Raw genomic sequence first — 72,089 nt, 5'->3', positions numbered from 1 at the left:
ACCTGGGGTTGGGGCGCTCGCCTTGCCCTGGATGGCGGTTGCCAGAAGCTGCATCTGCTGCTGATGCTCCTGCTGGCTCTGCTGCATCTGCTGCCGTTGCTCCTGCTGACTCTGCCGTTGCTCCTGCTGGCTCTGTTGTTTCTGCTGCATCAACAGCCTGTTGGTCTCTTGCTGCCTTTTCTCCTGCTATGACTGCATCTGGACCAAGTGTTTCAGCAGGTCCTCCATTTTCTCCGGCAATGCTTGCTGGCTTGCAACAGCCTTGACCCAGGACATTCAAAAATAAACTCACGTCTCCGTTGGGAACGCTGCTTGCACGTCTCCACCAATTGTAAGGATTTCACTCACTCAGCTGCGACGGCTGACACTCAGGAGACGTGTTCCTTTAAAGTTCACTGGGTTTATTGCTTCATAAACCATGTGGCAAATAACAGAAAGCAAAATGGGCCTTTGGTTCAGGCAAAGAAAAGCAAGTGTCCAGTTCATCCGGCTCAGTCCTGAAGCCGTAACACACTCAGGAGGGTTTCACCTCCACACATATCTGCTGTGTAAAGGATTAGCCAGTCTTATAAAGAGCTAACCCCACCCAGTAACCCATCACATGATTAGCCATGTGGTCTGACATTACCACAGGTCCTGAAACACATATACAAGATTATGTGCAAGAAAGGAATACTCCGGGCTACATTGCAGCAATCAGGCACTTATGTGGCACATACCTCCCATCGACCACAAACCCTTTAGCCATGCTACAATATATATATGTATATATATATACATATATATATATATATTGTAGCGTTTCCCTTCCTTCGGGTTTTGGGGGACACTCACTTTACACAGGGATGACGCATACAGGCACAATTTTTCCACAAAAACAGTCTATTCCGGTTTTTTAAACGTCATAAACCATAACACAAACAGTTCATCATTTATATCAACGGAACACATTAACCACCGATAATCTGTTCCAATGGCAGATCCGTGTCTGCCTGTAACCCCTTGTTATCTGGAGTTACCTTACAGGAGCTCGGGCTCCACACACTGACTCCTACCAGTGCTGGTTTACAGGGAAACTGCCTCACTGGGATCACCGTTCTTGTGACTAGGGCACCTCAGATAGTCCAGACCCACAGTAGGAACTGTAGCTTCCCCAACACAGAAACCATCCCAGGCTCTGTAGATGCAGCCTTTCCATGCACTTCCAGGAAGACCAGTCACAGGCACTTCCAACACACAGGCCATCAGTCCAGGATCTTACCAAGTGCTTACAGGACTTAAGTCCATCTGAGGACAATCCAACACTCTGACCATTCCAGGACTCACACTCTTACCAGGTGCTTGCAGGACTCCAGCCCATCCCAAGACAATCCAACACCCTCAAACATTCAGTATATAGCCTCAGCAGTGCTTCCAGGACTCCAGCCCACTTCAGGACAATCCAACACACAGGTTTTTGCAGGACTCACTCTACAGTGCTTCCAGGACTTCACTCCAATGCCAGGAGAACCCAACACTGACCATCCATTAGGTCCAGGGTCTCAGGTGCTTGCAGGACTTCTCCAATGCCAGGAGACTCCAACACCGACCATCCAGGACCTTGCACATGGAACAAACGGATCCATACACAGGAACCCCACAGGAACATGTGACCCACACCCTGATCACATTACATACCTGTAACCACTCCCCTGGGTGGGAGTGTGGATGTGTGTGTCTAGTCTGACCCTCCCATCTCTCATAACTAGCCCTGCCAATCTCCCATTAGAACTACACAATAACTTGTGGGACTTCAGGTCCCAGAACACTAACCAAACTTCAGACTGACAGCGCAGAGTGTCTTCCTCTGCAACACACACACACCGGCCATTTACACTCCTGCCAGACTTTGTCTCATCACATTTATGCCTCCAAGCGCATCTTCAAGTGTACACACAGCGCCCCCTGGCTGTAACGTGGGTCACCGGACCACTATATATATATATATATATATATATATATATATATATATAGATGTGAGTGACATACATTTAGTGCAGTGTACTTACTTACTGTACATGTATTTAATTATTTAAGTATTTTTTCAGAAAAAAAAATATGTGGGCACCAACATAATTTTCTTAACCAGCAGAGGGAAAGCTGACGGCTGGGAGAAGATGCCTGAAAAGAGGGTAATACATCACAACTGTAAACTTTACGGGCGTACTAAAATGTGGGTACCCAAAAAAATTATGTAGAGTCCCCCTATAATTTATAACCAGAAAAGTCTAGGTAAACAGGTGCGGGCTGATATTAATAGCGTAGGAATAAACCATGGATACTTCCCCCTGGCTAAAAACATCATCTCTCAACCACCCAAAAGAGGGGCATCTATATGATGTGCCAATTCTGGCACTGAGACTCGCTCTTCCCAATTGCCCTGTAGCGGTGGCAAGTGGAATGATAGTTGGGGAGGATTGATGTCACCTTTGTATTTTCAGGTGACATCAAGTGCAGAGGTTAGTAATGGAGAGGTGTAAAGATGCCCCCATTACTAACCCATAGTCATATTGTATAAATAAACAGACACCCAGAAAAAAGGTTTTCAATTGAAAGAATGACACAGACTCCTTTAATAAATCTTAACCAAACCATACTTATGACATCACTCATTCCATTGTCTTCTGCAAAAGAGTTAAAATAAAAAACAACAATATTCATCACCTTTCCACAGTGAAGATGACAATCCATTTGTCTCGTGACAGGTCTAGTTCTGCTACATCTAGATGGCAGGCTGCATGGATGCATGATGCAACCATACAACCTGCCATCCAGCAGAGACACTGAGCATCATCTGCTATCACTGCTCATTGTCTCGCGATAAACTCATAGGACCTGTCTGACATCACCGTGAGCGTGACAAAGTTCTCATGCTCCCTGTGCCATCAGAAAGGTCCTTGGAGATCACAGCCAATTAACTTACTTCACCTATCTGACATCAGCTCGAGGCCTATAGAAATTTTCCTGCGGCGCTAGCGCTAACATTAAATCAGTAATGGAGATGTCAGTTTCCGTTAGTGTAATACGTGTGGCACACGTGTGGCAACTGTGTGCCGCCCATGTGTTGCATGAATACCACATGTTAGGGGCAAGGGAAGCAGCAGTACAGTGAGCTCTGTTCCCTGGTGCCTGGTGCTGACATCAACTCTCACCATTTTCCCCTGCTCTCCTGGCAATCAGCACAAGAAGGGGGAGAATTATGAGTGTTGTATTCAAGTGAGAACAATGGCAGCAGGCAGTGACTTTGGGACTACTACTCTCATCAGCCTACACCTGCTGCCACAAATAACCGTGACAGCAGCAGAAGCAGATGGGAGTATTCCTCAGCCACTGCCTGCTCTATAAATAAATAGATAAATGAAATAACTGAAGTGGGTTCCCCTGTATTTTCTATAACTAATGAACACCACGCACCAACCCGGGAAGACCCATTGTGTCGGGCAATGGGGGTCTATGTGAGATCGTCACTCAGGTCCTTGATTTTTACCTCAAACCTCTGGTCAGCCAGTTGCCATCCTTTATTAAGGACACCACAGCAGCCTTACGCAGATTGGACAACCTCCAGCTTGGTCCCGGTAGCGTCATGGTTACCGCGGATGTAGAGGCACTCTACACTTCAATTAGACATGCAGACGGGGTGAGGGCAGTGGCCTGGTATCTTGAGTCCAGCAATCTAGATAGGAAGCTAATTGTGTTACTACTGGAATTGCTGGAGTTTATGCTCACCCATAATGTTTTTGTTTTTGGGCTGGGCACGTATCTGCAGCTACAAGGCACTGCCATGGGGGCATGCTGCGCCCCCTCCTACGCAAACCTTTATCTGGGGGCTTGGGAGAGAGACATCTTTATGAGTAATCCCATCCCCCAGAGTTATCTCATCCAGGAATGGATGAGATATATTGATGACATTTGGCTTGTGTGGGAGGGGAGCATTGCAGATCTCAATGCCCTCATGGTTAATTTAAATCAGAATAGTCTCAATATTAGGCTTACCTTCAAATACGGAAGATCGGTTGATTCTTTGGATCTGCAGGTACGTGCCCGTCCCGGGGGTGAGATTGTTACCAATGTCTTTCGCAAGGAGACAGCCACAAATTCATTGCTGCATGCTCAGTCTGCACATCTGCCCTCTACCATTAGAGGAATTCCCATCAGCCAGTTTCTGCGGGTTCGCCGCATTTGTTCAAACAAGGCTGATTTTGAGGCCCAATCGGAAGAACTAGCTGGTATGTTTTTACAACGTGGCTATGGCCGAAGAACAGTCAGGAGGGGGTTGGCCAGAGCAAAAAATACGCTTAGAGATGCCTTACTGTATAATAACAATCCGAAGATGAGAAATGATAGCAAGGATCAGGTAAGACTGATCATGGGATACCATAATAAATGGTTTGAATTTAGGCAGGTTGTGAAGAAGCATTGGGCTGTTCTGCACACCGATCCAGTCCTCAAGCAAATCCTACCCCCCAAACCGGCCATAGTAGCCAAAAGGTCAAGAAATATCCGTGACATTTTGCTACACAGCCATTATGAACCCAATAAGAAGCAGGGCACAGCAATTATTTGATGGGCTTGTTTCCATGTGGCCGTTGCAAAGCCTGTGCCAACTGTGTCAAAAGTAAGAAGTTCACTAATTTCGATGGGTCTAAGACATTCAAAATTAGGAAGTTGATTTCATACACTTCCAAGGGGGTGATCAATCACTCTACCTGCCCATGTGGTAAGGTAAACATTGGCCTTACCACTAGGGAATTAAGGGTTCATATTCGGGAGCATATCCTGGTTATTGAGAGAGCCAGAACAGTAGAGGACATTTCGAGTCTCAAGACAATTCCGAGGCACTATAAAAAATTTCATGATTGCAACTCCCGGCTTATGAGTGTGAAAGGAATAGATTTGGTGACTTTGGGCCCTAGGGGAGGTGATTTAGGGAAAATGTTGGCCCAGGTCGAAAGCCGATGGATTTACCGGCTAGGCACCCTGGCCCCGCAAGGCCTGAATGAAAACTTGGGTTTTGGATCCTTCTTCTGAGGTTTTTGTGAGGTCTTTTGTCTCTTGATGTGTTGGTCTCATCTATGGGCTCCATGTGTACATGGACATGCATGTGTTGAGATCAGTTGTTTTTTAACTTGTTTTTGTTAGTGTCTTTTTTTGGGTGTAGTTCCTCATGGTTTTATTTTGTATGTTCTGGTTTTAATTTTTTGCATTATCTTTCAGATTCTTGTACCGGTTTCGGGGTTGTACACTCGAGAACTACCAATTGATGGATGTGATTCAAATAATATCATGAGGCTGCTGTGGGTTCAGTGGTGCTATCTGTTATGTTTGCTAATGACAGGTGTTATGAAGGCAATCCAGAAACACAGTGTGCTTAGCGATCAGAGCGCACACAGTGATCTGACAAATACCCAAAAATACAAGAACGAGCTCTGAGACGTGGAAACTCTGTAGACTGCACACCTGATCCTATCCTAAACACAAATAAAAGCGGCTGTGGATTGCGCCTAACAACTACCTAGGCAACTCGGCACAGCCTAAGAAACTAGCTAGCCTGAAGATAGAAAAATAGGCCTGACTTGCCCCAGAGAAATTCCCCAAAGGAAAAGGCAGCCCCCCACATATAATGACTGTGAGTAAGATGAAAAGACAAAACGTAGGGATGAAATAGATTCAGCAAAGTGGGGCCCGATATTCTAGGACAGAGCGAGGACAGTAAAGCGAACTTTGCAGTCTACAAAAAACCCTAAAGCAAAACCACGCAAAGGGGGCAAAAAAAACCCACCGTGCCGAACTAACGGCACGGCGGTACACCCTTTGCGTCTCAGAGCTTCCAGCAAAACAAAAGACAAGCTGGACAGAAAAAAAGCAACAAAAAAGCAAAAAGCACTTAGCTATACAGAGCAGCAGGTCACAGGAACAATCAGGAGAAGCTCAGATCCAACACTGAAACATTGACAAGGAGCAAGGATAGCAGCATCAGGCGGAGTTAAGTAATGAAGCAGTTAACGAGCTCACCAGAACACCTGAGGGAGGAAGCTCAGAGGCTGCAGTACCACTTGTGACCACAGGAGTGAATTCAGCCACAGAATTCACAACAGTACCCCCCCCTTGAGGAGGGGTCACCGAACCCTCACCAGAGCCCCCAGGCCGACCAGGATGAGCCGCATGAAAGGCACGAACAAGATCGGAAGCATGAACATCAGAGGCAAAAACCCAGGAATTATCTTCCTGAGCATAACCCTTCCATTTAACCAGATACTGGAGTTTCCGTCTAGAAACACGAGAATCCAAAATCTTCTCCACAATATACTCCAATTCCCCCTCCACCAAAACCAGGGCAGGAGGCTCAACAGAAGGAACCATAGGTGCCACGTATCTCCGCAACAACGACCTATGGAATACATTATGTATGGAAAAGGAGTCTGGGAGGGTCAAACGAAAAGACACAGGATTGAGAACCTCAGAAATCCTATACGGACCAATAAAACGAGGTTTAAATTTAGGAGCGGAAACCTTCATAGGAATATGACGAGAAGATAACCAAACCAGATCCCCAACACGAAGTCGGGGACCCACACGGCGTCTGCGATTAGCGAAAAGTTGAGCTTTCTCCTGGGACAAGATCAAATTGTCCACTACCTGAGTCCAGATCTGCTGCAACCTATCCACCACAGAATCCACACCAGGACAGTCCGAAGACTCAACCTGTCCTGAAGAGAAACGAGGATGGAACCCAGAATTGCAAAAAAATGGAGAAACCAAGGTAGCCGAGCTGGCCCGATTATTAAGGGCGAACTCAGCCAACGGCAAAAAGGACACCCAGTCATCCTGGTCTGCAGAAACAAAACATCTCAGATATGTTTCCAAGGTCTGATTGGTTCGTTCGGTCTGGCCATTAGTCTGAGGATGGAAAGCCGAGGAAAAGGATAGGTCAATGCCCATCCTACCACAAAAGGCTCACCAAAACCTTGAAACAAACTGGGAACCTCTGTCAGAAACAATATTCTCAGGAATGCCATGCAACCGAACCACATGCTGAAAGAACAAAGGTACCAAATCAGAGGAGGAAGGCAATTTAGCCAAGGGCACCAGATGGACCATTTTAGAAAAGCGATCACAGACCACCCAAATGACTGACATCTTTTGAGAAACGGGAAGGTCAGAAATGAAATCCATCGAAATATGTGTCCAAGGCCTCTTTGGGACCGGCAAGGGCAAAAGCAACCCACTGGCACGAGAACAGCAGGGCTTAGCCCTAGCACAAATCCCACAGGACTGCACAAAAGTACGTACATCCCGTGACAGAGATGGCCACCAGAAGGATCTAGCCACTAACTCTCTGGTACCAAAGATTCCAGGATGACCAGCCAACACCGAACAATGAAGTTCAGAGATAAGTTTATTAGTCCACCTATCAGGGACGAACAGTTTCTCTGCTGGACAACGATCAGGTTTATTCGCCTGAAATTTTTGCAGCACCCGCCGCAAATCAGGGGAGATGGCAGACACAATGACTCCTTCCTTGAGGATACCCGCTGGCTCAGATAAACCCGGAGAGTCGGGCACAAAACTCCTAGACAGAGCATCCGCCTTCACATTTTTAGAGCCCGGAAGGTACGAAATCACAAAGTCGAAGCGGGCAAAAAATAACGACCAACGGGCCTGTCTAGGATTCAAGCGCTTGGCAGACTCGAGATAAGTCAAGTTCTTATGATCAGTCAATACCACCACGCGATGCTTAGCTCCTTCAAGCCAATGACGCCACTCCTCGAATGCCCACTTCATGGCCAGCAACTCTCGATTGCCCACATCATAATTACGCTCAGCGGGCGAAAACTTCCTGGAAAAGAAAGCACATGGTTTCATCACTGAGCAATCAGAACCTCTCTGTGACAAAACCGCCCCTGCTCCAATCTCAGAAGCATCAACCTCGACCTGGAACGGAAGAGAAACATCTGGCTGACACAACACAGGGGCAGAACAAAAACGACGCTTCAACTCCTGAAAAGCTTCCACAGCAGCAGAAGACCAATTAACCAAATCAGCACCCTTCTTGGTCAAATCGGTCAATGGTTTGGCAATGCTAGAAAAATTACAGATGAAGCGACGATAAAAATTAGCAAAGCCCAGGAACTTTTGCAGACTTTTCAGAGATGTCGGCTGAATCCAATCCTGGATGGCTTGGACCTTAACTGGATCCATCTCGATAGTAGAAGGGGTAAAGATGAACCCCAAAAATGAAACTTTCTGCACACCGAAGAGACACTTTGATCCCTTCACAAACAAAGAGTTAGCACGCAGGAACTGAAAAACCATTCTGACCTGCTTCACATGAGACTCCCAATCATCTGAGAAGATCAAAATGTCATCCAAGTAAACAATCAGGAATTTATCCTGATACTCACGGAAGATGTCATGCATAAAAGACTGAAACACAGATGGAGCATTGGCAAGTCCGAACGGCATCACTAGATACTCAAAATGACCCTCGGGCGTATTGAATGCAGTTTTCCATTCATCTCCTTGCCTGATTCTCACCAGATTATACGCACCACAAAGATCTATCTTAGTGAACCAACTAGCCCCCTTAATCCGAGCAAACAAGTCAGATAACAATGGCAAGGGATACTGAAATTTAACAGTGATCTTATTAAGAAGGCGGTAATCAATACACGGTCTCAGCGAACCATCCTTCTTGGCTACAAAGAAGAACCCTGCTCCCAGTGGTGATGACGATGGGCGAATATGTCCCTTCTCCAGGGATTCCTTCACATAACTGCGCATAGCGGCGTGTTCGGGCACGGATAAATTAAATAATCGACCTTTAGGGAATTTACTACCAGGAATCAAATTGATAGCACAATCACAATCCCTATGCGGAGGTAGAGCATCGGACTTGGGCTCTTCAAATACATCCTGATAATCAGACAAGAACTCTGGGACCTCAGAAGGGGTGGATGACGAAATCGACAAAAATGGAACATCACCATGTACCCCCTGACAACCCCAGCTGGATACCGACATGGAATTCCAATCCAATACTGGATTATGGGTTTGTAGCCATGGCAACCCCAACACGACCACATCATGCAGATTATGCAACACCAGAAAGCGAATAACTTCCTGATGTGCAGGAGCCATGCACATGGTCAGCTGGGCCCAGTATTGAGGTTTATTCTTGGCCAAAGGTGTAGCATCAATTCCTCTCAATGGAATAGGACACCGCAAAGGCTCCAAGAAAAACCCACAACGTTTAGCATAATCCAAATCCATCAGATTCAGGGCAGCGCCTGAATCCACAAACGCCATGACAGAAAACGACGACAAAGAGCATATCAAGGTAATGGACAGTAGGAATTTGGACTGTACAGTACCAATGACGGCAGACCTAGCGGACCGCTTAGTGCGCTTAGGACAATCAGAAATAGCATGAGTGGAATCACCACAGTAGAAACACAGACCATTCAGACGTCTGTATTCCTGCCGTTCAACTCTAGTCATAGTCCTATCGCACTGCATAGGCTCAGGTTTAACCTCAGGCAGTACCGCCAAATGGTGCACAGATTTACGCTCGCGCAAGCGTCGGCCGATCTGAATGGCCAAAGACAAAGACTCATTCAAACCAGCAGGCATAGGAAATCCCACCATGACATCCTTAAGAGCCTCAGAGAGACCCTTTCTGAACAAAGCTGCCAGCGCAGATTCATTCCACTGAGTGAGTACTGACCATTTCCTAAATTTCTGACAATATACTTCTATATCATCCTGACCCTGGCAAAAAGCCAGCAAATTTTTCTCAGCCTGATCCACTGAATTAGGCTCATCGTACAGCAATCCGAGCGCCAGGAAAAACGCATCGACACTACTCAATGCAGGGTCTCCTGGCGCAAGAGAAAATGCCTAGTCTTGAGGGTCGCCGCGCAAAAAAGAAATAATAATCAAAACCTGTTGAATAGGATTACCAGAAGAATGAGGTTTCAAGGCCAGAAATAGCTTACAATTATTTTTGAAACTTAGAAACTTAGTTCTATCTCCAAAAAACAAATCAGGAATAGGAATTCTTGGTTCTAACATAGATTTCTGATCAATAGTATCTTGAATTTTTTGTACATTTATAACGAGATTATCCATTGAAGAGCACAGACCCTGAATATCCATGTCCACACCTGTGTCCAGAATCACCCAAATGTCTAGGGGAAAAAAAAAAAAGTGAACACAGAGCAGAAAAAAAAAAAAATGATGTCAGAACTTTTTCTTTCCCTCTATTGAGAATCATTAGTAGGCTCCTTGTACTGTTATGTTTGCTAATGACAGGTGTTATGAAGGCAATCCAGAAACACAGTGTGCTTAGCGATCAGAGCGCACACAGTGATCTGACAAATACCCAAAAATACAAGAACGAGCTCTGAGACGTGGAAACTCTGTAGACTGCACACCTGATCCTATCCTAAACACAACTAAAAGCGGCTGTGGATTGCGCCTAACAACTACCTAGGCAACTCGGCACAGCCTAAGAAACTAGCTAGCCTGAAGATAGAAAAATAGGCCTGACTTGCCCCAGAGAAATTCCCCAAAGGAAAAGGCAGCCCCCCACATATAATGACTGTGAGTAAGATGAAAAGACAAAACGTAGGGATTAAATAGATTCAGCAAAGTGGGGCCCGATATTCTAGGACAGAGCGAGGACAGTAAAGCGAACTTTGCAGTCTACAAAAAACCCTAAAGCAAAACCACGCAAAGGGGGCAAAAAAAACCCACCATGCCGAACTAACGGCACGGCGGTACACTCTTTGCGTCTCAGAGCTTCCAGCAAAACAAAAGACAAGCTGGACAGAAAAAAAGCAACAAAAAAGCAAAAAGCACTTAGCTATACAGAGCAGCAGGTCACAGGAACAATCAGGAGAAGCTCAGATCCAACACTGAAACATTGACAAGGAGCAAGGATAGCAGCATCAGGCGGAGTTAAGTAATGAAGCAGTTAACGAGCTCACCAGAACACCTGAGGGAGGAAGCTCAGAGGCTGCAGTACCACTTGTGACCACAGGAGTGAATTCAGCCACAGAATTCACAACAGCTATCCACTGTTCCAAAGAGATATCATCAGGCACCTTCGACGGCTCTAAAGAAATTATCATCAGTCATGTGATGTCGCGGAGTTTACAGCTTTAAACAACTGATATAATGGACTTCATTCCCTTTTCATGGTTCCAGATGAACTATATGATGGACCTTTGTGTAACCCACAATTGCGGACTAACTTGGCCTTAATAATAAAAAACTGGCCTTTATTTACTTTTTGCACATATGGATTGTCCTGATATGGAACGGTGGGAGGGTTTTGTAGGAGAGAACCAAGTTTTTCAGCCAGGATTATGTCTGATTACTATGGTCCACTATTATCTATGAGGGCTTGTTTGAATATAGGACTTTTACTGGTTTGTGGGGACTGAATATGTTTTATCCACGGGAACGCACTTCCCAGGATTACACAGGAGGTGATAGTTTTGTTTGGGACCCTGTCCTGCAGGGGGGTTCCAGATGCTCCTCACTAACCCAATGTGTGGTCCGGGCTTATGTGCTGCCTCGGTTTATCTTGTCTCCTTTTTTAGTTTTCTCTGCTCCCCCCTCGTATTGTTGCCATCTTTAGTACTGGGCGTAGGTTACTGGATGGGAAATGCCCCATGATAGGGCTTCTGGGAAAAAGGTCACCTGGTGTCTGGCATGGAAGGGGTTTTGGGGATGGTTGCCCATGGTGATGTCAGTGCTATTATCATTATGCGATCTGCCTCAGGAGGTATGCTTTCCCTCTGTGACGATCCAGGTATAATCCTTGGAAGACTGCGACGGTAAGGAGTCACTCTGAATTTTCCGTGCTGCAGGAGGTTCAATGGGTCCGGTGTTGTCCTTCCCTTTTGGTTGGTGTGTTCTCCCCATTTTTCACTGTCATTTAGAACGGTGTATAGTTGAGGTACGGTGATGGGGAGGGGCTAGCCAATGGGTGTGAATGCAGGGTGATGCGCTGGGATAGTCTCTGTCCCTGATTGGCGGATGAGGGGACGCTGTCTCCTGGAAACGCACTGGGGACAGCCCCTGGTATCTGATTGGTGTTCTCTCGAACGCACGTGGGATTTCCTGGAATCATTAACCACGTCTCTGGGTAATGTGCCAGGGACAGCCCCCTGTACCCGATTGGCGTCCTTGTGTGACACACCTGGGATACCCCCGTACAAGCAATTTGATTGGTGTGATTGGATTTTAAATATCTTATGATGCCTGACTTTAGACATGCCCCCAGGAAGAAGCAGATGCAAAACGCGCGTCGGGGTAGTCAAGGTAAAGCGTGCCACGAGATAGGAGAGCAGCGGTTCAACTGAGGTAATATGTACCGAGCAGATTGCTCATAAATCTTTGCATGATGCCTTTTCAAATGTGACAGGGAAGTTATCCTCATGGTGGACACAAAGCTTTGCGGTCTTTGTCTGGGTGACATCAGCTGATGGCGGGATTTCTCGTCCCAGGCTCCATTGAGGCAGTATATGGAAATGTACAATAGCAGTATGTGATCCTATTTTACATACTTGTGAGTATGTTGGCATTGTCACTTTGAATTTTTGAGTATCCAATGTGGGAACACATAGGGGCATTATGAGTTGGTGCACCCTGTGAGGAAGTTATATTTTGTAAAACATCACTGGGGTTTTTACCAAAAGGGAATGCCCTTCTCAGTGGTTATTATAATCTATTCTATGAAGTAGGATTTCCAATTAATTAGGTATGATATACCTGCTGCTCTGTTCGCTTATCTTGAAATTTAAAGTTTTGATCTGATTTTGAGGCACTGTTTTAATGTTTTGTATTTTCTATATGTTAATAAAGGTTTGATTAGTATTAAAACACTTCATGACTGGGTATAGTCTAATAACTCTATGGTAGCTATGTTGACATTTTCTATAACTAGCCAGACAAAACTGCTGCCACTAATAACAGTGAGGGCGAGGGTAGGAACGGCTGAAGGGAGCATACATAAGCCGGCACCTGTGCTGAAAAATATATAATTAAATGAAAAAGCTGGCATGAGTTTCTGTGTAATTTTGATAACCAGCCAGACAAAACTCACAACTGGGGGCTGCAACCCTCAGCTGTCAGATTCAATAAGTCTGGTTATTAAGAACAGATATCACACCCCGGCAGGTGGGTGGAATGCCTGCATACAAAATATGTATCTGACAATGAAACCACTTGGCCCTTCCCTTGTGTAATGTCATTTCCATTTTGCTGTCAAGGAAGGAGGCGCTAAGGCCTCCTATCCACAACATGCAATTGCACAGACACAACAGTCAGCAACCATGTCCAGTTCATTGTCCCAGTGCAGCTCTCAGTTGTCCCTTGTCAGCATATAGGTCTGCTCACAAATTGTTTGTTAGATAGGGCATACATATTCATTAGCAATTTATATTGTCCGGTAGACAAAGACCATTGCTTGCTTTTCCTGGCTCCTAAATTAAACTTGCTTCCCTTCATTAAACTGATGCTTCTGTAACATTTTCTAAATTTGGGTCCTTACAAAATAATGGTGGTGGGGTATTGTCCAAGAGACTGGGCTAATATGGTCCACAGACCTATTCAGTCCACAGCCTTACACATATTGGGACATGGTCATTGCCACGCTAAGGCCTTTACCTGAGCTATGTAACACTGCCTGTCACCTGAGTAATACTCTCCACAGACCTCGACAATCTGTAGAACATATCCTATAATTACTCCATTTTTGCTCAAAACTATGCAAAAGATACATTCTGCTTGGTTGGTAGTTTCCAGAATAAGTGTGCAGTCTTGTGCAGATTGGTCAATGACACTCCTGTCTCTTTCCCTTGAGGAGGCTGCTTTCAAGTAAAATGAGCCTTGTACATGTTCCTGCCATGGGTTTCAGGCCTGACAGACTGACCACAATACAGGCCCTCACTTGCATACACTGTATTCCAAATTTAATTCTAATGCTTTTGTGTCTAGTAGAATCCAATTTGCTGACATTGATCATACAGCTCACCCAATTCGTGTATTATATTCACCTTATAGCAGCTTCACCCACTATGACAGCATTACCATTGGGATACGGTGGCAAAAATGGACTGTGAACCTTACAAAATGCAGGTTTCACAGCACCTGAAGGCCCTCTGAAAATTAAAAGCGACAGCTGTATAATGATGCAGTGGACATGGTGGTGGTGGTGGGCAAAGCCCAACATACAAATGCGCATTTTTGAAATGGCATTGTAAAGGGATGGGGAATATGTATTCCACTATCTTGCTAACTATTTGGCATGAGGAAGGGACCTCCCGAATGTAGGAGTGAGAACTCTCCCAAATGCATGATACAGGGTCAAATGAGGGCCCCTTCCAAACTCGGGTTCCTCAGCATTTGATGGCAATCTGCAAATTGTAGGCGAGGACCGCATAATGACATGGCGGTGGACATGGTGGTGATGGCGGGCAAAGTCCAAAATTCAAATGGGCATGTTGGAAATGGCATTGTAAAGGGATGGTGAATATGTATTCAACTATCTTGCTAACTATTTGACATGAGGGAGGGACCTCTCAAATGTTGAAGTGAGTGCCTTCACAAAAGTTAAAGGGAACCTGTCACCCCCCAAATTGAAGGTGAGCTAAGCCCACCAGCAACAGGGGCTTATCTACAGCATTCTGTAATGCTATAGATAAGTCCCAATGTATCCTGAAAGATGAGAAAAAGAGGTTAGTTTATACTCACCCAGGGGTGGTCCTGGTCCGGTTCTGGTCCGATGGGCGTCGCGGTCCGGTCCAGGGCCTCCCATCTTCTTACGATGAAGTTCACTTCTTGTCTTCCTGCCGCAGCTCTGGCACAGGCGTACTTTGTCTGCCCTGTTGAGGCCAGAGCAAAGTACTGCAGTGCGCCGGCGCAAGGAAAGGTCAGAGAAGCCTGGCGCCTGCGCACTGCAGTTCTTTGCTCTGCCCTCAACAGGGCAAAGTACGCCTGTGTCAGAGCCGCAGCGTGAATACAAGAATAGGACGTCATTGTAAGAAGATGGGAGGCCCCGGACCGGATCGCAATGCCCATCGGACCAGAACAGGACCAGGACCGCCCCGGGGTGAATATAATCAAACCTCTTTTTCTCATCTTTCAGGATACATCAGGGGCTTATCTACAGCATTCCAGAATGCTGTAGATAAGCCCCTGATGCTGGTGGGCTTAGCTCACCTTCGATTTTGGGGGTGACAGGTTCCCTTTAATGGAAAAAATAAAGCCAAAACACTCCATGTCAACATATGCTAAAGGGGAGGTATAGATATTTTTTTAAATATTTTTATTTAGCTTTCTATAAATGCAATTATGAAGCAAAAATGTTTCTTAGCATTTTTCCCTTTAAAATTTTTTGGGGGTTTAGTAGGTAGTTTTTAAAATCTGTAAAACTGGAAAATACTCTGACAACATTATTCCCAGATACCATATGTGAGTTAAAAAGGCATGCAGGTATCTTCTCCATGCTGTACCCATTTAGTTTTAGTTCTTTCCCATCAATTTCAGTTTTTTCCTCATGCCCCCAGACCTGTTTGTTGGGTCCAGCAGAAAAATATTCGGCTTAACCATTGATCCCATTGCATTGGATTCATTATTTGGTACGAATATACGGATATTAGAAATTATTTGTGCTGATTTTCCCGAATCCGAATGTTTCACTATTTGATCACCACTAATAATGTCATCATTTTTTTTTAGAACCATTGTTCCATTTTCTGTTTTTGCGCCCTCCACGTACCAGGAGTACTTGTCAAGTGACAAATGCTTAAATTTGTTCAAAAGATTGTTTAGCTGAAACTACTGGATTTAATCACTTCATGACATATGAAGTATATATAAGTTATATGTCTTGTCTCCCCCTTTGATGTAGGCCCTGGTGGCTATTTGATCAGCTGTCATGCGCCCCTAACAGCCACAGGTAAAACCGCAATTCACCAGTGGCTGTTAACATGGTAGAAAACTGCTGTCAATCTCTGACAGTGTCATTTAACATGCTTGCTCTGGAAGCGTGTGCCTATCTGCTCCCATCTGCGCCCTTGTCACACGATTGCGGGATCTGCAGGAGCCCCCCGTGGTTGTCATTGCCGATCTGCTATCAGTGCCACCCCAAGGCCGGCATTCACAACAGATGAGCATTTCTGGTAGACAGAGCAGGGCTGAAGCCCAGCTATGTGTAGCACAAGTGATGAAAAAAACTCACAGCTTCAAGTCTCCTGAGGAGTCTATGGAAGAAATCAATGGCGTCATACAAATTTACCACTTGTCCCACAATAAACAAGACCTCATACAGTTATATTGATGGAAAAATAAATAAAAGTTATGGCTCTGGGAAGAAGGGCAGCAAAAAAAATGGAAAATGGCCTGTGGGTGATGGGGTTAAAGGGGCTTAAATTCGTAAGCCATGCAGCAAAAAACATCTAAAAAGTGCCACAAATGTTTAGTTCCTTATTTTTAGTGGATTCCAGTTTATGGACACAGATGATAAAATTTCCTTTATGAGCAAATGAAGGAATCTGGAAAACTGCTCATTTTAATAACTTAAAAACTCCATTTTCTGTAATATCCATGTGTAGACACAGAAGTTGGATGACTTAAAATAACAATTGAAATAAGGAGTTAGTTGGAATCGGCTTATTGTATGACTTTCAAAAATGACTCTCAATGTGCAAATGTCTATTATCAGTAGGGAGAGGTAAACTACAAAGATACATTAAACCTAACCTTTAATGATGCCATTAAAAGAATAAACCTAGGCTCAAAGCACAAATATAGGCCACCCTAAAACACATATATAAAGTGCAAGTGCTCTAACAAACCAGTGCTTATGAGAAAGGTTCAATCTTACCAATATATATTGATGAGAAATATCTATTCGGGGTAACAAACCGGCAGAAGCAGAATATACATTGGGATAGATACAATATTATCCCTATCATGTCAAGTATATTAGTAAGTTTCATAGCTTACTGATTTAAATAAATTTAATTGGATTTTTTTTTATTTTAGCCAGTCAACCCCTTTAAAGGAACTACAAACATCCTAAATAACATAAAACACAAAATAATTATTAGCTACTCTCATGTGAGTGTTCATGTAGTCATTTTTTCTTTGTATTTTCATAAAAGTAGCACATATATTTATCATATAAAAATTTAATATATGTCATATTTCACCTACAGGTATTTCAAAATATATAAAATGTTTTTGCACATCAATTTGTATTGTCTTAGTAGAGTCACGTTTTTCTTCTATCTCGCAATTCTATCATACTGCTGTCTTTGGCATGACCCAAGAGGAAACTCATCTTTAACAATCAGTACAACATTTTTATTGCACTAGAGGAATGTATAAAAATAAACAAGAAATATTATTGGGTATTTTCAAGAAAATTTGCCCTTAGAGATTTGGAACATTATAAGTAAAGAAAGCTTTCTAAACCCTAGTGTGTGGCATGGTATAAGTTGTATCCTGCTATAATGAGAACTATACTGTCAAAGTATGATCATATTTTCATGTTTACTATAAAAAAAATAGCTGAATATTCCTGTATGTTTCAGATGCTGCTTTGTAAATATAAGTAAAATAAAAAACTATTTACATTGAAAATATTGTATAAAATATAATATTTTTATTTCAAAATTTGTGGTATCAAGTATAATACAACTAGGATAGAATATATATATATATATATATATATATATATATATATATATATATATATATATATATATATATATATAATAAAAAATTGGACAATTTACTGCATTATTAGTTCATTATTTTGAACAATAAGCATTTTTTTCCTGTGTTTAAATTTGTAGGAAAAACAGTGCTATTTATTTTGCTGTGCATGTGCTTTTGCTGGTTGAAGACAATTATTGTACAAGCAATTAGCTATCTTTTATTACCATACAGACATGCTACTTAATTGTATTCAAGTCTGAGTGATCAATACAAAATTGCGGTAGTTTTTAATGCAGCGAACACAAACATATCGGACTATATTAAAGCAACATAAAGTATTATAAAGTGCAGCCATGTAGATGAAATCCCAGTTAGTATCAATATACTGTCTCAAGGTGACATCTAAAACATAAGCAATCTTCCTTGCGCAGGCATGTACTACGGAGGACAGAGAATGAACTTCAATCCAATATTGCAGCCAGCATGCAGCCAGCGGGTAAGGAAAGGGTGAATCAAACACCAAAAAACCCCGCCCCTATGGCTGAACATTGTTCCCTCCAAATTCAGGTGACAGAGTCCCTTTAATATACTAGAAGAATTAGAATATTATTACTGCATTTTCTTCTTAGACATCCTTAGAAATACAGAATCCTATATAGATTATCTTAAAAAGACGCAAACTTTGAAAGGGAATATGACGAACCAGAGCATCCATGGGTCCCTTCATCTTCTGTTGCCTGGCATGTTTAATTTGAGAATGTATATACACATGAAATAAACTTTGCTTGCAAAGAAACTGTTACTTCTGGCCAATACAAAGTTTTAGATTGCTGCACATTCCTTTGGAAATGAGAAAAAAAAATACAGACTCTAAAATCTGTTCCTACCAACTGCAGAGGTTAATATTACACTGGACAAAAAAAAAAATTATGGCATGGACTTTAAGAACAGTTTTAGACTAATTTGAGGGTGCTGAATTCAAATCTGATCTTATAATTTCTCTATCACATCACATTTTTGCACTATAGGTATATAGCCCATTTTCATGAATTCCATGATAAATATAAGTAGTGTATGAAAAGTGCCGGTTTATACGGTTCACTAAGGTAAATTTACATAGGTACATAGTTACATAGTTATTAAGGTTGAAGGAAGACTTTAAGTCCATCTAGTTCAACCAATAGCCTAACCTAACATGCCCTAACATGTTGATCCAGAGGAAGGCAAAAAAAACCCATGTGGCAAATAGTAAGCTCCACCTTGGGGAAAAAAAATTCCTTTTCGACTCCACATACGGCAATCAGACTAGTTCCCTGGATCAACGCCCTATCAAGGAATCTAGTGTATATACCCTGTAACATTATACTTTTCCAGAAATGTATCCAGTCCCCTCTTAAATTAAAGTAATGAATCACTCATTACAACATCATACGGCAGAGAGTTCCATAGTCTCACTGCTCTTACAGTAAAGAATCCGCGTCTGTTATTATGCTTAAACCTTTTTTCCTCCAAACGTAGAGGATGCCCCCTTGTCCCTGTTACAGGTCTATGATTAAAAAGATCATCAGAAAGGTCTTTGTACTGTCCCCTCATATATTTATACATTAAAATAAGATCACCCCTTAGGTCTATGATTAAAAAGATCATCAGAAAGGTCTTTGTACTGTCCCCTCATATATTTATACATTAAAATAAGATCACCCCTTAGTCTTCGTTTTTCCAAACTAAATAGCCCCAAGTGTATCAGAAAGAGTATTCAGTGCTGCTGGTTCAATACTGACCGAAAAAAGGACTCGTCTGGCTACAAAAAATGTAGATGATCTAACCTTCATTAAAATGAACCACTCATGGATTTCTAATTATTTTGCCCCACCTTTCCCGGCTGACACCTAGCTTTCCTGTAAAAAGGTCTTGCTTTCGGACAGGTCTTACTCACTGTTCCAAGTTAAGTAAGTTAAGTTTTTGAAATGTTACTCACTGTTCCAATCTCATATTTTGCAGCTGCTGTATGTCCAGCATACAACATGTTTACACCTCCTTAAATTGGCTGAGTCCCCCCACGGGGCCGTGGTCGCCACTTGGCGCAAGCACCCGTGAGAGTGCCATTTGTCTGAAGACGTGGGTGTGCCCACTTTTGGGCAACGGCACTGGCACTGGGTCCCTCATAGTACAATAAAGTGTCTCTGGTGGTGGTGGCGCGCACCTGACGTCAGACACACCGCTGTAACATGAGGGGCCCTGGGCCAGTACCGCCGGCCACGAGAGAGTGTCCCAACCCCCAGCTCAAACAGTGCTCTACCACTTTCAAAATTATCTCTCACTGCTCCACCACTGTTTAGTCTATGCGGTGAAATCCTTCAATGTCTGGCACGGACAATACCAAATTGTTGACATGTTTGATGCTAGTTGAAATATTCAGTGGCCCTGTCCTACATTTACACCAGTAAATACTTTGCGCCAAATAACAATGTCTGAAAGTCAACAGAGAGAGAGATATTAACATCTATTTACTATTTTGGAGTACTAACTGTGTCAGGCACTACTTCCAATTGTTCTCCACTGACCACACCAATGCTGCCTGTGTAACAACAGCAACATAATCGAAACTGCATTGAGCCTATCTTTTAATTTTAGGCCTACTAAGTCTGTCTGTGGTGAATTCTTCAAATTGTCCTCCGCTGACCACACCAATGCTGCCTGTGTAACCAAGCAACATAATCAAACCTGCATTGAGACTATTTTTTTATTTTAGGCCTACTAAGTCTGTCTGCGATCCATCCTTCAAATTGTCCTCCGCTGAGCACACCAATGCTGCCTGTGTACCCCTGCAACATAATCGAACCTGCATTGAGCCTATTTTTTTATTTTAGGCCTACTAAGTCTGTCTGCGGTCCATCCTTCAAATTGTCCTCCGCTGAGCACACCAATGCTGCCTGTTTACCCCTGCAACATAATCGAACCTGCATTGAGCCTATTTTTTTATTTTAGGCCTACTAAGTCTGTCTGCGGTCCATCCTTCAAATTGTCCTCCGCTGACCACACCAATGCTGCCTGTGTACCCCTGCAACATAATCGAACCTGCATTGAGCCTATTATTTTATTTTAGGCCTACTAACTCTGTCTGCGGTCCATCCTTCAAATTGTCCTCCGCTGACCACACCAATGCTGCCTGTGTACCCCAGCAACATAATCGAACCTGCATTGTGCCTATTTTTTTATTTTAGGCCTACTAAGTCTATCTGCGGTCCATCCTTCAAATTTTCCTCCGCTGACCACACCAATGCTGCCTGTGCACCCCTGCAACATAATTAAACCTGCATTGAGCCTATTTTTTTATTTTAGCCCTACTAAGTCTGTCTGCATTCCATCCCTCAAATTGTCCTCTGCTGACCACAACAATGCTGCCTGTGTACCCCTGCAACATAATCAAACCTGCATTGAGCCTATTTTTTTATTTTAGGCCCACTAAGTCTGTCTGCGGTCCATCCTTCAAATTGTCCTCCGCTGACCACACCATTGCTGCCTGTGTACCCCAGCAACATAATCGATTCTGCATTGAGCCGATTTTTTTATTTTAGGCCTACTAAGTCTGTCTGTGTTCCATCCTTCAAATTGTCCTCTGCTGACCACAACAATGCTGCCTGTGTACCCCAGCAACATAATCGAACCTGCATTGAGCCTATTTTTTTTATTTTAGGCCTACTAAGTCTGTCTGCGGTCCATCCTTCAAATTGTCCTCTGCTGACCACAACAATGCTGCCTGTGTACCCCTGCAACATAATCAAACCTGCATTGAGCCTATTTTTTTTTATTTTAGACCTACTAAGTCTGTCTGTGGTCCATCCTTCAAATTGTCCTCCGCTGACCACAACAATGCTGCCCGTGTACCAATGTAACCTTTTTTAAACCTGCAGCGAGCAAACTTTGTGGTGTAAGGTCTACTAGCAGTGTCTGTCTGCGCCACTCAATACAGCTGTCCTCCTCTTAAAAAAAGTGAGCTGCAATTGTCAGGTGTTCAGCCTGTCGGAATTTTAAAAGTGTATTGGGGCCACAAGTTTGGTTGGGGTTTACAAACTGTGTCTGCAGCTCCAAGGTGTTCTCCAGGTTGCCTTTCCTGAGCTTTAATTTTGAGACTCTCGTTAAGTAGTTGGTAATATAACACTGCATTAGGCCTACAGGTTGGGTTTGGGTTTTAGAAACGGTGTCTGCCGCTCCAAGGTGTTCTCCAGGTTGCCTTTCCTTAGCTTCAATTTTGAGGCTCTCGTTAAGTAGTTGGTAATATAACACTGCATTAGGCCTACACGTTGGGTTTGGGTTCTAGAAACGGTGTCTGCCGCTCCAAGGTGTTCTCCAGGTTGCCTTTCCTTAGCTTCAATTTTGAGGCTCTCGTTAAGTAGTTGGTAATATAACACTGCGTTAGGCCTACAAGTTGGGTTTGGGTTCTGGAAACGGTGTCTGCCGCTCCAAGGTGTTCTCTAGGTTGCCTTTCCTTAGCTTCAATTTCGAGGCTCTCGTTAAGTAGTTGGTAATATAACACTGCATTAGGCCTACAAGTTGGGTTTGGGTTCTAGAAACGATGTCTGCCACTCCAAGGTGTTCTCCTGATTGCCTTTCCTTAGCTTCAATCTTGAGGCTCTTGTTAAATTGTTTTTAATATAACACTGCATTTGGCCTACTTGTTTTGTTGGCCCTACTAACGGTGTCTGCCGCTCCTTGCTTTTCTCCTCCACTGAACAAACCAGTGCCGCCTGTTAACTTCTGTTTCCAATTTTGAACTGCATTTAGCCTACTTATTGATTAGTGCCTACTCACTGTGTCAGCCTCTCATTACAGTTGTCCTCCACTGAACAAAGCAATGCCGCCTGGTTAGTCCTGTTACCAATTTTGAACTGCATTTAGCCCGCTTTATTATTTGGGCCTATATCTGTGTTTCCTCCTCATCCTGCCCATTGCCCAGCCAGTGATAGATGAGTCTGCTGGTACATTGACCCAGAACGCTACATTCCCCGTGCATGCTACACAGCCAGAATGTGACCCTGCTGAAAGCCAGGTTCCCCTTCCCACATACCATACCACCTTACACGGGGACAAAGAGGAAAGTGCAGATGAAAGTGCAGGTTCCTTCATCAGGTGAGGGGAATAATCGTTGGCGATGTCACTGTCACAGAGCCCCTCATCGTACGCAAAAGTGTCGCTGCCGGTGGGAGGCGCCCCCGCCATGCAAACTTACCACCGTACTTTGAGGCACCCTGTGCCAGTGGCAATGCCAACGAGTGGGTCCCCCTTGCTTGCTCAGGATCACAGCACTTGCAAAGTTGAAATACTTACCTCTCCCTGCTCCACTGCCGTGACGTGGTCCATATTTCCTTGGCCCACTAAATACTTGAACCAGCCCTACCCCCCACAACTTTAGCCAAATGACCCCCAATTTCCAATGCCTAACTATTATTATAGGGTAAATTAAGATTGACAAACTTCAATAACAAGAATGGATGTTTTTGCCATTAAAATGGGCACTGTAAGTGTTTTCCTGGCCCCCACTCACTGCCTACTATGCTTCCCCATTGACTTGCATTGGGTTTCGTGTTTAGGTCGATCCCCGAATTTTCGAGATAATCGGCCGATTGCACTCGACTCGACTTTTGAGATAGTCGGGTCTCGCGAAACCCGACTCGACACTAAAAAAGTAAAAGTCATTTAACCCTAGTGCTGACGATGCCATTATCAGCATGACAATTCTGGTGATTTACATGCTGGAGCACACCTTACACAATGTTCGGAGTCAGGTGGTGGAAGAGGAGGAGGAGGAGGAACAGGAGGAGTTGTATGCGGCAGGGATAGTATTTCCAAGCTCAAGAAGGTTGGCAGCACCAAGGCGGTGGGCATTGGAGGCTGGGGAGAGGGATTACCGAAGGCGCATGGTAGCAGCCAAACTGTTGAGGAACATGCAGGAGGCCAGGAAGAAATGGAGGATGAACTGGAGCTGGGTATGGAAGTCTCATCAGATGAGGGAGACCTTGATCAAATTTCTGTTGTGCGAGGTTGGAGGGAGAGGGCAGACGAAGGAAACATGATTCTCACCTCGCCACCACCAAGACAACAAGGACTTTGTCCTCCTGGACGCGCAAGACACATGAGTGCCTTCTTGCTGCACTACTTGCAACATGACCCTCGGATTGTCAGAATCCGAAGTAATGCCGACTACTGGGTTGCCACACTCTTAGCTCTCTGGTACAAAAGCAAATTTGGAAAAATAATTCCTGCCATAGAAAGGGATTCACGCATGCAGGATTATCAGCAGAGACTGTTACAAAATCAAACATCTGCTTTTCCACAAAACACCAGTGGTGCACGTAGTCAGTCTCTGAGTTCTAAGTTGCCAACCGTGGGACTATCGAGTCATCACTCAAACCGTAACAGTAACATTGTATCTGGTGGTAACAGCAATTTTTTCCAATTGTTTCAAGATTTTTAGACCATCCTTTGCAAGGTCACAGGAGACAAGAAGTCTGACGCACAGCCAACGCCTAGAGAGGATGATACAAGAGAATCTCCAAGTTAACATCGATGCCATGACTGTGGAACTGGACCCTTGCTCATTTTGGGCATCCAATCTTGAAAAATGGCCTGAGCTCGCCACTGACGCCTTGGAGAGATTTTGTTGTGCCCCGCAGCCAGCGTTCTCTCTGAACGTGTGTTCAGCGCTGCTGGTGGTGTGCTGACAGATAAGCGCACATGGCTATCTGTGACAATGTAGACAGACTAACGTTCATCAAGATGAACAAATCCTGGATCCGCAAGGACTTTTCTACCCCTGTGTCATCTTGGGGAGACTAAAAGCTTGATGATTTTTGAAAATCACCTCACCAACTGTTTTAAAAAAACTCTGGCGAAATTGATGTCACTTAAGTGGTGTCTGTGGCTGAATTTTTGGAAAAAATGGAGACTCTTTATTTAGTCCCCTTGCTGAGTTTTACATGACGTTGCCGTCATCAATTCCAGGCGGGTGGGGTTGTCTGCAGAGTTGTTTACTCATAATATGGCCTCGGATTCAGAGGTCTGCTCCAAAGCTTCAGTGTCTGCTAGTCAGCAGAGTAGCCCAGCCACCCACTGCCTGTTTACCTAAGTACTATTTTTAACGGCATCTGGCCCAGGAAATCCTTTTGGGCCTAGTAGAATTTGGTGCTTCTCGGCAGCGTACTTCACCCATGAAGCAAGCTACACCACCTGTTTACCTAACTACTATTTTTTAATGGCATCTAGTCCAGGAAATCCTTTTGGGCCTAGTAGAATTTAGTGCTACTCAGCAGCGCACCCCACCCATGAAGCAAGCTACACTGCCTGTTTACCTAAGTACTATTTTTTAACGACATCTGGCCCAGGAAATCCTTTTGTGTCTAGTAGCAATTTCTGCTACTCAGCAGAGTACCCCACCCATGAAGCAACCTATACCAACTTCTTTCTTTCTCAATCTAACCCCTCAGCTCTGTGGTGTCCACTCTCCCTCCAGCTTGACCCGCCTGATTGCCTCGTCAAAGGAGGTACAGTACATAGTACTGTACTTGGTTCCACATCGATGTTGTTGTTTACTGACCTGCCCCTTGGATATGACAAATGGTGGATTAGTCTGAATGTATTGGGTTAATTTTTTGGCACAACTCCCAACGGGGTACCAGTACGTCTTCTAAGGAAAGTGTTCTGAATGGACCCACCGCCATTCTACCTAAAGATAATATATTTTTTTTCTTTTTTTTGTCAAGATGTCTGGGTGTTGGTAGAGTGATTTTAGATTTTTACTCCAGCCTTTCTTGATTTTAGAAGTGCATGACTTACCTATATCTGTGTCTCCTCCTCCTTTTACTCCTCAAACTCTTTTCTTTTTGCATGACTATATGTAGTTGTGACTTTTCCATGTGTTTATTGTGTCTTCTGAGCAGTTTGTCAGCTTTTGGACACCTTTTAAGGTGTTTTCTATGTGTTTTCCATGTGTTTGTGTTTGCCTGCCATTTGTTTCAATGGGGTTCGACGGTGTTCGTCGAACGTTCGACGAACATTCGTCGAACACGTCCCTGTTCGATGAACCAAACCGAACACGACCACTAGGGAGGTGGCTCAACACTAGTTACTACATACCACTGGGATAACCAAACTGAAGTTAAACATTTTTTTTTCCCAAAAAGGTAAGTCACTGACTCATGGTAGCAGCAAACTCAGTGTTCTATCATCTCTTTAACCCTTTACCGGCATCGGACGTACTATACCGTCCGATGCCGGCTCCCCTGCTTTGATGCAGGGCTCCGCGGTGAGCCCGCACCAAAGCCGGGACATGTCAGCTGTTTTGAACAGCTGACATGTGCCCGTAATAGGCGCGGGCAGAATCGCGATCTGCCCGCACCTATTAACTAGTTAAATGCCGCTGTCAAACGCAGACAGCGGCATTTAACTACCGCTTCCGGCCGGGCGGCCGGAAATGACGTCATCGCCGACCCCCGTCACATGATCGGGGGTCGGCGATGCTTGTGAATTGTAACCATAGAGGTCCTTGAGACCTCTATGGTTACTGATTGCCCGTCGCTGTGAGCGCCACCCTGTGGTCGGCGCTCACAGCACACGTGCAATTCTGCTACATAGCAGCGATCAGCAGATCGCTGCTATGTAGCAGAGCCGATCGTGCTGTGCCTGCTTCTAGCCTCTCATGGAGGCTATTGAAGCATGGCAAAAGTTAAAAAAAAAAGTTTAAAAAAATGTGAAAAAAATAAAAAAAACATAAAAGTTTAAATCACCCCCCTTTCGCCCCAATTAAAATAAATCAATAAAAAAATATCAAATCTACGCATATTTGGTATCGCCGCGCTCAGAATCGCCCGATCTATCAATTAAAAAAAAGTATTAACCTGATCGCTAAACAGCGTAGCGGGAAAAAAATTCGAAACGCCAGAATTACGTTTTTTTCGTCGCCGCGACATTGCATTAAAATGCAATAACGGGCGATCAAAAGAACGTATCTGCACCGAAATGCAATCATTAAAAACGTCATCTCGGCATGCAAAAAATAAGCCCTCAACCGACCCCAGATGATGAAAAATGGAGATGCTATGAGTATCGGAAAATGGCGCAATTTTTTTTTTTTTTTTTTTAGCAAAGTTTGGAATTTTTTTTCACCACTTAGATAAAAAATAACCTAGTCATGTTTGGTGTCTATGAACTCGTAATGACCTGGAGAATCATAATGGCAGGTCATTTTTAGCATTTAGTGAACCTAGCAAAAAAGCCAAACAAAAAACCAATGTGGGATTGCACTTTTTTTGCAATTTTACCGCACTTGGAATTTTTTTCCCGTTTTCTAGTACATGACATGCTAAAACCAATGATGTCGTTCAAAAGTACAACTCGTCCCGCAAAAAATAAGCCCTCACATGGCCAAATTGACGGAAAAATAAAAAAGTTATGGCTCTGGGAAGGAGGGGAGCGAAAAACGAACACGGAAAAATGAAAAATCCCCCGGTCATGAAGGGGTTAATGTACATGGGCACCGATATGTGGTTGCATTATTGTTTAGGTGTTATTAAAGTTAGGTATAACTTAACAAATATTCAACACAAAATTCAATACAAAATTTAACGAGACAGAAAATTTCCTGTATATTTTAACTCTGTTCAGAAACTTTAACATCTAAATGTAACATCTTTTTAATATATGTGTGTGTGACTGTTGTTCACATCACATTTTACATTCTTTTTGGTAGACTTTCTTTCAGGATTTTTTTAAAAGAATACTGCAGAGACAGATTTTTTATCACATTTTCAAGTTTAAAGTAGTTTCTTCTTCTAAGTTATCTCTGGCCCTTGGAAGGCACGTGCATTGTTCTGAGATAGAGAAGCTTCTTTGTTTGACAGGAAAATCTTGAAGTTCAAGCAGTAAACTAGTCAATATTTTTGTGAAGAATCAATCATAAAAATGTTAGCGGAAATTTCACAATACATACAATGTGTTTCACTATATAAGCATCTTGGTGTCTTCAATTAAAAGTATGGGTTAGTAAAATAAATAAAACTAAATCCCCTTCCCAAGTTGAGTTCACACGTACATGTATTTTACATACTGTATTTACAATGTCTCTCTCTTTTTTTGACTGATAGTTAGATATATTTTTTAAGAAACATTCTCTGCTTTGTGATGAATCTCAGACTCAGGCTCACGAGTCCTTATAGCCCTACTTTACACATTGAAAGATCATTTCTTTTTTTGTCTTTTTTTTTTTTTTCTTTTCAGTAATGCCTCTTTAAAATATGCATGTCCTTTCACATCAATGGAATTCAACTTTAATCTGGAATCAAAAGCTTGAGAATTCTAAACCTTCTACATTATTACTTTTTAAATAGCTGTGTAAAATATATTTTTAGAATCAATGAAAAGACTTTATTAGTCAAAAATAGAAGTAGTGCAGAAATCTGCTAAACATTTGTAAATAGTGCAGAAACCTTTTACAATACAGAATATCCTCAAATACGAAAAAAAAATCCATACACTGAACACAGATTATTGTTATCAGATATTCATGTTAGTGCTTGTTGCCAGATAAATAATTTATGAAGAATCATAGTACACATACGCTGATTTAAAGTTATGGTAGTCTAACTTCCCCAGTGTGTGCTGATTGCTGCACAAATTAGACCAATGTACATGAAACTGTCACTTTCAGGATCACACCAACTAGTAGAACTTTGTTCATGCATTATAATACCTATATTATATTTACTTTTGTAAACAAATTAAGACAAGAATATTTACTGTTGCATCTACACAAATTAAATAAGATTTTGATGGCATTATAAGAGATGGCCTGCAAAAACATATTTAAGATAATAATATAATAATTGCACAGCAAGCAGGGGGGTAAATCAAGCTACTTAATGCAGTCTGAAGCATCTCCTTAATGATGGCATTTTGCTGCCCGCGAGGACTAAGATTCTGTCATTCTCCAAGCCAGTTGTCAAGCTGACAGTCAGTTTAGAGAACTTATAAACACCAGAACTCAATCCTGAACTCTCTGATGCTGATGACACTTTACTGTTAATGTTTACTTCACAGAGCAGGTGGTCAGCTATATGGTAACAAGGGTTGAGCGAAACAGATCGGGACTTTTCAAAAGTCGCCGACTTTTAGCAAAGTCGGGTTTCGTGAAACCCGACCCGATCCCACTCTGGGATAATGTTGAAAAGCCGGTAATTCAATTCATTTCTCCTGCCTAAACCCGACATGATATGAGACATGGTTTACATACAGTAAACCGTGTCATATGCCCCTTTTTTTGCATATTCCACACTACTAATGTTAGTAATGTGTATGTGCAAAATTTGGCCGTTCTAGCTATTAAATTAAAGGGTTAAATGGCGGAAAAAATTGGCGTGGGCTCCCACGCAATTTTCTCCGCCAGAGTAGTAAATCCAGTGACTGAGGGCAGATATTAATAGCCTGGAGAGGGTCCATGGTTATTGGCCCCCCTAGCTAAAAACATCTGCCCCCAGCCACCCCAGAAAAGGCACATCTGGAAGATGCGCCTATTCTGGCACTTGGCCACTCTCTTCGCATTCCCGTGTAGTGGTGGAATATGGGGTAATGAAGGGTTAATGCCACCTTGCTATTGTAAGGTGACATTAAGCCAGATTAATAATGGAGAGGCGTCAATTCTGACACCTATCCATTATTAATCCAATTCTATGAAAGGGTTAAAAAAAACACACACACATTATTAAAAAGTATTTTAATGAAATAAACACACAGGTTGTTTTAATATTTTATTGCTCTCTCAATCCACCTGAAGACCCTCGTTCTGTAACAAATTAAAAATAATAAACCAACAATATACATACCTTCCGTTGATCTGTAACATCCCACACTAAAAGACCAACGCAATACCACATGGATCAAAGTACCGAAAAATTATACAGAGGCATGGGATAAATAAAATATGGCTTTATTAATGGAATACCTATGATTACACAAGAATCAAAAAAAGAATTTATATATTAAAAACATAAATAATTAATTACGCGCACTAACAGGATATAGAAAGCTGTATATATTTTTTACAGCAATGACACCACCTAAAATACCAGGATTATATTTAAGATAGACTGTACAAAAAAAATTTTTGAGATAAAAAATGTGGAAAAGCAAAACCAATTTTTTATATATGTAAAAACATAGAGTAACCAAGTGCAAAAGATAAATAGTTAATAACAATGTCTCACACCTTTAGTGTTATTGCACAAATATATCCCTGCCATAAAAAAAGTATGTGGCCAAATACTGAAAGGACAGCATATAGCTGACCTTAGATGTCTCACACAAGACAGTATATAAAAAAGTGAACCAATAAGGAAAGCAGCCACGGAGATAATAATAATGTGCCAGTTTCTGCTAAAGAATTGGAAAAAAAAATATATAAAGTGCACAAGTGCGGTTAAATTTAACACATGATTGAAAAAAGTATGGCACCCACAACAAAAAACGTGCAGCAATACAGCCAAAGATTAAATTTGTATATACCTGAGGGGGTTAATCCTGTGTATGCACTCACCCGACGCGCGTTTCGGAACGTTACTTTTCCTTCATCAGGGGTTTCATCCCAACTGTAAATCCATCTGAAGGGGTTAAAATATTTTACAGGCAGGAGCTCTGCTAATGCAGCTGTGCTCGTGGCTGTAAAACCCCGGGGAATGAAGGTAATGTAGGTCAATGACCTATAGTTACCTTCATTTGCGGTGATGCGCCCTCTGCTGGATGTCCTCATATAAACTCGAGCCTGGGAGCTTTCCAGGAAAGTTCCCACACTCGAGGTCATTTGAGGACATCCAGCAGAGGGCGCATCACCGGGACTGAAGTTTACTATAGGTCATTGACCTACATTACCTTCATTCCCCGGGGTTTTACAGGCACGAGCACAGCTGCATTATAGCAGAGCTCCTGCCTGTAAAATATTTTAACCCCTTCAGATGGATTTACATCATGGGACGTGACAGATCATCGGATGGTATGTATATTGTTGTTTTTTTATTTTTCCTTTGTTACAGAGCGAGGGTCTTCAGGTGGATTGAGAGTACAATAAAATATTACAACAACCTGTGTGTTTATTTCATTAAAATACTTTGTAATAATGTGTGTGTGTTTTTTTAACCCTTTCATACAATTGGATTAATAATGGAAGGGTGTCAGAATTGACACCTCTCCATTATTAATCTGGCTTAATGTCACCTTACAATAGCAAGGTGACATTAACCCTTCGTTACCCCATATCCCACCGCTACACGGGAATGGGAAGAGAGTGGCCAAGTGCCACAATAGGCGCATCTTCTAGATGTGCCTTTTCTGGGGTAGCTGGGGGCAGATGTTTTTAGCCGGAGGGGGGCAAAAACCGTGAACCCTCTGCAGGCTATTAATATCTGCCCTCAGTCACTGGCTTTACCACTCTGGCAGAGAAAATTGTGCGGGAGCCCACACCAATTTTTTCCGCGATTTAACCCTTAAATTGCCTTTAACCCTTAAATTTAATAGCTACAGGCAATTTAAGGGTTAAATCGCGGAAAAAAATTGGCGTGGGCTCCCGCGTAATTTTCTCCGCCAGAGTGGTAAAGCCAGTGACTGAGGGCAGATATTAATAGCCTGGAGATCTGTATGATGCGCCTATGACGAAACCCGACTCGACCTGAAAAAATGAAAAGTCGCTCAACCCTAATGGTAACTGCTCCATTGAAGCCAAAGAACCATGAGTGTTGTTGTTGAGGGGAGTTCTTATGAGGGGACAGTTTGAGGGAAGAAATAGTGTGAGGGGATATTAGGGCGTTAAAAGTGTAAAGAGACAGCATTGAGGAGAGTGTAAGGGGTCAGTATGGGGATAAAAGTTTTAGGGGATAATATGGAGGAAAAGTGTGAGGGGACTGAATGGAGGGAAAAGTGTGAGAAGTGATTATGGGGGAGAATTGTGATAGGAAAAATTATGAAGGGAAGAGCAAAGGGACAGTATGGGGAGAAATGTGTAAGGGCCCAGTATGGAGTAAGAAAAGTGTGAGGAGACACAGAATAGTGAGTGGGTAGTGTATAGAGAAGGGGAAGCATGAAGAGAAAGTGTGAGGGCACAGCATGGAGGGAAAAGTATGCAGAGTGGGGGGTTGTAAGGAGTGGCATCATATAAACTGCAGTGGGGACAACAGTGTGAAGAGGGGAACAGTGTGAGAAGAATAGGATAGTATTGAGTCAATGAACCATAAAAAGTGAGCATGAGGGTCATCTTTTCTTTAGAGAGTACAGTAAATGGTAATTATTCAGAATTACAGTATAGGCAGGATTTTTTTGTTCAAAAACATTATACTGACTGTGTTATTTGTAAGAGGACCATAATTGGAAGGTGCTCAAGAAAACCAGAAAAAATGAAGGTCTGCATTGAAGACATGTGGATGTGAAAAGTGATCATGGTGTCTGGACAAGATAGACCAAAAAACATAGAAGGGAATGTAAATGTTTATTTGTAATATTGAATGTGTTTCATCAGTACTGTGATTCCTTTTGGTCTACAGTCTAATGATGCCTGTCAACAACAACTCCCAGAATCTCCTTATCATTGTTAGAAACATGCTGGGAGTTGTAGATCCATGTGATACAATTGTATATGGGATTGACCTGACATTACAATTGATCGCTGTACTAAGATTGAAGATGTATTCATATAGTGTTGGTGTTTATAGTGATGTGCTTATGTACTGTTAGTGGTTCTGGTAACACATGGTGATTCCGGGGATCTATTTGTTTAATGGTGTGCTGGTGGTTTTTGTGATGTATTCACACCCTGAAGTTTGTTATTGCAATGTTTTCCTCCACTGTTGGTTATTTTAGTGATGTATTTTAGTACTAATTGTGTATTTAGTGTTCCATTCATGTGATGATAATGGTTTTGGTGATGCTGTATTCATGTACTGATTGGGGTTCTACTGATATATTTCTACACTGTTAGTGGTTCTGATATTGTATTTCTGTGCTGATGGAGTTTGAGATGCTATGTTTCTGTAATGTTTGTGAATCTGCTGATATATTTGTGTATGGTTGATGGTTTTCGTGCTGTTTTCATGTACTGTTATTGGGTCTGATCCTGTACATATGCAGCAATCTATAAATTATCAAGCAATCTGATACAGGATTATCCTTATATGACCACTCATTTGATTTTCATACTTATGGTCATATGCCAACTAGCTTCTCTTCATGCTTCTTTGAATGAAGCAGGAGCTGAAAGTTTTCACTGAACATTGAGACAATTAGAAAAAGCAACTAGTCATTTCATCAATATAAGAATACAGATCGCATATGAGTGGTCACATGATGGCTCAAACAAATTGAGCTATGAATAGGAAGGGGCGCAAAACTATTTTTTTTGCAGAAAAACCTACATTCACCTCTGCCTTACAACAGAACAGCCGTGTACTGAAGCTTCAGATGTAGATGCTAGCAGACACTCTATGAATATATGGAAAAAATGGTTAAGGAAAAAAAAACAAAGAGTCATTGTAAATGATACATTCTATACATGGGAGAAAGTCAGTAGTAGGGTACACAAAGATCTTTTTTAGGAACAGTTATTTTTAATGTTTATATTAAGGACCTCGTGGATGGGATTGAGAAAAAAATTTCAGTCTTTACTGATGACACAAAATTTTGTAGGATAATAAAAGTTGAGATTGACTGTAGCGTCATGATTGAAAACTATGTATCACAGACATGGATTACGACAGACAGGTGAGGGATAAGATTGTTTTTATATAATTTGTTTTACAGGAGATTATGGGTTCAATGGAATAGGCATATTGTGAATAGTTTTGTTGTATATAATTTTCTGTTTTTTTTTACAGGAGATGATGGCTTCAATGGAAGGGGCGTTAGATGAGTATAACTGTTTGTTATTTTTAAATAAAAAAAGTAAGAGGCTGTTTTTTTATTTCAAATAAATGGCTTTATATTGGCTGTGTATTTATTTACAAGACCATAAGATTAGTAATAGCGAGGTTTCTTATAGATGCCTCTCCATTACTAACATGTGGGCATGATGTCACCTGACAATACAAAGGTGACTTCAACCTCACAAATATTAACCCCACTTGCCACCAACATGGGGCAAGTGGAAAGAGCCTGGCAAAGCATCAGAATTGGCTATCTAATACATGCATTTTTTCTGTGATGGTTACAGGCTTCTATTTTTTAGGTTGTGAGGCCAATATCCATTGCCTCATATCAATCTGAGAAGACCAACACCCTGCTGTCTGCTTTAGCTTGGCTGGTTGTCAAAAATGAAGAGGACCTGACAATGATTTTTTAATTATTTATTTAAGTAATTTTAAAAATGGCATGGGGACACCTCTATTCTGGATAGCTGTCAGCTTTAGCATGACTGGTTGAAGGTTGCAACCCACAGCTGTCAGTTTTGCCTGGCTGGTTTTCAAAAATACAGGTGAACCCATGTAATTTCTTTAATTTACTTATTTATATTGCAGACTGTAACTGATGAATACTCCCATGAGCGGTGCCTGCTCTCACTGTTACTAGCAGAAGCAGGCATAGGCTGATGGAAGTAGTAGTCTATACAGCCGGCGCCTGTGACTGGAGGTAAACTTTTTTTTACACAGCTGTGGGTTCACACTGCCATCTGACAGCATGGGAGCTGCTGTTCTTTGACTGGTGGTAATAATCTTAACGCCAATCAGAGCCACCAGTGTTTATCGCGCTGTCATGCAGATGACAGAGTGAGAAATTCCCGATGTTCAGGGTGCCGAACCCAAACCATAACACAGACTTTCTGAGTCGTGTATGCAAACATTAGATGTTCGCTACGGAACCTGAACTTTACAGGTTCACCCATCTCTAATTATAACCACTCAATAAAACACTTATAAGGTTTCATCTTGAATATGGGACCCAGTTTGGGGCTGCACATTGTAAAAAGGATAATTGGATTTTAAAGTCAGTACAAAGGTGGGCAACTAGATTATTGCAAGAGATGGAAGACCTCTCCTATAATGGGAGATTAGAAAAGCTAGGCTTGTTTATTTATATGTATAAAAACATGTGTGATCCAGACAAAAGACTGACACACAATTTATTCCTCTCAAAGACCTGACAGAGGACAAGAGGATATTCATTGTGTATGGAGGATAGACAATTCTAGCATCTAAATAGGAAAAGGAACTTTACTGTTAGAGTAATTAGACTGTGCAATGCCCTAATGCAAGAAGCAGTAGAGGCAGATACTATATCAGCCTTTATAAAAGGCCTAGATGCTTTTCTTACAATATATGGCATTGTTGGGTATAAATAATCTAACATAGAACATGTGTAATTGGTGGAGAAAGGTTAAACTTGACAGACTTGTGTCTTTTTTAATCTATATAACTATTTAACCATGTAACTTATTGGAGATAGTTTTATTTTTATAGAAAATTATTTATGTTGCTAAAAAAAATTAAACTATTCATGATGAAGTTAAGCACCACATAGTAAAACTTTTTTTTAAATTTTTTAAACCAAAATGAGCTTTAGCTATTATTTATAATGGAGATATAGTAAAAAATATTCATGGGTTGTTACAATAACTTCACTGGAGACAGGCATGTCTGTTTATTATTACCAACCATTTGAACTTTGAAAAGAACAGGTATTCCAATAATGAAAGAGCATCACAGGGAGCTAATCTCTGCAAAGCACATCAGGGGACTGACAGTGTAACTTCTCATTTCAATCACATTAGCGTAAATAAGATTTGACATTCTTTTTAAATGTACTGATTGCAGAAAATGTAGCCCTTGAAGGTAACAACTTTTTTGTCACTTTTTTCTGATATGAATAAAAAGCTTTCCTGTTGGTATCAATTAGATCTACTGGCCATAAAACCACAAACTGTAATTATAATGAAGCTCCACATGCATGCAGCTTCACATCATTTTTCACTAAATAATTTCTCATGAGCTGTTTAATTAAGATTTGATGTAGCTGCCAACCAGCACAGAACAATTGACCCAAATGTAAGCTGCCACTGTTGAGTCAACTTGTACATTGGTATCTCCATGTCATTTACAATACTTACAATTGATGTTTGGCAAATGAAACTGTTGTGTTTTTTCATCATTAGTGGCATATATCTAAAGTGTTGAGTCAGCAATTACTGAATATTCCAATATGGTGAAAAGACATAAATCCATCAAGTTAAACCTCTAATCATACATGTAGATCCATAGAAAGGCAAAACTGCATGAGGCAGATTCTAGGGGTAAAAGTACCTTCACAACTCCAGATTCGGCAATCAGGGTAGTTAACTGGATCAACATTTAATTACAGAAACTAGTACCCCATGCCCTCTTTGAACTGGTTTATTGATTTGACTATCTCAATATTGTGTAGCATTAAAGTCTATAGTTTCACTGGTCAACCAGAAGAATCACCATCTGCAAAGCCTTTTTATAAGACTTGAGATTGAAGACCCCAATTGATATTCTATGAGTATAAATTGTTCTCTAAAGCTTTAGAGTTTTTTCTGTTTATTGCTGAAATCTAACATATATTAGAAAAACGTTAAAAATATGTGATTTTAAGCAATTATGATGCAAAGTCTAAAGTGATCTAATAAATCTTTTTCCTTTCTCTCCCATGCTTAAATTACCAAACGAGCTTGACTTTTTTCTTACTGTTGACTTCCAAAGTTGACTTTCCTAAAGTCTTGTTGTGTAGAATCATAAAAATACCCCTAAAATAATTGACTAGAAAATTATATCTTTAAAATTTGCAGTTACTTAAAGGACCCCTGTAAAAGTCTTCACCTAGTTTTTTTTTTACTGTAAGGGATAAAAAAGCCTTCAAGCAAAAAATATCCCAAGTATTTTTGTACTAAATTTCTGTAGATGTGTAGTTTTTCCTGGGATCCTTTCTAATTGATGTATAGTATGTAAGGAGGCAATTTTGTGATGCTCGTTTTCAATATAATTCCTGTACATGTTTAATTGTATATGCATTTGAGGGAATTTAATCTTTTGTATATGCAGGTTTATGTGTCAAAAGATGCTTGGCATAGAGATTTGTCTGGCACTGGTGGTCCACAATTGCTTTAGTAGCTCACCTGAGCAAATATGGCATCCTTCACAATATCTGAACAATTAGCACTTGCAAAGTCACCCCATAAACTTGATATCTATAAACTGTTTTCTGTGCCTCTTTAGCAGTTTTAGCACAAACTTGCGGAAGTTTGCCTTGCAATTAAAGGTTTTGTTGCGTTATCATGAAATTGATATAATTGAATATAGCTATAATGTAGCAAATAAAATTGATCAATGTGTCACTTTCTTCAAACATTGCTAAATTCTATTTTGTATCTATTTAATTTGATTAATAACTATTTAATTCTTTTCCACAGCTGAGCACTTGTGTCTTCGCATTAGAATAAAACTTCTGGCAACAACCAGGCCAGTAAGGTGATGGCACATTGTAAGTTTGTGCCTTCTCTAAGCTCTGTGGCCTCCGATGCCTGGTCATGGCCAAAAATACTGCAAGAGTGCAGACACCAGATCCAGTATGTGAAAAGAAGAGGCTTAGTGGACTTCATGGTTGACAGCAGACATCAGATGCAGCATGGCTATTTGTCTTTGTGTTTACATGCTACATTTATTATGCTCTGGAGATACCAAAGAACATAATACAGAACATTTCATTAGTTGAAATTAAAACTAGATACAAATTGAATTTTCTTCCAATATCTGCATGATTTGGCAAATTCGAGTAAAATCACAAACGCTTATTTCTAATTAGACCCCATCTCCAATTTCTAACCCCAACCCTTTAACCCCTTCATGACCCAGGGTATTTTCATTTTTTCGTTTTCGTTTTTCACTCCCCTCCTTCCCAGAGCCATAACTTTTTTATTTTTCTGTCAATATGGCCATGTGAGGGCTTATTTTTGCGGGAGAAGCTGTATTTTTGAACAACATCATTGGTTTTAGCATGTCATGTACTAGAAAATGGTAAAAAATTCCAAGTGCAGTGAAATTGCAAAATAAGTGCAATCCCACACTAGTTTTTTCTTTGGCTTTTTTGCTAGGTTCACTAAATGCTAAAACTGACCTACCGTTATGATTCTCCAGGTCAGTACAAGTTCATAGACACCAAACATATCTAGGTTATTTTTTATCTAAGTGGTTAAAAAAAATCCAAACTTTGCTAAAAAAAAAAAAATGCGCCATTTTCTGATACCCATAGCGTCTCCATTTTTCGTGATCTGGGGTCAGGTGAGGCTTATTTTTTGCGTGCCGAGCTGACATTTTAAATGTTATAATTTTGGTGCAGATATAATTGCCCTTTATTACATTTTAATGCAATGTTGGTGGTGACCAGAAAACCTTAATTTTGGCTTTTCAATTTTTTTTCTCGCTACGCCGTTTAGCGATCAGGTTCATCCTATTTTTTCATTGATATATCGGGTGATTCTGAACGCGGCAATACCAAATATTTGTATGTTTGATTTCCTTTTGATTGTTTTATTTTAAATGGGGCTAAAGGGGGGTGATTTAAACTTCTATATTTTTTTCATTCTTTTCATATTTTTTAAAACTTTTTTTACTTTTGCCATTCTTCAATAGCCTCCATGTGAGGCTAGAAGCTGGCATAGCCTGATCGACTCTGCTACATAGAATTGTCCCGTCCCTCTCCGAGCCATAACTTTTTTATTTTTCCAGCAATATGGCCATATGAGGGCTTAATTTTTTGCATGACAAGCTGTATTTTTGAACAACATCATTGGTTTTAGCATGTCATGTACAAGAAAACGGTAAAAAATACCAAGTGCAGTGAAATTGCAAAAAAAGTGCAATCCCACACTTGTTTTTTGTTTGGCTTTTTTGCTAGGTTCACTAAATGCTAAAACTAACCTGCCATTATGATTCTCCAGGTCATTACGAGTTCATAGACACCAAACATGTCTAGGTTATTTTTTATCTAAGTCATGAAAAAAACTAAAAACGTTGCTAAAAAAAAAATTTGCGCCATTTTCTGATACCCGTATCGTCTCCATTTTTTGTGATCTGGGGTCAGGTGAGGGCTTATTTTTTGAGCACCGAGCTGATGTTTTCAATGATACCATTTTGGTGCAGTTAGGCTCTTTTGATCGCCCCTTATTGGCATTTTAATGCAATGTCGTGGTGACTAAAAAAAAACGTAATTCTGGCATTTCAATTTTTTTCTCACTACGCTGTTTAGCGATCAGGTTCACCCTATTTTTTTATTGATATATTGGGCGATTCTGGATGTGGTGATACCAAATATGTGTATGTTTGAATTCTTTTTTATTGTTTTATTTTGAATAGGACAAAAGGGGGGTGATTTAAACTTTTACATTTTTGTCATTCTTTTGCGATTTTTTTAAACTTTTTTTTACTTTTGTCATGCTTCAATAGCCTCCATGGGAGGCTAGAAGCTGACATAGCCTGATCGGCTCTGCTACATAGAAGTGATGCTCAGATCGCTGCTAAGTAGCAGAATTACTGCATTGCTATGAGCGCCGACCACAGGGTGGTGCTCATAGCAATCCGGCATCAACAACCACAGAGGTCTCAAGGAGACCTCTGGTTGTTATGCCGGTGCATCGCTGACCCCCGATCACGTGACGGAGGTCAGCGATGCGCTGTTTTCCGTCACAATGGCCAGAAGTGGTAGTCAAATGCCACTGTCAGCGTTTGACAGTGGCATTTAACTAGTTAATAGCAGCGGGTGAATCGTGATTTCACCTGCCACTATTGCGGGCACATGTCAGCAGTTCAAAACAGCTCACAGGTCCCGGTTTTGATGCAGGCTCACCGTTGGAGCCCTGCATCAAAGCATGGGATCTGACATCGGACGTACTCTCCCGTCCGAGGTCAGAAAGGGGTTAAACCTATCTCTAACTCTAATATCTAATCCTAAAACTAATCCTCTCCAAGATGGAAAAAAACTTTATTTCTTGTAATGCATGATTTTTTATTTTAAAAAGATGTTTTTTCCTTATTTTGCAAAGCTCTCACATCACTCATCACTCCATTTACAAAATCCTAAGTGAGAGGAGAGGTAGTGGACTGTGGGTGATGACAGATGGTTTCCTCCGGTTACCCAGCTGTCATTTCTTTCATAAGCGAATTACAGCTTCTCCCTGTACTCCGGCTGTAAGATAAGATGTAAGATTCCAGTACTGCTTAGTTCAGAATATTATTCTTTAGATACAACCATTATTATAATATGATATAAAATATATTAAATAATCAATTAATCAATAAAACATTCTATATAAGTGAAAAGAGGTCTGCTAAGAGAGAAATAATATTGAGTTAAAGATGGATAATAATCCAAAAATTATCAATAGATTCCTGATAGGGAAGAGGCAACGTGTACCTCAATATATTGTTCTCCCAGTAAAAGCAAAAATATGTAATAGAACAGTAATAGCATCAATAATAATATTATAACGTAAACCTGCATATAATGAATAGCACAGCATTCAAATGCAGATAAATATCTGACCATTTGATCTATAATTGCTTAAGGCAATAATATTTTAATGGGCAACCATAAATAGATCATATATTTGAACAAATATCAATAGACATTACATGTCTAAAATATATTTTTCAGATTAAGTGCTCTAATTAAAGGGACACTACTACTCCTGTCATCAAGAGGCAAGCAGGTCTCCAGACGTCAAGTGTACTTTTTAGATTCTGACAAGTGTGCAATGCTTGCTAATCGCACATATATCCAAGAAGTTATTAGTAGTGATAGATGAGCACTAAGATGCTCGGGTGCTCGTTGCTCAGGTCGAGCAAATAGGAATACTTGTGTACTCGACCCGAACAGCGAGCCCAATGTAAGTCTATGGGAAACCTGAGCATTTTTGCTGCGATCCCCCGGGAGTTCTTTTAGGGTCTAAAAATGTCAGAAATCGATAAGAAAAGTGATAAAATGACACAAGTACATCATGGGGAAGACCCTTGAGAGCATTTTTGATGCCTAGGTCACAGCTGTGACGAATGTTGTCAGAGTTTGATGCCACTTTTACATGTGCACACGAAAACATACACAAACGAAACCAAAATGGATTTTCCTGGGAAATATGTTAAGGAACATCTTTTCCACGGTGCTAATTTGTATTTATGGCAAAATAAAGCCCCCCACCAAAAAAAGTACCTCCACCACTTGGGCTATGTTCACATGTAGCGTCTTTGATGTGTTTTTCAACTTTACTATTGCTTTCAACCAATACAAATGCATTTGATGGGTAATGTCATTGTAACATTTACCAACCTCAGCTGGCCATGTGGTGTGTGAAACCTCATCAGAAACATCTTGTTTCATTTATGAAGACGGGACTCTAAAAGTCACAAATCCTACTTTTATATGGGCATCAGGCGGCATTAATATTCTTAACCCCCATGGTTGGTTTGCATGTTAAAGGGAACCTGTCACCCCCAAAATTGATGGTGAGGTAAGCTCACCGTCATCAGGGGCTTATCTACAGCATTCTGTAATGCTGTAGATAAGCCCCCAATGTAACCTGAAAGAGGAGAAAAAGAGAATAGATTATACTCACCCAGGGGCGGTCCCGCTGCAGTCCAGTCAAATGGGTGTCTCAGGTCAGCTCTGGCGCCTCCTATCTTCATTCCATGACGTCCTCTTCTGGTCTACACGTCGCGGCTGAGGCGCAGGCGTACTTTGTCTGCCCTATTGAGGGCAGAGCAAAGTACTACAGTGCGCAGGCGCCAGGCCTCTCTGACCTTTCCAGCGCCTGCGCACTGCAGTACTTTGCTCTGCCCTCAACAGGGCAGACAAAGTACGCCTGCGCCGGAGCTGCGGCATGAAGACCAGAAGAGGACGTCATGGAATGAAGATGGGAGGCACTGTTCCGGACCTGAGACACCCATAGGAGCAGGACCGCCCCTGGGTGAGTATAATCTAACCTTTTTTTCTCCTCTTTCAGGTAACATTGGCAGCTTATCTACAGCATTACAAAATGCTGCAGATAAGCCCCTGATGATGGTGAGCTTACCTCACCATCAATTTTGGGAATGACAGGTTCCCTTTAACCCCTTCCCGACCTGTGACACAGCGTATGTATCATGAAAGTCGGTGCCAATCCGACCTGTGACGCATATGCTGTGTCACAGAATGATCGCGTCCCTGCAGATCCGGTGAAAGGGTTAACTCCCATTTCACCCGATCTGCAGGGACAGGGGGAGTGGTAGTTTAGCCCAGGGGGGGTGGCTTCACCCCCCCGTGGCTACGATCGCTCTGATTGGCTGTTGAAAGTGAAACTGCCAATCAGAGCGATTTGTAATATTTCACCTATGATAACTGGTGAAATATTACAATCCAGCCATGGCCGATGCTGCAATATCATCGGCCATGGCTGGAAACATTGATGTGCCCCCACCCCACCGATCGCCCCCCCAGCCCTCTGATCTGGCCTTTACAATGCTCCGCTCCCCTCCGTCCTCCTGTCCGCTCCCCCCCCGTGCTCTTGTCCGCTCACCCCCGTGCTCCAGTCCCACCCCCGTGCTCCAACCACCCCCCTGCACTCCTATCCACCCCCCCTGCAGTCCGATCCACCCCCCCTGCAGTCCGATCCACCCCCCGATGCTCCAATGCACCCCCCGTGCTCCGATCCACCCCCCGTGCTCCGATTTACCCCCCCATGCTCCGATCCCCCCCGTGCTCCCCCCCACCCCATCATACTTACCGAGCCTCCCGTGGTCCGTCCGTCTTCTTTCCTGGGCGCCGCCATCTTCCAAAATGGCGGGCGCATGCACAGTGCGCCCGCCGAATCTGCCGGCCGGCAGATTCGTTTCAAGTGCATTTTGATCACTGTGATAAAACCTATCGCAGTGACCAAATAAAAAAATACTGAATGACCCCCCCCCTTTTTCACCCCCATAGGTAGGGACAATAATAAAATAAAGATTTTTTTTTTTCTTCCACTAAGGTTGGGGTAAGAACAAGGGTTAGGGTTAGGGGTAGGGTTAGGGGTAGGGTTAGGGGTAGGGGTAGGGTTAGGGGTAGGGTTAGGGGTAAGGTTAGGGGTAGGGTTAGGGGTAGGGTTAGGGGTAGTGTTAGGGTTAGGGTTTCGGTATGTGCACACGTATTCTGGTCCTCTGCGGATTTTTCCGCTGCGGATTTGATAAATCCGCAGTGCTAAACCACTGCGGATTTATGGCAGATTTACCGCGGTTTTTCTGCGCATTTCACTGCAGTTTTACAACTGCGATTTTCTATTGGAGCAGTTGTAAAACCGCTGTGGAATCCGCAGAAAGAAGTGACATGCTGCGGAATGTAAACCGCTGCGTTTCTGTGCAGTTTTTCTGCAGCATGTGTACAGCGATTTTTGTTTTCCATAGGTTTACATTGAACTGTAAACTCAAGGGAAACTGCTGCGGATCCGGAGCGTTTTCCACAGCGTGTGCACATACCTTTAGAATTAGGCCATGTGCACACGGTGCGGATTTGGCTGCGGATCCACAGCAGTGTTCCATCAGGCTTACAGTACCAAGTATACCTATGGAAAACCAAATCCGCTGTGCCCATGGTGCGGAAAATACCATGCGGAAACGCTGCGTTGTATTTTCAGCAGCATGTCAATTCTTTGTGCGGATTCCGCAGCGTTTTACACCTGTTCCTCAATAGGAATTCGCAGGTGAAATCCGCACAAAAAACACTGGAAATCCACGGTAAATCCGCAGGTAAAATGCAGTGCCTTTTACCCGCGGATTTTTCAAAAATGATGCTGAAAAATCTCACACGAATCCGCAACGTGGGCACATAGCCTTATGGTTAGGGTTGGAATTAGGGTTGTGGTTAGGGTTAGGGGTGTGTTGGGGTTAGGGTTGTGGTTAGGGGTGTGTTGCGGTTAGGGTTGTGATTAGGGTTATGGCTGCAGTTGGGATTAGGGTTAGGGGTGTGGGGGGGTTAGTGTTGGAGTTAGAATTGAGGGGTTTCCACTGTTTAGGCACATCAGGGGTCTCCAAACGCAACATGGCGCCACCATTGATTCCAGCCAATCTTGTATTCAAAAAGTCAAATGGTGCTCCCTCACTTCCAAGCCCCGAGGTGTGCCCAAACAGTGGTTTACCCCCACATATGGGGTACCAGCATACTCAGGACAAACTGCACAACAATTATTGGGGTCCAATTTCTCCTGTTACCCTTGTGAAAATAAAAAATTTTTGCTAAAACATCATTTTTGAGGAAAGAAAAATGATTTTTTATTTTCACGGCTCTGCGTTGTAAACGTCTGTGAAGCACTTGGGGGTTCAAAGTGCTCACCACATATCTAGATAAGTTCATTGGGGGGTCTAGTTTCTAAAATGGGGTCACTTGTGGGGGGTTTCTACTGTTTAGGCACACCAGGGGCTCTGCAAACGCAACGTGAAACCCGCAGACCATTCCATCAAAGTCTGCATTTCAAAACGTCACTACTTCACTTCCGAGCCCCGGCATGTGCCCAAACAGTAGTTTACCCCCACATATGGGGTATCACCATACTCAGGAGAAACTGGACAACAAATATTGGGGTCAAATTTCTCCTGTTACCCTTGGGAAAATTAAAAAATTCTGGGCTAAATAATTATTTTTGAGGAAATAAAACATATTTATTATTTTCACGGCTCTGCGTTATAAACTTCTGTGAAGCACTTGGGGGTTCAAAGTGCTCACCACACATCTAGATAAGTTCCTTTCGGGGTCTAGTTTCCAAAATGGGGTCACTTGTGGGGGGTTTCTACTGTTTAGCCACATCAAGGGCTCTGCAAATGCAACGTGACGCCCGCAGAGCATTCCATCAAAGTCTGCATTTCAAAACGTCACTACTTCACTTCCGAGCCCCGCCATGTGCCCAAACAGTAGTTTACCCCCACATATGGGGTATCACCGTACTCAGGAGAAACTGGACAACAACTTTTGGTGTCAAATATCTCCTGTTACCCTTGGGAAAATAAAAAATTTTAGGTTAAAATATCATTTTTGAGAAAATAATTTTTAATTTTATTTTCATGGCTCTGCGTTATAAACTTCTGTGAAGCACTTGTGGGTTCAAAGTCCTCACCACACATCTAGATAAGTTCCTTTGGGGGTCTAGTTTCCAAAATGGGGTCATTTGTGGGGGATCTCCAATGTTTAGGCACACAAGGGCTCTCCAAACGTGACATGGTGTCCGCTAATGATTGGAGCTAATTTCCCATTTAAAAAGCCAAATGGCGTGCCTTCCCTTCCGAGCCCTGCCGTGCGCCCAAACAGTGGTTTACCCCCACATATGGGGTATCAGCGTACTCAGGACAAACTGGACAACAACATTTGGGGTCCAATTTTTCCTAATACCCTTGGCAAAATAGGAAATTCCAGGCTAAAATATCATTTTTGAGGAAAGAAAAGTTATTTTTTATTTTCATGGCTCTGCTTTATAAACTTCTGTGAAGCAGCTGGGGGTTTAAAGTGCTCAATATGCATCTAGATAAGTTCCTTGGGGGGTCTAGTTTCCAAAATGGGGTCACTTGTGGGGGAGCTCTAATGTTTAGGCACACAGGGGCTCTCCAAACGCGACATGGTGTCCGCTAACAATTGGAACTAATTTTCCATTCAAAAAGTCAAATGGCGCGCCTTCCCTTCCGAGCCCTGCCGTGTGCCCAAACAGTGGTTTACCCCCACATATGAGGTATCGGCGTACTCCGGAGAAATTGCCCAACAAATTTTATGATCCAATTTATCCTATTGCCCATGTGAAAATGAAAAAATTGAGGCGAAAAGAAATTTTTTGTGAAAAAAAAGTACTTTTTCATTTTTACAGATCAATTTGTGAAGCACCTGAGGGTTTAAAGTGCTCACTAGGCATCTAGATAAGTTCCTTGGGGGGTCTAGTTTCCAAAATGGGGTCACTTGTGGGGGAGCTCCAATGTTTAGGCACACAGGGGCTCTCCAAACGCGACATGGTGTCCGCTAACGATGGAGATAATTTTTCATTCAAAAAGTCAAATGGCGCTCCTTCCCTTCCGAGCCTTACCATGTGCCCAAACAGTGGTTTACCCCCACATGTGAGGTATCAGTGTACTCAGGAGAAATTGCCGAACAAATTTTAGGATCCATTTTATCCTGTTGCCCATGTGAAAATGAAAAAAATGAGGCTAAAAGAATTTTTTTGTGAAAAAAAAGTACTTTTTCATTTTTACGGATCAATTTGTGAAGCACCTGGGGGATCAAAGTGCTTACTATGCATCTATATAAGTTCCTTGGGGTGTCTAGTTTCCAAAATGGGGTCATTTGTGGGGGTGCTCCAATTTTTAGGCACACGGGGGCTCTCCAAACGTGACATGGTGTCCGCTAAAGAGTGGAGCCAATTTTTCATTCAAAAAGTCAAATGGCGCTCCTTCCCTTCCAAGCCCTGCCGTGCGCCCAAACAGTGGTTTACCCCCACATATGAGGTATCAGCGTACTCAGGACAAATTGGACAACAAATTTCGTGGTTCAGCTTCTCCTTTTACCATTGGGAAAATAAAAAAATTGTTGTTAAAAGATAATTTTTGTGACTAAAAAGTTAAATGTTCATTTTTTCCTTCCATGTTGCTTCTGCTGCTGTGAAGCACCTGAAGGGTTAATAAACTTCTTGAATGTGTTTTTGAGTACCTTGAGGGGTGCAGTTTTTAAAATAGTGTCACTTTTGGGTATTTTCAGCCATATAGACCCCTCAAACTGACTTAAAATGTGAGGTGGTCCCTAAAAAAAATGGTTTTGTAAATTTCGTTGTAAAAATGAGAAATCGCTGGTCAAATTTTAACCCTTATAACTTCCTAGCAAAAAAAATTTTGTGTCCAAAATTGTGCTGATGTAAAGTATACATGTGGGAAATTTTATTTATTAACTATTTTGCGTCACATAACTCTCTGGTTTAACAGAATAAAAATTCAAATTGTGAAAATTGCGAAATTTTCTAAATTTTCGCCAAATTTCCGTTTTTATCACAAATAAACGCATAATTTATTGACCTAAATTTACCAGTAACTTGAAGCCCAATATGTCACGAAAAAACAATCTCAGAACCGCTAGGATCCGTTGAAGCGTTCCTGAGTTATTACCTCATAAAGGGACACTGGTCAGAATTGCAAAAAAACGGCTAGGTCATTAAGGTCAAAATAGGTTGGGTCATGAAGGGGTTAATGACCAGGCCAATTTTTACAATGCTGACCACTAGGGTTGAGCGAAACGGGTCGGCAATTTTCAGAAGTCGCCAACTTTTGGCAAAGTTGGGTTTCATGAAACCCGACCCGACCCCTGTGTGGGGTCGGCCATGAAGTCGGCGATCTTCTGAATCTGGAATCGGAATTCCGATACCGATTCCCGATATATTTATATCGGGAATTGGTATCGGAATTCAGATTTAAGTGTAAAATAAAGAATTAAAATAAAAAATATCGCTATACTTACCCTCTGACGCGCCCTGGTACTAACCGGGAACCTTCCTTCCTTCGAATCACCCCTTCCAGGACCTTGCGGTGACATCGCGGTGACGTCGCGGCTTGTGATTGGTCGCGCGGCCGCCCATGTGACCGCTCTCGCGACCAATCACAAACCGCGACATCACCGCGACGTCACCGAAGGTCCTGGAAGGGCTGATTCTTAGGAAGGAAGGCTGCCGGAAAGAAGCAGGGCGCGTCCGAGGGTGAGTATATACCTAATAGGAATATACTCACCCTCGGACGCGCCCTGCTTCTTTCCGGCAGCCTTCCTTCCTAAGAATCAGCCCTTCCAGGACCTTCGGTGACGTCGCGGTGACATCGCGGCTCGTGATTGGTCGCGCGAGCGGTCACATGGGCGGCCGCGCGACCAATCACAAGCCCCGACGTCACCGCGACGTCACCGCAAGGTCCTGGAAGGGGTGATTCGAAGGAAGTAAGGTCCCCGGTTAGTACCAGGGCGCGTCAGAGGGTAAGTATAGCGATATTTTTTATTTTAATTCTTTATTTTACACTTAAATATGGATCCCAGGGCCTGAAGGAGAGTTTCCGCTCCTTCAGACCCTGGGAACCATTGGAAACCCAATGCACTGCATTGGGTTTTGCGTTTCGGCCGACCCCGACTTTTTTATAGGATCGGCCGAATTCACTCGACCCGACTTTTGAAAAAGTCGGATTTCGTGAAACACGACCCGATCCTATAAAAGTAAAGGTCGCTCAACCCTACTGACCACTGTCATTTTATGAGGTAATAACTCTGGAAAGCTTGAACGGTTCCTGGTGATTCTGACATTGTTTTCTTGTGACATATTGTGCTTCATGATAGTGATAAAATTTCTTTGATATGACTTGGGTTTGTTTGTGAAAAACAGAAATTTGGCAAAAATTTTGAAAATTTCACAATTTTAAAAATTTAAATTTTCATGCCCATAAATCAAACAGATGTGTCACACAAAACACTTAATTCATGACATTTCTCACACATCAACTTTACATCAGCACAATTTTGGAACCAATTTTTTTTGTTAGGAAGTTATTAGGGTTAAAATTTGACCAGCAATTTCTCATTTTTACAACACTATTTTTTTAGGGACCACATCACATTTGAAGTCACTTTAAGGGGTCTATATGATAGAAAATACCCACAAGTGTCACCATTCTAAAATCTGCACCCCTCTACTTGCGCAAAACCACATTAAAGAGTTTATTAACCCTTCAGATTCTTCACAGGAATTTTTGGAATGTTTAAAAAAATGAACATTTAACTTTTTTTCACAAAAAATTTATTTCAGATCCAATTTGCTTTATTTTACCAATGGTAAGAGGAGAAATTGGACCCCAAAAGTTGTTGTACAGTTCTTTCTGAGTACCCTGATACCCGATGTGTGGGATAATCCACTGTTTAGGTTCATTGCAGAGCTCGGAAGGGAAGGAGCGCCATTTGACTTTTCAATGCAAAATTGGCTGGAATTGAGATCATATCACGCCATGTCGCGTTTGGAGAGCTTCTGATGTGACTAAACAATGGAAACCCCCCACAAGTGACCCCATTTTGGAAAGTACGACCCCTGAAGGAACTTATCTAGATGTGTAATGAGCACTTTGAACCCCCAAGTGCTTCACAGAAGTATATAATAAAGAGCTGTAAAAATAAAAAATCATATTTGCTTCACAAAATTTACAATTTCATCCCCAATTTTTAATTTTCCCAAGGGTAACAGGAGAAATTGGACCCCAAAATTTGTTGTGCAATTTGTCCTGAGTTTGCTGATACTGCATATGTGGAAGTAAACCACTGTTTCGGTGCATGGAAGAGATCGGAAGGGAAGGAGCACCATTTGAGTTTTTCAACACGGAATTGTCTGGAATTGACATCAGACGCCATGTCATGTTTGGAGAGCCCCTGATGTGCCCAAACAATGGAAACTCCTCACATGTGACCCCATTTTGGAAGCTCGACCACCAAAGGAACCTATCTAGATGTGTGCTGAGCATTTTGATCCCCAATTGTATCACAGAAATATAATGTAGAGCAGTAAAAATAAGAAGGTAATTTTTTCCACAAAAATGATTTTTTTGCCCCTAATTTTTATTTTTCCAAGGGTATCTGGAGAAATTGGACCCCAAAAGTTGTTGTGCAATTTGTTCTAAGTACACTGATACCCATATGTGGGGGAGAAACACCGTTTGGGTGCATGGCAGAGCTCAGAAGGGAAGGAGCGCCGTTTTGGAATGCAGACTTTGATGGTATAATCTGCGGGCATCATGTTGCATTTGCAGAGCCCTTGATGTACCTAAACAGTGGAAAACACCCACAAGTGTCCCATATTGGAAACTAGACCCCTACGGAACTTATCTAGATGTGTTGTGATAACTTTGAACCATAAAATGTTTCACTAAAAATTATAATGCAGAGCTGTGAAAATACTGTAAAAAATCCACATTTTTCCTCAAAAATGAATTTTTTCCCCTAATTTTGTATTTTAACAAACCAACAGGAGAAATTGGACCCCAAAAGTTGTTGTGCAATTTTTCCTGATACCCCTTATATGGGAGAAAACTACTGTTTGGGCACACATTGGGGCTCAGAAAGGAAGTAGTGACGTTTTGGGATGCAGACTTTGATGGAAAGGTCTGCGGGCGTCATGTTGTGTTTGCAGAGCCACTGATTTGCCTACACAGTAGAAACTCCCTGCAAGTGACATAATTTTGGAAACTAGACCCCCAAAGGAACTTATCTAGATGTGTTGTGAGAACTTTAAACCCCCAAGTATTTCACTAAAGTTTATAATGCAGAGCTGTGAAAAAAAAATCATTTTTTCCCCACAAAAATGATTTTTTTAGCCCCAAATTTTTATTTTCACAAGGGTAACAGGAGAAATTGGACAGAAAATGTTGTCCAATTTGTCTTGAGTACACGGATACCCCATATGTAGAGGTAAACCACTGTTTGGGCACACGGCAGAGCTCGGAAGGGAAGGAGCACCGATTGACTTTCGCAATGCAGAATTGGCTGGAATTGAGATTGGATGCCATGTTGCACTTGGAAAGCACCCGACGTGCCTAAGCAGTGGAAACCCCCCCAATTCTAACTCAAACCCTAACCCCAACACACCCATAACCTTAATCCAAACCCTAGCTATAACCCTAACCACACCCTTAACCCACACACCCGTAACCCTAATCACAACCCTAACCACAACCCTACGCCCAACAGACCTCTAACCCCAACACACCCCTAACCCTAATTCTAACCCAAACCACACCCCTAACCCTGACACACCCCTAAACCTAATCCCAACCCTAACCCTAATCCCAACCATAAACGTAATTCAAACCCTAACCATAATCCAAACCCTAACCCTAACTTTGGCCCCAACCCTAACCCTAACTTTAGCCCCAACCCGTACCCTATCTTTAGACCCAACCCTAAACCCTAACGTTAGCCCCAACTATCACCCTAACTTTAGCCCTAACCCTAATAGGAAAATGGAAATAAATATTTTTTTTATTTTATTACTTTTGCCCAACTAAGGAGGTAATAAAGGGGGGGTTTGATTTACTATTTATAGCTGGTTTTTATGCTTGGCAGCTGTCACATGCTAAAAAATGCTTTTTATTGCAAAAAATAGTTTTTGCATCACCACATTTTGAGAGCTATAATTTTTCCATATTTTGGCCCACAGAGTTATGTGAGGTCTTGTTTTTTGTAGGACAAGTTGATGTTTTTATTGATACCATTTTTGGGCACATGACATTTTTTGAGGCAGAATGAACAAAAACCAGCAATTCATGAATTTCTTTTGGGTGGAGCGTTTATACTGTTCTGCGTGTGGTAAAATTGATAAGGCAGTTTTATTCTTCGAGTCAGTATGATTACAGTGATACCTCATTTATATCATTTTTCTATGTTTTAGCGCTTTTATACAATAAAAACTATTTTATATAAAAAATAATTGTTTTTGCATCGCTTTATCCTGAGAGCTAGAACTTTTTACTTTTTCGCTGATGATGCTGTATTACGAGCTGTTTTTTGTGGGTCAAGATGACGTTTTCAGCGGTACTATGTTTATATCCATCCATTTTGATTGCATGTTATTCCACTTTTTTTGGTGGTATGATGATAAAGCATTGTTTTTTGCCTCTTTTTTTTACGGTCTTCACTGAAGGGTTAACTAGTGGGACAGTTTTAGGCTATGTGCACACATTGCAGTTTTGCTGTGGATCCACTGCGGATTAGACAAGGCGGATCTCCAGCTGTTTTCCATGCGTTGTACAGTACCATGTAAACGTATGGAAAACAAAATCCGCAGTGCACATGCTGTGGAAAAAAAACGCACAGAAACGCAGCGGTGTTTTTTCCGCAGCATGTCAATTCTTTGTGCGGATTTCACAGCGGTTTACACCTGTTCCTCAATAGGAATCCGCAGGTGTAAAGTCGCAGGTGGAATTTGCACAAAAACCGCACAAAAAATGCAGTAAATCTGCTGGTAATTCACAATGTGGTTTACCTGCCAGTTTAGCAAAAACAGTGAAGAAAAATCCGCAAAGCGTGCACATAGCATTATAGGTCGGGTTGACGCGACAATATTAAATATGTGTACTTTTATTGTTTTTTTTTATTTACATAAAGAAATGTATTTATATAAAGAATATATTTTTTCTTCATTTAGGAAATTAAACTTTTTTACATTGTCCCAGGGTGGGACATCACTATATAAAGTCAGATCGCTGATCTGAAACTTTGCACAGCACTGTGTCAGATCAGCGATCTGACAGGCAGATAAGGAGGCTTCTCAGGTCCTGCTGTCAGCAGGCACTGAGTAGCCACCTCTCTACAGGACCTATAAGGACCCCATGGCCATCTGGGATCTGGAGTCTGCAAGTAGGGAGAACCTCAGAACAACGCGATCACTTCGCATTGTTCTAAGGGTAGGAGGGAAGCACGCGGGGAGCCCCATCACTGCGCGCTGCTTCTCTATATAACTGGAATGCTGCAATCTTTTTTGATCACAGTGTTTTGGGGGTTAAAGTGCTGGGAGCGGTCCGTGACTACTCCTGGCACTTAGTTCCAGGTGTCAGAATCAGCTGACACCTGACCCCGCTTGGCCGCACACCACCTGTATGTGCGGCTGATCGGCTTTGAAGTACTATCCCGTCCATGGTCATAATGACCGAGCCCACATTAATGGGATAGTACGTCGGATGTCAGAATGGGGTTAAAGGGCCATTATTAAACAGTGGATCTTGTTTGCTGATATTGCTTGTGCATTGAGTGGCTGTGCTTCCAAAAATTAGAATACACCCCAATAACCCTTTCAAGAGACATACAGGAGGGCCTCCTGAAAAAATTTTCCCACTATAAGAAAATGGGTATTCCATGGTGTTTGCCTATGCATTGAACGCAAGGCCTGCCCTGGCCCAAAGTTACATGCACCCTTATAAGCTTTTGAGCCCACATACTTGATGGCCACAGTAAAACCTAGTTCATGTTATTCATTTGGTACTGCCATACAGGTTGCCTATACATTGAATGCAAGGCCTGCTCTGCCCCAAAGTTACATGCACCCCTATAAGCTTTTGAGCCCACATACTGGATGGCCACAGGAAAACCTAGTTCAGGGGTGTCAAACTGCATTCCTCGTGGGCTGCAAACCATGCGTGTTTTCAAGTTTTCCTTAGCTTTGCACAAGGTGCTGTAATCATTATGTGTTTAGGTGATTAAATTATCACCTGTGCAGTACAAGGAAATCCTGAAAACATGACCTGTTTGCAGCCCTTGAGGAATGCAGTTTGACACCCCTGACCTAGTTCACATTATTCATTTGGTATTGCCACACTGGCTGCCTATGCATTGAATACAAGGTCTGACCTGCCCCAAAGTTACATGCACCCCAATAAGCCTTTGAGTCCATGTCATGGATGGCCGCATGAAAGCAAAGTTCACATTATTATAATTTTTTGAAGTCACATAAAGATTGCCCATGAAGTGAATACAAGGCCTGCCCCAAATTTGCACTCACTCTTATCACCCAAGGAAGAAATGTGGAGGATGGCCTCTGAAAAATGTTTTCCCATTTTAAAGGAGCTGGTCTCTTCTACTTGTAATGTCCATACACTAAGTGTATTGCTTGACAAACATTTAACCCTGGGAGGGAAACATCAATATAGTGTGTAAACTTTTTGGGGTACCAACATCATAAACACCCTTGAAAACAATAATGTGCTTTCCAACACAGTTGCTGCTGGGAAGGTGCAGGTATTTTGCAGAAAAATGGCAGATGAGTCGTTGGATGAAGTGATAAGGAAAATGGGCATGCTGATGGCAGGAATGGGAATGAACATGATTATTAACAGCGGGGACTATGGGAGGTATGAGATCCAGGATCCAGCCTACAATGATTAGTCGTTTACCAACCCACAATTAACAGAATGTGCTTGATGCCCATCAGAGGATCGTTGTAAGAGATGCGTGTCTGAAGCTTGGCATAAAATATGCCCTTGAGAAATAGGTTGCCAAAGACGCAGGTGTCCGTGTAAAGGGTAAAGTGCAAGATGCTGGTGAGATACTTAATTTAGAAATCATTTAGAGTGCACCGGCTGTAACTATCAACACACCCGTGCCACAAGGTTCTTCAACTTCACCCATACATCTTAGAAAAAATATCCAAATGTCACATTCTAAAAAAATTTTTTCTGATATTACAAACACTGTTAAAGGAATGCCAATAAACGTAGTTAACCATGACCCTGGGAAACAACAGATTTCCTATTGACAAGATAGGGACAATGGTGGTATTAATGACAACTTTGCACTTTCCAACATCCCCACCAAGAAGATAAAGATTACAGCTTCAAACAATGTGCAAAAAAGGCCGTGAATGTCTTGGAAATCTTTCTCTCTTGTGTATGCTTTACCTCTTACTAAAGTGGTACAGAATGATGCATACACAGCTTCCATGTCTACTCAGCACGAGACACCTTTATTGCACACAAAGGCTCTAACCAACGTGTCATGGACACTTGTCACAAAGGAGGCCAAATCATCAGTAGGGCCCACTGCAAAAAAAGTCTGTCTTTAGCCCTTTAGAAGGCCAAAAAATTACAATTTTTGATTTGTATCAAAGAGTCACAGAGGAAGATAGCGTGGAGCATTTCTGTGCATGCGGTGCCTTGAAGCGCAACTGGTTGCAGAGTTGTGTTTGTAAGAAAGGAATATGCAGTTTGTGTCTACAAAAATACAACAACAGATATACCTTGATGAACAACCAATGAAATGCAATCTTCCTTTGAACAGTAGTGTGAACAGCCCATACGTCTAAGATTAAGTAACACCATATCAAAGAAGGAAGGTGAATCTAGAAGAATCACAACCTCCTCCTCCTTCAGTGTTGCTTAATATCCTACAGCTGAAGTTGCTCTTGATACTATCTTAAAATCACTCTTTAAATCCTCAGGGTAATCATCATTCATCCAACCAACCAACCACCTGCATTTCAGATTAAGCTCTGATGACAGCAACACAACTTGGAGACAGTAATAAGAGAGATTCACAATTCTCATATGGGCACAGAGAAAACTTAAAAAAAAAAAACTTCAGTTTTCTATTTGGTTTTAGTTTAGCGCTGATGATCAACAGCAGGTAGTTTATGTTTGAAGGAGTCTGCCATCAAACATTGGACAATTTTTCTGTTCCCAGCATTATAGTACAGTTCACCTTCGTTGTGGACCAGTTGCGTTATTGCATCATGAATTTCAGTTTTCCCTTGGCTCTAGTATTGTGATACAGCAGAATTATGGTTCTACAGTTCTGTCAAGGGAGGCTTAATAAATCGTTTACATTGCTTTAATAATCTGTCTCAACTTAAAAGATAAGCTTTGTTGCTATGTAGTTTTAATATCTGGATTCCTACAAATGGATCTGAAGACCTTCATGCTCCTTTAAATGGGGGGTGAATTAATAAGTGTCCACTGACTGTTTCTTCAAAAAATAAATTTTTCAGCCTAATTAATGTTTCACACAGTTCAGATGTAATCTTGAAATGATAAATCATAGGCAAGAGTTATTGCCCTGCGGCTGAAGCATTTTGTGACATCTGTGACCTCAAGACAGAGAAATGCTGAAGGGAAATTGATCATGGTAATGGTGATCTAAATACAGAGGTGTGTACAGAGGAATGCTGGGAGAACACCGATTGTGGTTTTCTTTCAACTTCAGCTACTTTTACGTTTTTTTATGTAATGCTGGTAATTAAAATAAAGTTACTCTTGTGTTGGCAGGGTACAGTGCCATACCACAACTATCTATTTGCTCTTCCTGTCCAACCCTATAATTTTTTATAAATTGATATTTATTTCTACTCCTCATTGGGAGGGGGGTAGGCACAACCTACCCCCCTCCGCCCAACCCCAACCTACCCCAACCTGCCACCCTTGGGGAAGTCTGATCACAATCTTATACTATTGTCACCAGTCTACCAACCTGTTGTTAGTAAACAGCCTGCTACCATTAAAACAGATAGAATGTGGAGTCCAACAAATGAGCAGGCTCTGCAGGATTGCTTTCATCTTACAGACTGGGATGTGTTGCTTGGGACAATGGACGAGTATACAAATGTTAATGAAGTGGTTGGTAGAGTGACTGACTACATTAACTTCTGCACTGATATGTTGGTGCCGGCTAAAAAGATTAGGTGTTTTGCAAATAACAAGCCATGGATAACAAAGGAATTGAAGCATTTGCTCAACAGGAAAAAAAGGCATTTAAACTAGGTGACAAAGAGAAAATTAAAATGATACAGCATGAATTGAAGCATAAAATAAAGGAGGCCCAGGAAGCCTTCAGAATTAAACTTGAAAATAAACTGTCCCACAATAATACCAGGGAGGTTTGGTCAGGAATGAAATTACTAACTGGGCTTAAGGTGAGGCCTGAACATGATGGAGGAAAACTGGACAATGCTAATGAGATGAATGAGTATTTCAATAGATTTAGCAGTACATGTGCACTGCCAACTGATAGTGGATGGGAATTGGGTGCAAATTCTGCAACATCGATATTGGAGGATGAGCAGACTAATTTTATAGTATCCAAAAATGATATGAGGAGGCAGTTTAAGTCACTTAACATAGGTAAAGCTGCAGGACCTGATAGACTCAGTCCACGTGTCCTTAAAGTGTGTGCAGACCAGCTGTGTACTGTCTTTACACGCCTATTTAATGGAAGTATACAAACACAGAGGGTACCTGTGTTATGGAAAACTTCCTGTGTGGTGCCGGTACCCAAGACTTCTTCTCCTGCAACCCTAAATGACTATCATCCTGTAGCCTTAACATCTCACGCTATGAAGGCCTTGGAAAGATTAGTGTTTGCTCACTTAAGACCAAGGGTCAATGCTTTTATCGATCCCCTTCAGTTTGCCTACCGACATAGATTGGGGGTGGACGATACTATTCTTTCTCTGTTACATAGTGTACATTCATTTCTGGAGACTGACGGAACCACGGTGCGAGCGATGTTCTTCGATTTCTCGAGTGCATTTAACTCCCTGCAGCCACTTTTACTACACAAAAAGATGACTGATATGAAGGTTGAGGAGGGGATGAGAAATTGGATAACTGACTACCTATCAGATCGGCCACAGTTTGTACAGATGGGAGCAGTGGTGTCAAGCAGATTATTGAGTATTGTAGGTGCCCCCCAGGGAACTGTGTTTGCGCCCTTTCTTTTCACTCTGTATACTTCAGACTTTCAGTATAAATCTGAACTTTGCCACCTTCAAAAATTTTCGGATGACTGTGGTTGTGGGATGCATTAGGGGAGATCAGGGGGATGAGGAATACAGAAGGGTGGTGTCGAATTTTGTGGATTGGTGCAATGGTAACTCTCTACAACTAAATGTTAAGAAAACTAAGGAGATGGTGGCCAAATATAGCAGGATAAAGATGGAATGCTTACCGATCACTATTGCTGGTCAGGAGGTAGAGCAGGTGGAGAGTTACAAATATTTGGGGGTCCATTTGGATAGCAAACTGGACTGGAGATGCCACTCAGAGACTGTCTACAAGAAGGGGATGAGCAGATTGTATTTCCTAAGGAAACTGAGGTCTTTTAATATGTGCAGCAAAATGTTAGAAATGCTCTACCAATCTGTAGTGGCAAGTGCCATCTTTTTTGCAATCACATGCTGGGGTAGTAGTGTGCGGGCCTCTGATGCTAATAAACTGAATAAGATTATTAAGAAGGCAAGTTCTGCTGTGGGCTGTAATCTGGACTCTTTTGGGGAGGTAGTGGAGAAAAGGACTCTGAAAAAGTGTATGGCAATTATGAACAATAATGCACATCCACTATATGAGCTATTCATGAGACAGAAGAGCACCTTCAGCAACCGGCTAATACTTCTGAGGTGTAAGAAGGAAAAATATAGGAAATTGTTTGTGCCAACTGCCATGGGAATGTACAACAATAACATTAGGGTTAAACCACCAAGGTGAGTGTCTACCTATTTCTCTACATTTCAGTTCACTCGTTGTGTATGTCCTATTCTAATGTATAATGCATAATGTTCTTCTGTCAACTCCACTGTCATGTCAACTATGTAATTCTTTTATGATTTTTATGATTTAAGTTGTGCTCCTGTGATACTATAATTTCCCACGGGATCAATAAAGTGTATCGCATCGTATCGTATCGTAATCGTAAGAAACGATAAGTGAACTATGCTGAGACCACAAACACTGTTGTGAGTTCTGTTTTTGGGCTCCCTCTGGTGGTTACTGATGGTACTGGGTGATTTGTGTTCTGCTGTCTCTGGTGTCCACCTGTTCTATTAGGATTTGGGAGTTTCCTATTTAACCGGGCTTTCTGGTCATTTCCCCGCCGGCTATCAAGGTTATCAGAGTGTTCTGTTACCTCAGCTTCTGGCTTCAGTAATCCTCAGGACAAGCTAAGTTTTGATTTTCTTGTTCCACGTTTTGCTTTATTTTTGTCTTGTCCAGCTTGCATATAATTGTCTCTTTGCTGCTGGTTGCTTTAGTGGGCTGTAATTGCTCCTCATGTTCCATGAGTTGGAACATGAGTTCAAGTAATTACAGGATGGTTTTTTGAAGGGTTTTTTGCTGACCGCGCAGTTTACTTTTGTATCCTCTGCTATCTAGTTTTAGCGGGCCTCATTTTGCTGAATCTGTTTTCATACTGTGTATGTGCCTTCCTCTCATTTCACCGTCATTATATGTGGGGGGCTGCTATTTCTGTGGGGTATTTCTCTGGAGGCAAGAGAGGTCTGTGTTTCTTCTAATAGGGGAAGTTAGATCTTCGGCTGGTGCGAGACGTCTAGGATCAACGTAGGCACGTTCCCCGGCTATTGTCATTTGTGTGTTCAGGTTTAGTGTCGCGGTCAGCTCAGGTTCCATCACCCTAGAGCTTGTTGGTGCTTGTCCTTTTGTGATTCCCTGCCATTGGAATCATGACAGTATAGCCGGCCAAAATGTTTGGGCTGAAGTAGGAGGAAAAGTAGTCTGAGGAAGTTTTTTTTTTTTTTTTTTTTCTCTCCTCTGAGGTTGCTGCCTAGCCTTAATTGCAGCCAGGCTGATTTTTTTTTTTCCTCCTCTTAATCCTTGAATGGCTCTGACCTTAGCTGTTTATCATGGACGTCCAGAGTTTAGCTTCCAGCTTGAATAATCTTGCTGCTAAGGTTCAAAATATACAAGATTTTGTTGTACATGCTCCTATGTCTGAACCTAGAATTCCTATTCCAGAGTTCTTTGCTGGAGATAGATCTAGTTTTCTGAATTTTAGGAACAATTGCAAGCTGTTCCTTTCTTTGAAATCTCACTCTTCTGGAGACCCTGCTCAGCAGGTTAAGATTATTATATCTTTCCTGCGGGGTGACCCTCAAAATTGGGCATTTGCATTGGCACCAGGGGATCCTGCGTTGCTTAACGTGGATGCGTTTTTTCTGGCATTGGGTTTGCTCTATGAGGAACCTAACCAGAAGATTCAGGCTGAAAAAGCTTTATTAGCTCTCTCTCAGGGGCAAGATGAAGCAGAAATATATTGTCAAAAATTTCGGAAATGGTCAGTGCTTACTCAGTGGAATGAGTGCGCCCTGGCTGCAAAGTTCAGAGATGGCCTTTCTGAGGCCATTAAAGATCTTATGGTGGAGTTCCCTGCGCCTACGGGTCTGAATGAGTCTATGACTATGGCTATTCAGATTGATCGGCGTTTACGGGAGCGCAAACCTGTGCACCATTTGGCGGTGTCTTCTGAACAGGCACTTGAGACAATGCAATGTGATAGAGTTCAGTCTAGAAGTGAACGGCAAAACTATAGGCGGAAAAATGGGTTGTGCTTTTATTGTGGTGATTCAGCTCATGTTATATCAGCATGCTCTAAACGTACAAAAAGGTTGATAAGTCTGTTGCCATTAGTACGTTACAGTCTAAGTTCATTCTGTCTGTGACTCTGATTTGCTCATTATCATCCATTTCCGTCGATGCCTATGTAGATTAAGGCGCTGCCCTGAGTCTTATGGATTGGTCATTTGCCAAGCGATGTGGGTTTAGTCTTGAGCCTCTGGAAGTCCCTATTCCTTTGAAGGGAATTGACTCTACACCTTTAGCTATGAATAAACCTCAGTACTGGACACAAGTGACCATGCGTATGACTCCCGTTCATCAGGAGGTGATTCGCTTCCTGGTATTGTATAATTTACATGATGTTCTAGTACTTGGTCTGCCATGGTTACAAACTCATAATCCAGTCCTTGACTGGAAAACAATGTCTGTGTTAAGCTGGGGATGTCAGGGGGTTCATGATGATGCACCTCCGATTTCTATCGCTTCATCTACTCCTTCTGAGGTTCCTGTATTTTTGTCTGATTATCGGGATGTTTTTGAGGAGCCTAAGCTCAGTTCGCTTCCTCCTCACAGGGATTGCGATTGTGCTATAGATTTAATTCCTGGTAGTAAATTTCCTAAAGGTCATTTGTTCAATCTGTCAGTGCCAGAGCACACTGCTATGCGGGATTATGTTAAGGAGTCCTTGGAAAAGGGACATATCCGTCCATCTTCGTCCCCTTTGGGAGCAGGTTTTTTTTTCGTGGCCAAAAAGATGGGTCCTTGAGGCCTTGTATAGATTATCGTCTTTTGAATAAGATTACCGTAAAATATCAGTATCCTTTGCCTTTGTTGACTGATTTGTTTGCTCGCATTAAGGGGGCTAAATGGTTCACTAAGATTGATCTTCGGGGTGCGTATAATCTTATACGAATAAAGCAAGGTGATGAGTGGAAAACCGCATTTAATACGCCTGAGGGCCATTTTGAGTATTTGGTAATGCCTTTCTGACTTTCTAATGCTCCGTCAGTCTTCCAGTCCTTTATGCACGATATTTTCCGTGAATATCTGGATAAATTTATGATTGTGTATTTGGATGATATTTTGTTTTTTTCTGATGACTGGGAGTCTCATGTTCAGCAGGTCAGGAAGGTGTTTCAGGTCCTGCGGGCTAATTCCTTGTTTGTAAAGGGCCCAAAGTGTCTCTTTGGAGTCCAGAAGATTTCTTTCTTGGGGTATATTTTTTCCCCTTCTACTATTGAGATGGATCCCGTCAAGGTTCGGGCTATTTGTGACTGGACGCAGCCTGCATCTCTTAAGAGTCTGCAGAAGTTCTTAGGCTTTGCTAATTTCTATCGTCGTTTTATAACTAATTTTTCTAGTGTTGTTAAGCCTTTGACGGATTTGAATAAGAAGGGTGCTGATGTTGCTGATTGGTCTCCTGCGGCTGTGGAGGCCTTTCGGGAACTTAAATGCCGGTTTTCTTCTGCTCCTGTGTTGCGTCAGCCTGATGTTTTGCTTCCTTTCCAAGTTGAGGTTGATGCTTCCGAGATTGGAGCGGGGGCGGTTTTGTCACAGAGAAGCTCCGATTGCTCGGTGATGAAGCCATGTGCGTTCTTTTCTAGAAAATTTTTGCCCGCTGAGCGGAATTATGATGTGGGTAATCGGGAACTTTTGGCCATGAAGTGGGCATTTGAGGAGTGGCGTCATTGGCTGGAGGGTGCTAGACATCGTGTGGTGGTCTTGACTGATCACAAAAATCTGATTTACCTTCAGTCTGCCAGGCGTCTGAATCCTAGACAGGCTCGTTGGTCACTGTTTTTCTCTCGTTTCAATTTTGTGGTTTCATACCTGCCAGGTTCAAAGAATGTGAAGGCGGATGCTCTTTCTAGGAGTTTTGTGCCTGACTCCCCTGGAAATTCTGAGCCCACTGGTATCCTTAGGGATGGGGTGATTTTGTCAGCCGTCTTCCCAGACTTGCGACGTGCTTTGCAGGAGTTTCAGGCGGGTAAACCTGATCGTTGTCCGCCGGAGAGACTGTTTGTTCCGGATAGTTGGACCAGTAGAGTCATCTCCGAGGTCCATTCTTCTGCGTTGGCAGGTCATCCTGGAATATTTGGTACTAGAGACTTGGTGGCCAGGTCTTTTTGGTGGCCTTCCTTGTCGAGGGATGTGCGTTCTTTTGTGCAGTCTTGTGAGGTTTGTGCTCGGGCTAAGCCTTGCTGTTCTCGAGCCAGTGGATTGTTGTCACCTTTGCCTATCCCGAAGAGGCCTTGGACGCACATTTCCATGGACTTTATTTCGGATCTCCCTGTCTCTCAAAAAATGTCTGTCATCTGGGTTGTGTGTGACCGCTTTTCTAAAATGGTTCATCTTGTACCCTTGCCTAAGTTGCCTTCCTCCTCTGAGTTGGTCCCTCTGTTTTTCCAGAACGTGGTTCGTTTGCATGGGATTCCGGAGAACATCGTTTCTGACAGGGGATCCCAGTTTGTGTCTAGATTTTGGCGGACGTTCTGTGCTAAGATGGGCATTGATTTGTCCTTTTCGTCTGCATTCCATCCTCAGACGAATGGCCAGACGGAGCGAACTAATCAGACCTTGGAAACTTATTTGAGGTGTTTTGTTTCTGCTGATCAGGATGACTGGGTTACCTTTTTGCCGCTGGCCGAGTTTGCCCTTAATAATCGGGCTAGTTCTGCTACCTTGGTTTCTCCTTTCTTTTGTAATTCGGGGTTTCATCCTCGTTTTTCCTCTGGTCAGGTGGAGCCTTCTGATTATCCTGGAGTGGACATGGTGGTGGATGGGTTGCATCGGATTTGGAGTCATGTGGTGGACAATTTGAAGTTGTCCCAGGAGAAGGCTCAGCAGTTTGCTAATCGCCGTCGCCGCGTGGGTCCTCGACTTCGTGTTGGGGACTTGGTGTGGTTGTCTTCTCGTTTTGTTCCTATGAAGGTCTCTTCTCCTAAGTTCAAGCCTCGGTTCATCGGTCCTTATAGGATGTTGGAAATTCTTAACCCTGTGTCATTTCGTTTGGATCTCTCCGGCATCGTTTGCTATTCATAATGTGTTCCATCGGTCGTTGTTGCGGAGGTATGAGGTACCTGTTGTTCCTTCGCTTGAGCCTCCTGCTCCGGTGCTGGTGGAGGGAGAATTGGAGTATGTTGTGGAGAATATCTTGGATTCTCGTGTTTCCAGACGGAAACACCAATATTTGGTCAAGTGGAAGGGTTATGGTCAGGAGGATAATTCTTGGGTGGTTGCCTCTGATGTTCATGCTGATGATTTGGTCCGCGCTTTTCATAGGGCTCATCCTGGTCGCCCTGGTGGTTCTCGTGAGGGTTCGGTGACCCCTCCTCAATGGGGGGGGTACTGTTGTGAGTTCTGTTTTTGGGCTCCCTCTGGTGGTTACTGATGGTACTGGGTGATTTGTGTTCTGCTGTCTCTGGTGTCCACCTGTTCTATTAGGATTTGGGAGTTTCCTATTTAACCGGGCTTTCTTGTCATTTCCCCGCCGGCTATCAAGGTTATCAGAGTGTTTTGTTACCTCAGCTTCTGGCTTCAGTAATCCTCAGGACAAGCTAAGTTTTGATTTTCTTGTTCCACGTTTTGCTTTATTTTTGTCTTGTCCAGCTTGCATATAATTGTCTCTTTGCTGCTGGTTGCTTTAGTGGGCTGTAATTGCTCCTCATGTTCCATGAGTTGGAACATGAGTTCAAGTAATTACAGGATGGTTTTTTGAAGGGTTTTTTGCTGACCGCGCAGTTTACTTTTGTATCCTCTGCTGTCTAGTTTTAGCGGGCCTCATTTTGCTGAATCTGTTTTCATACTGTGTATGTGCCTTCCTCTCATTTCACCGTCATTATATGTGGGGGGCTGCTATTTCTGTGGGGTATTTCTCTGGAGGCAAGAGAGGTCTGTGTTTCTTCTAATAGGGGAAGTTAGATCTTCGGCTGGTGCGAGACGTCTAGGATCAACGTAGGCACGTTCCCCGGCTATTGTTATTTGTGTGTTCAGGTTTAGGGTCGCGGTCAGCTCAGGTTCCATCACCCTAGAGCTCGTTGGTGCTTGTCCTTTTGTGATTCCCTGCCATTGGAATCATGACAAAACACCCCTTTGCAAACAATAATGTGGCCGTTGCATCATGGAACACGTTCACCCTGGTGTTATAGTGTTGGTGTCACAAGAGACGTGGAGGATGTGTGGTATCCCACAAAGTGGCCATTTCTATGGGATGACAAATATATTGTGTGTTTTCACACACACTGTGTTCCAAATTATTATGCAAATTGGATTTAAGTGTCATGAAGATTTAATTGTTTTGTTTTTCAAATAAACTCATGGATGGTATTGTGCCTTAGTGCTCAATGGATCACTGAAATCAACCTTAAACACATGTGATAATTAGTTTTCCAGGTGATTCTAATTAAAGGAAAACTACATAAAAATGATGTTCCACATTTTTAAGCAGGCCACAGGTTTCAAGCAATATGGGAAATAAAAAGGATCTCTCTGCTGCTGAAAAGCGTTAAATAGTGGCCAAGGTATGAAAACATTAAATGTTTCATGAAAACTTAAGAATGATCATCATACTGTGAAGAGATTTGTGACTGAAACAGAGCAAAGACAGAGTTAATGCAGATAAAGGCATAATTAGGAAGGATTCTGCCAGACAAATTCATTGGATTAAGATAGCAGCTGCCAAAATACCATTACAAAGCAGCAAACAGTTATTTGAAGCTGTTGGTGCCTTTGGAGTCCCTCGAACGTCAAGGTGTAGGATCCTTCAAAAGCTTGCTGTGGTGCTTAAACCTACTATTCAGCCACCCCTAAACAGTGTTCACAAGCAGAAACAGTTGCGGTGGGCCCAGACATACATGAAGACTAATTTTCAAACAGTCTTGTTTACTGATGAGTGTCGAGCAACCCTGGATGGTCCAGATGGATGGAGTAGTGGATGGTTGGTGGATGGCCACCATGTACCAATAAGGCTGCGATGTCAGCAAGGAGGTGGAGGAGTCATGTTTTGGGCTGGAATCATGGGGAAACAGCTGGTAGGGCCCTTTAAGGTTCCTGAAGGTGTAAAAATGACCTCTGCAAAGTATATAAAGTTTCTGATTGACAAGTTTCTTCCATGGTATAAAAAGCAGAAACTTGCCTTCAGGAGCAAAATCATCTTCATGCCTGACAATGCACCATATCATGCTGCAAAGAATACCTCAGTATACCTGAGTCATTGGCTGCTATGGACATAAAAGGAGATAAACTCATGGTGTGGTCACCATCTTCCAACCCTATAGAGAACCTTTGGAGCATCATCAAGCAAAACATCTATGAGGGTGGGAGGCAGTTCACATCAAAACAGCAGCTCTGAGAGGGTATTCTGACTTCATGCAAAGAAATACAAGCTGAAACTCTACAAAAACTCACAAGTTCAATGGATGCAAGAATTGTGAAGGTGATCTCAAAGAAGAGTTCCTATGTTAACATGTAACTTGGCCTGTTAGGATGTTTTGGAGTTAAAAAGCTTTTTTGTTCAGTGAATGGGACGTCCTAATGCTGCAGTTCAGGACGATGCTGAGTTCAGGATCTCCAAACAGGATGCTCACGAGAGGCTAGAGAACGAAGGCGGTGCAAAGTTCTGGATTTCCAACCAGGACGCTCACGAGATGATGGAGAATGAAGACGATGCTGAGTTCAGGATCTCCAAACAGGACGCTCACGAGAGGCTAGAGAACGAAAATGTTGCAAAGTTCTGGATTTCCAAGCAGGACGCTCACGAGATGCTCGTAGATGGTGGAGTACGCACAAGTGATTGCAAAGGAGTAGAGTCGCAGTTTATATTTTGGAACGCAGCTACAGATGATCCCGCTGTGGCATATCAGCGTTCACAGGGAGACGCCCAGCTACCATTGTTCCTGCTGCAAGGTTCCTCCTTGGCCGTCGTGGCTGAGGGCGTCTCCATTTGGAATGCAACACGCCTACCTGGCTAGAAGGAGATGCTGGCACGCCCCCTATGCTCGTTGCTGGCATCGTTGCTTTTGATGTCAAACACGACGATACACGCCGACCTGACGACCAAATAAAGTTCCGGACTTCTAGCTCCGACCAGCGATATCACAGCGGGATCCAGATCACTGCTGCATGTCAAACACAACGAGATCACTATCCAGGACGCTGCAACGTCACGGATCGTTGTCGCTCTCGTTGGAAAGTTGTTTAGTGTGAAGGTACCTTTAGATTCTGTGCACACCCTGCGGATTTGGCTATGGATCCGCAGTAGATTTGATGCTGCGGATTCACAGCAGTTTTCCATGCGTTGTACAGTACCATATAAACCTATGGAAAACCAAATCCACTGTGCACATGCTGCAGAAAATACAGCACGAAAACTATTCCTTTATAGGAATCCGCAGGTGTAAAAATACAGGTGAAATCCGCACAAAAACCGCGGTAAATCCACAGGTAATCCACAGGTAAAACACAGGGCGTTTTACCTGCGGATATTGCAGAATATGAACGGAAAAATCCGCACAGGAATCTGCAACATGTTCACATACCCTTAATATATTGCTCTTATTTGCTACTTCCAGTGTATTAGGGAAGGCAAAACATTTTCATATAAGTGCCGTGGATCACATCTCATCTACAGCACAGACCCCCCTCCCCGAAGCACAAGAATCTCATTAACTCAAAACTGAAAAAAAAAAATTAACAACCACAAGACAGATTTCATAAACACATGTCTCATATCTAACATTAGGGAAACGTAGTAGGGACAGACAGCAAGCAGGAACTTCATATCTCGTTCAACATTTATATAGTGTTAACCTATGAGGCTAAAGATTTTCTAGGCATATCCTAGTATGTATGCTACCAACCATTTATTTTCCCTAATGAGGTTTATTCTTCCCTTAATGCCTCAATTTAGTTCTATATTTTAATAATTAATAATACAATGCAAATTGTCTTTTTCTTTCCTCTCTCCTGCTAAACCTTGGCTGTGACTCATCTGTTTAGCCTTGCCCAGTAGCGTAGCTACCAGGGGGCAGAGGATGCAAGCGCCCTGCCCCTGGAGCTCTGAGGGGACCCACCTGGAGCTACGCTACTGTAACTGCATCGGTGCACACAGGTTAACAGCCTTGATGCTGTTAGAGGGGAGTATCAGCTGCTCAATATTGTAGCTCCACAGCTGATTGCAGGCTCTGGGGAGATTTTTTCAACTAGCACTGAAGTGCTGAGTCCAAATTTCAGAGGAAGACATAGTACTCTCTTAGACACCTCAAAGGTCTGCCTGGGGCGAGATGCTCTTGTTTTATCATGGCAACAGTGATCCTGCTGACAAGAGCACATACTCTTATTTTTTCCATGAAAAACAGTCTATTTGCATGCTGCTTTCTCTTGCATGAATAATTTTAAAAATGTGCAATCCAAATGCCACTGGTCAGTCACATTGGCACTGCTGCTGGCGCCTTTCATATACCTCTCTCCACTCTCAACTGAAAGCCTATATTGTTGAAAGATGAGTATCTTCTTTGGTGCTGCAATCCTCCTACTATCCTAAGTAACCTTAAAATAGCTGCTGCATTCTCTGCCTCAGCTTTTATTGAAGCTATGATTATCCTTCTTGATTTGTATGTGGCATATGATGACAAAGCAGCAGGAAATTATGCAGATTCCCATAAAACCAAGCATGAGATGATTTGAGACTTTTCTGGATGTCGTCTTTTTCAACATGTGCAAAGTTAGTGAAGAATTTATGAGAGTCGCATAAATCAAAGCTCAATGTTTTTAGTCACCATAATAAATTATTTGATTTGCATTTGTTTTTTCATTTTTTTTAATTTGCTCATCATATACTGTACATAATTTTTGTATATATAATATTATGTACAGTATATGATGAGGAAATAAAATATATATATATATATATATACATATATATATATATATACACACACAGTATATTACATACATAACAGATAATCATCAGTAGTTAATGAATAAGAAGGGAGTGATGACTGAATTCATGAGAAATAGAATCATGGTGACTTTTTTTTACACAAAGTAATTATCAAAAAGTCAATTGCTGGTATCAGGAGACTTAAAAAACATGACATTACCTTCCTGGAATTGGAAATGGTAATAGACTTGTAACAGTTTTACAATCAAAGACTTTAAGCGGCCTACAATATTTGAGTCATTAATAGATGACATTGCCACTTTATCATACGCATAAAAATTAGCACTGATGAGCAAGTTAAAGCTTAGATTGAAGTGAAGAGAAGATTTTTGAGCCAAATCAGAAGGTCATATAATAAGAAATTTAAGATCAATTAAGCAGATGTCAGAAGAATAAAAACTGAATAGAAGTCACCTTTCTCCATTTGCTAACTACATTATACGGGATACAAATAAGTATTAACTTTCTATTCTACATAGGCTTTAGATACCAATGTATATATGATTGGATTTTGCATTAGAAGTAGTAAAAGATCAGAAATTGTTGTACAGAATTTTTACCTTTTTAAAAACTCTAAAAAAAACAGTTGTTAGAATTGGCCAGTAAATCTAATGTTCAGATTTGTTGGATAGCAAGCAATAATATAACATGAGCAGGACAATAAGATATATAATATATATAGGGTTGAGCGAAACAGATCGGCAATTTTCAAAAGTCGCCGACTTTTAGCAAAGTCGGGTTTTGTGAAACCCACTGTGGGATCAGGTCGGCGGTCGGCGATCTTTACCCCAAAGTCGGGTTTCGTTTTTATATATATATATACAGTATATATATATATATATATATATATATCTGTCATAGAGACACACATATATATATATATTTATATTTACTTCAGCGTGATAATGTTGAAAAGCTGGTAATTCAATTAACGGCTTTTCATTTCTCCTGCCTAAACCATGATATGAGACATGGTTTACATACAGTAAACCATGTCATATGCCCCTTTTTTTTGCATATTACACACTACTAATGTTAGTAGTGTGTATGTGCAAAATTTCGGCGCTCTAGCTATTAAATTTAAGGGTTAAATCACGGAAAAAATTGGCATGGGCTCCCGTGCAATTTTCTCCGCCAGAGTAGTAAAGCCAGTGACTGAGGGCAGATATTAATAGCCTGGAGAGGGTCCATGGTTATTGGCCCCCCTGGCTAAAAACATCTGCCCCCAGCCACCCCAGAAAAGGCACATCTGTAAGATGCGCCTATTCTGGCACTTGGCCACTCTCTTCCCATTCCTGTGTAGCGGTGGGATATGGGGTAATGCCACCTTGCTATTGTAAGGTGACATTAAGCCAGATTAATAATGGAGAGACATCAATTCTGACACCTATCCATTATTAATCCAATTGTATGAAAGGGTTAAAAAAAACACACACACACACACACATTGTTAAAAAGTATTTTAATGAAATAGTTTACATCATTTTTAGTTTATATCTAGTTTACATCAGCACAATTTTGGAAGCAATTTTTTTAGGAAGTTATACGAGTTAAAAGTTGACCAGCGATTTCTCATTTTTACAACAAAATTTACAAAACCATTTTTTTAGGGACCATCTCACATTTAAAGTCACTTTGAGTGGTGTACATGACAGAAAATACCCAAATGTGACACCATTCTAAAAACTGCACCCCTAAAGGTGCTCAAAACCACATTCAAGAAGTTTCATAACCCTTTACGTGTTTCGCAGGAACTGGAGCATTGTGGATGGAAAAAATTAACATTTAACTTTATTTTACAAACGTTTTACATCAGAACATTTTTTTTTATTTTCACAAGTGTAAAGAGATAAAATGAACCGTAAAATTTGTTGTGCAATTTCTTTTAAATACCCCGACACCCCATATGTGGAAGTAAACCACTGTTTGTGCGCACAGCAGATCTTGGAAGAGAAGGAGTACCGTTTGACTTTTTCAATGCAGAATTGACTGGAATATAGATCGGACGTCATATTGCGTTTGGAGAGCCCCTGATATACCTAAGCAGTGGTATCCCCCTACAATTGACACCGTTTTGGAAACTAGACCCCTTAAAGAACTTATCTAGATGTGTGGTGAGCACTTTGAACCCCCAAGTGCTTCACAGAAGTTTATAACTTAGAGCCTTAAAAATAACAAATTGTATTTTTTCCACAAAAATTATCTTTTCTCCCCAAAATTTTTATTTTGACAAATGTAGCAAGAGAAATTAGACCAGCATCATTGTTGTGCAATTTGTCCTGAGTACACCGATACCCCAAATGTTGGGGTAAACCAATGTTTGGATGCACGGCAGAGCTCGGAAGGGAAGGAGTGTCGTTTGACTTTTTCAATGGAGAATTGGCTGGAATTGAGATCGGACGCCATGTTGCATTTGGAGAGCCCCTGATGTGCCTAAACAATGAAAACCCCCAACAAGTGACACTATTATGGAAATTAGACCCCTTATGGAGCTTATCTAGATGTGTAGTGTGCACTTTGAACCCTCAAGTGCTTCACAGAAGTTTATAACGTAGAGCCGTGAAAATAAGAAATTGTATGTTTTCCTCAAAAATGAACATTTTGCCCACAAACTTTTATTTTCACAAGGATAACAGGAGAAATTAGACCAGCAAATTGTTGTGCAATTTGGCCTGAGTATGCCAATACCCCACATGTGGAGGTAAACCACTGTCAGGGCGCACAGCAGAACTCGGAAGGAAAGGAGTGCCATTTGACATTTTCGATGCAGAATTGACTGGAATTGAGATCGGACGCCATGTCGCGTTTGGAGAGACCCTGATGTGCCTAAACAGTGGAAACCCCCACAATTGACTCCATTTTGGAAACTAGACCCCTTAGGGAACTTATGTAGATGTGTGGTGAGCACTTTGAACACCCAAGTGCTTCACTGAAGCTTATAACGCAAAGCCATGAAAATAAAAAATCTTTTTTTTTCTCAAAAATGATTTTTTTTAGCCAGCATTTTTTTTACTTTCACAAGGGTAACAGGAGAAATTGACAACCAATGTTGTTGTGAAATTTGTCCTGAGTACTCTGACTCCCCATATGTGAGGGAGAGCACTGTTTGAGTGCATGGCAGAGCTCGGAAGGGAAGGAGTGCCGTTTTGGAATGCAGACTTTGATAGAATGGTCTATGGGTGTCAGGTTGCGTTTGCAGAGCCCCTGATGTGCCTAAACTGTAGAAACCCCCCACAAGTGACCCCATTTTGGAAATTAGACCCCCAAGGAGCTTATCCAGATGTTTGGTGAGCACTATGAACCCCAAGTGCTTCACAGAAGTTTATAACAAAGACACGTGTAAAAAAAAATCCTATTGTTTCCACAAAAATTATCGTTTCACCCCCAAATTTTTACTTTCACAAGGGTAACAGGATAAATTGGACAAGCAAAATTATTGTGCAATTTAACCTGAGTATTCTGATACCCCATTTGTGGGGGAACCACTGTTTGGGCGCGTGGCAGAGCTCGGAAGGGAAGGAACACCGTTTTGGAATGCATACTTTGATAGAATGGTCTGCGGGCATCATGTTGCGTTTGCAGAACCCCTGATGTGCCGAAACAGTAGAATCTCCCACAAGTGATGCCATTTTGAAAACTAGACCCCCAAGGAACTTATCTAGATGTGTTGTGTGAACTTTGAACCCCCAAGTGTTTCACTAAAGTTTATAATGCAGAGCCTTGAAAACAAAAAATCTTTCTTCATCCACAAAAAAGATTTTTTGCCAAAATTGTTTTATTTTCTCAAGGGTAACAGGAGAAATTGGACCCCAAAAGTTGTTGTGCAATTTGTCCTGAATATGCTGCTGATACCCCATATGTGGGAGAAAACTACTGTTTGGGTACATGTCAGGGCTCAGAAGGGAAGTAGTGATGTTTTGGAATGCAGACTTTGATGTAATGGTCTTCCGGCATCATGTTGCATGTGCAGAGGCCTTGATTTGCCTAAACAGAAGAAACCCCCAACAAATGACCCCATTTTGGAAACTAGACCCCCCATGTAGCTTATCTAGATGTGTCTTGAGTGTTTTGAATACCCAAGTGTTTCACAGAAGGTTATAATGCAGAGACAAGAAAATAACAAAAAAAATGTTTCCACAAAAATTATTTTTTAGCCCGCAATGTTTAATTTTCTCAAGGGTAAAAGGAGAAATTGGACCCCAAAGTTGTTATCCAATATGTCCTGACTATGCTGATGCCCTATATGTGGTGTTAAACCACTGTTTGGGCGCACGGCAGAGCTCAGAAGGGAAGGAGCACCATTTGACTTTTTTTAATGCAAAATTGGCTAGAATCAATGGTGGCGCCCATGTTACGTTTGGAACCCCCCGATGTACCTAAACAGTGAAAATCCCCCAATTCTAACTCCAACCCTAACCCCAACACACCCCTAATCCCAATAACCCTAATCACAACCCTAACCACAACACACTCCT

General features: G+C 42.0%; 1 pseudogene; it reads left to right on the top strand.

Moving 5' to 3' along the window:
* Positions 1–23,740: 23,740 nt before the first annotated feature.
* LOC138643360 (polymerase delta-interacting protein 3-like) lies at positions 23,741–54,858 on the top strand (annotated as a pseudogene).
* The last annotated feature ends 17,231 nt before the right edge of the window (positions 54,859–72,089 follow it).

Source organism: Ranitomeya imitator, chromosome 6 (assembly GCF_032444005.1).
Source record: "Ranitomeya imitator isolate aRanImi1 chromosome 6, aRanImi1.pri, whole genome shotgun sequence".
Lineage (NCBI taxonomy): Eukaryota > Metazoa > Chordata > Amphibia > Anura > Dendrobatidae > Ranitomeya > Ranitomeya imitator.
The sequence above is the reverse complement of the archived record's forward strand: the minus strand, read 5'-3'. Positions and strand labels throughout refer to the sequence as shown.